General features: G+C 35.7%; 1 protein-coding gene across 1 annotated transcript; it reads right to left on the minus strand.

Moving 5' to 3' along the window:
• Positions 1-27333: 27333 nt before the first annotated feature.
• On the minus strand, positions 27334-41492 carry HMGN5 (high mobility group nucleosome binding domain 5). Its single transcript, XM_047844081.1, has 6 exons — positions 41214-41492; positions 39296-39325; positions 38722-38751; positions 38390-38443; positions 36068-36196; positions 27334-28596 (listed from the first exon to the last, which is right to left on the minus strand). Exons 1-6 carry the CDS (start codon positions 41226-41228, stop codon positions 27868-27870), a joined length of 987 nt encoding a protein of 328 aa, XP_047700037.1. The 5' UTR covers positions 41229-41492; the 3' UTR covers positions 27334-27867.
• Between the last annotated feature and the right edge of the window lie 30597 nt (positions 41493-72089).

Below are 72089 nucleotides of genomic sequence, written 5' to 3' on the forward strand. Positions count from 1 at the left end.
ACCAATGACTTCACAGTCAAATTCTACAAACCATAAAATGATTGAAATCTTGCCATTTTCAACAATGCAAGAATGTATTATGCTAAGTGAAATAAGTCAGCCAGAGTAATACAATACCACATGATTTCACTCAAATGTGGAATTTGAGAAACACAGCAGATAAACATAGGGGAAGAAAAACAAAAATAAGATAAAAACAGAGAGGGAGGCAAACCATAAGAGACTCAAATACTGAGAACAAACTGAAGGTTGCTGGAGAGGTGTTGGGTGGGGGGGTTGGTTAAATAAGTGACCTATTAAGGAGGGTCCTTGTTGTGATGAGAACTGGGTATTGTATGTAAGTGATGAATCACTAAATTATGCTCCTGTAACCAACATTACACTATATTTTAACTAACTAGATTTTAAATAAAACCTTGGAAAAAATAAAATGCTGGTTGAATTCTTAACCCTGGCTGATTTCTTATATAGAAATTATAGAGTTACTTAGAAAAGACTGGTATCCTGACAAAAATAATGACAATATTTACTTGACTTTTGAAGACTTGGAGAACTGCAAATTTCCCAAACTCTAACTTTCTCATTATAAATACCCTGTATGAGAAATTGTTACCTCATTTTAACTGGCAATGGGCAACTGAAAAGAATATCTTGTTCACCATCATCATTGTTTGTTCGTTCATTCATTCATTCATTCATTCATTTTTTTTTTTTGCTGTTGTAGTAACTTTTCAGATGTGTATGTATATGGGATTTGTTTTTTTTCCAATATATAAATTTATTTTCAAATTGGTTTCCATACAACACCCAGTGCTCATCCCAAAAGGTGCCCTCCTCAATACCCATCATACACCCTCCCCTCCTTCCCAACCCCCCCATCAACCTTCAGTTCATTCTCACTTTTTAACAGTCTCTTATGCTTTGGCTCTATCCCACTCTAACCTCTTTTTTTTCCTTCCCCTCCCCCAAGGGTTTCTGTTAAGTTTCTCAGGATCCACATAAGAGTGAAACCATATGGTATCTGTCTTTCTCTGTATGCCTTATTTCACTTAGCATCACACTCTCCAGTTCCATCCACGGTGCTACAAAGGGCCAGAATTTGTTCTTTATTATTGCCACGTAGTACTCCATTGTGTATATAAACCACAATTTCTTTATCCATTCATCAATTGATGGACATTTAGGCTCTTTCCATAATTTGGCTATTGTTGAGAGTGCTGCTATAAACATTGGGGTACAAGTGCCCCTATCCATCAGTACTCCTGTATCCCTTGGGTAAATTCCTAGCAGTGCTATTGCTGGGTCATAGGGTAGGTCTATTTTTAAATTTGGAGGAACTTCCACACTGTTTTACAGAGTGGCTGCACCAATTTGCATTCCCACCAACAGTGCAAGAGGGTTCCCGTTTCTCCACATCCTCTCAAGCATCTATAGTCTACTGATTTGTTCATTTTGGCCACTCTGACTGGCCAGAGGTGATATCTGAGTGTGGTTTTGATTTGTATTTCCCTGATGAGGAGCGATGTTGAGCATCTTTTCCTGGGCCTGTTGGCCATCTGGATGTCTTCTTTAGAGAAGTGTCTATTCATGTTTTCTGCCCATTTCTTCACTGGGTTATTTGTTTTTCATGTGTGGAGTTTGGTGAGCTCTTTATAGATTTTGGATACTAGCCCTTCATCCGATATATCATTTGCAAATATCTTTTCCCATTCCGTTGGTTGCCTTTTAGTTTTGTTGCTTGTTTCCTTTGCTGTGCAGAAGCTTTTTATCTTCATAAGGTCCCAGTAATTCACTTTTGCTTTTAATTCCCTTGCCTTTGGGGATGTGTCGAGTAAGAGATTGCTATGGCTGAGGTCAGAGAGGTGTTTTCCTGCTTTCTCCTCTAAGGTTTTGATGGTTTCCTGTCTCACATTCAGGTCCTTTATCCATTTTGAGTTTATTTTTGTGAACGGTGTGAGAAAGTGGTCTAGTTTCAACCTTCTGCATGTTGCTGTCCAGTTCTCCCAGCACCACTTGTTAAAGAGACTGTCTTTTTTCCATTGGATGTTCTTTGCTACTTTGTCAAAGATGAGTTGGCCATATGTTTGTGGGACTAGTTCTGGGGTTTCTATTCTATTCCATTGGTCTATGTGTCTGTTTTTGTGCGAATACCATGCTGTCTTGATGATGACAGCTTTGTAGTAGAGGCTAAAGTCTGGGATTGTGATGCCTCCTGCTTTTGTCTTCTTCTTCAAAATTACTTTGGCTATTTGGGGCCTTTTGTGGTTCCATACAAATTTTAGGATTGCTTGTTCTAGTTTCGAGAAGAATGCTGGTGCAATTTTGATTTGGATTGCATTGAATGTGTAGATATCTTTGGTTAGTATTGACATTTTGGCAATATTTATTCTTCCAATCCATGAGCACGGAATGTTTTTCCATTTCTTTATATCTTCTTCAATTTCCTTCATAAGCTTTCTATAGTTTTCGGCATGCAGATCTTTTACGTCTTTGGTTAGATTTATCCCTAGGTATTTTATGCTTCTTGGTGCAATTGAGAATGGGATCAGTTTCTTTATTTGTCTTTCTGTGGCTTCATTATTAGTGTATAAGCATGCAACTGATTTCTGTACATGGATTTTGTATCCTGCAACTTTGCTAAATTCATGTATCAGTTCTAGCAGACTTTTGGTGGAGTCTATCGGATTTTCCATGTATAGTATCATGTCATCTGCAAAAAGTGAAAGCTTAACATCATCTTTGCCAATTTTGATGCCTTTGATTTCCTTTTGTTGTCTGATTGCTGATTCTAGAACTTCCAACACTATGTTAAACAACAGTGGTGACAGTGGGCATCCCTGTCGTGTTCCTGATCTCAGGAAAAAAGCTCTCAGTTTTTCCCCATTGAGGATGATATTAACTGTGGGATAGTCATAAATGGCTTTTATGATGTTGAAGTATGTTCCTTCTATCCCGACTTTCTCAAGGGTGTTTATTAAGAAAGGGTGCTGAATTTTGTCAAATGCCTTTTCTGCATCGATTGACAGGATCATATCGTTCTTATCTTTTCTTTTATTAATGTGATGCCTCACGTTGATTGATTCGTGAATGTTGAACCAGCCCTGCAGCCCAGGAATGAATCCTACTTGATCATGGTCAATAATTCTTTTTATAGGCTTTTGAATTCGATTTGCTAGTATTTTAATGAGAATTTTTGCATCCATATTCATCAGGGATATTGGCCTGTAGTTCTCTTTTTTTACTGGGTCTCTGTCTGGTTTAGGAATCAAAGTAATACTGGCTTCCTAGAATGAGTCTGGAAGTTTTCCTTCCCTTTCTATTTCTTGGAATAGCTTGAGAAGGATAGGTATTATCTCTGCTTTAAACGTCTGGTAGAACTCCCCTGGGAAGCCATCTGGTCCTGGACTCTTATTTGTTGGGAGATTTTTGATAACCGATTCAATTTCTTCACTGGTTATGGGTCTGTTCAAGCTTTCTATTTCCTCCTGATTGAGTTTTGGAAGAGTGTGGGTGTTCAGGAATTTGTCCATTTCTTCCAGGTTGTCCAGTTTGTTGGCATATAATTTTTCATAGTATTCCCTGATAATTACTTGTATCTCTGAGGAATTGGTTGTAATAATTCCATTTTCATTCATGATTTTATTTATTTCGGTCATCTCCCTTTTCATTTTGAGAAGCCTGGCTAGAGGTTTATCCTTATGGTTTATTTTTTCAAAACACCAACTCTTGGTTTCGTTGATCTGCTCTACAGTTTTTTTTAGGTTCTATATTATTTATTTCTGCTCTGATATTTATTATTTCTCTTCTTCTGCTGGGTTTAGGCTGTCTTTGCTGTTCTGCTTCTATTTCCTTTCGGTGTGCTGTTAGATTTTGTATTTTGGATTTTTCCTGTTTCTTGAGATAGGCCTGGATTGCAATGTATTTTCCTCTCAGGACTGCATTCACTGCATCCCAAAGTGTTTGGATTATTGCCTTTTCATTTTCATTTGTTTCCATATATTTTTTAATTTCTTCTCTAATTGCCTGGTTAACCGATTCATTCTTTAGTAGGGTGTTCTTTAACCTCCATGCTTTTGGAGATTTTCCAGACTTTTTCCTGTGGTTGATTTCAAGCTTCATAGCATTGTGGTCTGAAAGTATGCATGGTATAATGTCAATTCTTGTATACTTATGAAGGGCTGTTTTGTGACCCAGTATGTGATCTATCTTGGAGAATGTTCCATGTGCACTCGAGAAGAAAGTATATTCTGTTGCTTTGGGATGCAGAGTTGTAAGTATATCTAAGTCTATCTGATCCAATGTATCATTCAGGGCCCTTGTGGCTTTATTGACCGTGTGTCTAGATGATCTATCCATTTCTCTAAGTGGAGTGTTAAAGTCCCCTGCAATTACCACATTCTTATCAATCAGGTTGCTTATGTTTATGAGTAATTGTTTTATATATTTGGGGGCTCCCGTATTCGGTGCATAGACATTTATAATTGTTAGCTCTTCCTGATGGATAGACCCTGTGATTATTGTATAATGCCCTTCTTCATCTCTTGTTCCAGCCTTTAATTTAAAGTGTAGTTTGTCTGATATTCCAGCTTTCTTTTGACTTCCAGTGGCATGATAGATAGTTCTCCATCCCCTCACTCTCAATCTAAAGGTGTCCTCAGGTCTAAAATGAGTCTCTTGTAGACAGCAAATAGATGGGTCTTGTTTTTTTATCCATTCTGATACCCTATGTGTTTTGGTTGGAGCATTTATTCCATTTACATTCCGTGTTATTATTGAAAGATATGGGTTTAGCGTCATTGTGATGTCTGTATGTTTTATGCTTGTAGTGATATCTCTGGTACTTTGTCTCACAGGGTCCCCCTTAGGATCTCTTGTAGGGCTGGTTTAGTGGTGACGAATTCCTTCAGTTTTTGTTTGTTTGGGAAGACCTTTATCTCTCCTTCTATTCTAAATGACAGACTTGCTCGATAAAGGATTCTCGGCTGCATATTTTTTCCATTCATCACTTTGAAGATATCCTGCCATTCCTTTCTGGCCTGCCAAGTTTCAGAAGAGAGATCAGTCATGAGTCTTATAGGTCTCCCTTTATATGTTAGGGCACGTTTATCCCTTGCTACTTTCAGAATCTTCTCTTTATCCTTGTATTTTGCTAGTTTCACTATGATATGTCATGCAGAAGATCGATTCAAGTTACGTCTGAAGGGAGTTCTCTGTGCCTCTTGGATTTCAATGCCTTTTTCCTTCCCCAGTTCAGGGAAGTTCTCAGCTATAATATCTTCAAGTACCCCTTCAGCACTTTTCCCTCTCTCTTCCTCCTCTGGAATACCAGTTATGCATATATTATTTCTCTTCAGTGCATCACTTAGTTCTCTAATTTTCTCCTCATACTCCTGGATTTTTTTATCTCTCTTTTTCTCAGCTTCTTCTTTTTCCATAATTTTATCTTCTAGTTCACCTATTCTCTTCTCTGCCTCTTCAATCCAAGCTGTGGTCGTTTCCATTTTATTTTGCAGCTCATTAATAGCATTTTTTAGCTCCTCCTGACTATTCCTCAGTCCCTTGTTTTTTGTAGCAAGAGATTCTCTGCTGTCCTGTATACTGTTTTCAAGCCCAGTGGTTAATTTTATGACAATTATTCTAAATTCACTTTCTGTTATATTGTTTAAATCCTTTTTGATCAGTTTGTTAGCTGTTGTTATTTCCTGGAGATTCTTTTGAGGGGAATTCTTCTGTTTGGTCATTTTGCATAGTCCCTGGAGTGGTGTGGACCTGCAGGGCACTTCCCCTGTGCTGTCTTGAATAATTTGCATTGGTGGGCAGAGCCACAGTCAGACCTGATATCTGCCCCCTGCCCATCGCTGGGGCCACACTCAGACTGGTGTGTACCTTCTGTTCCCCTCTCTTAGGGGCAGGAATCACTGTGGGTTGGCGTGGCCCATCTGGGCTACTTGCACACTGCTAGGGTTGTGGTGCTGGGGATTTGGTGTATTAGCTGGGGTGGATATGCAAGGTGCACAGGGGCGGGAGGGGCAGGCTTATTTCGTTTCTCCTTCAGTGATCCCCTTTGGGAGGGGCCCTGTGGCACCTGGAGGGAGTCAGACCCCCTGCGGAGGGATGGATCTGCAGAAGCACAGCATTGGGTGTTTGCGTGGTGCAAGCAAGTTCCCTGGCAGGAACTGGTTCCCTTTGGGATTTTGGCTGGGGGATGGGCAAGGGATATGGCTCTGGCGAGTGCTTTTGTTCCCCACCAAGCTGAGCTCTGTTGTCCAGGGCTCAACAGCTCTCCATTCTGTTGTCCTCCAGCCTTCCCGCTCTCAGAGCAGAGCTGTTAACTTATAACCTTCCAGATGTTTAGTCCTGCTTGCTGTCCGAACACACTCCATCTGGCCCTTCTGCCAGACTCAGGGTCTCTGCTTGGCTGGTGGGTTGCCCCTCCACCCTGTCTCCCTCCTGCCAGTCCGTGTAGTGCCCACCACCTCGTCGCCCTTCCTACCCTCTTCCGTGGGCCTCTTGTCTGCACTTGGCTCCAGAGACTCCCTTCTGCTAGTCTTCTGGCAGTTTTCTGGGTTATTTAGGCAGGTGTAGGTGGAATCTAAGTGATCAGCAGGACACGCAGTGAGCCCAGCATCCTCCTATGCCGCCATCTTCCCCTGGATCCGGGATTTGAATATACTATGGTACTGAGTCCATTTGGAAAAAATTATCTTCTCTCCCTTTAACTATTCTAATCAATTGTGATCCTTCCAAATCCCTAATTTCTGACTAGCTCATTTGTTACTGTTTATGAATCAGTGTATACTCTGACCTTAGGCTCTTCTTCCTTCTAGGCAAAGTAGACAGGAATATATCTGTTTAAAATACACCCTCCTATAAAGCTCTTCCCTTTGTGTGTCTTTTTTTCCACTTTTGGTCTTCTCATTTCTCCTGAGTGGGTCTATGATGCCAGATCTGTCCACTTTGGGCAAGCATTACTGTGAAGAGTCATATATCTGAAATCAATCTCAGCATAGGTCAACACTTCATGGGTAAATATTGCAAATCAAGAAAGTTACAATAGTGCGACAGAATAAGACACTCCACAGAGTGTAAGCAAACTGCCAATGCTCCTTATTTGGGGCTTTAGGATGGGCTTAGGATGAGTATTCTATGTAGTACCTCCACTTGATGACCGAGTACCTTATAAGTACATGAATCTGATTGCATGTAATTCACGATGGACAGGTTAGGCCATATGGTCAGTTGAAGAGCAATATTTAGCATTCAGTATTCATCAAAGTCCAATAGAAAATCAGGATGTGTTTTTTATTTGTTCATTGAACTTAAAATATATTGTACATTTGTTATATGCCAGTCAGTATTTCAGGTTCTTGGATGCAGCAGTAAATAAGACAGACAATATTCCTGCACTCGTAAAGCATACATTCTAGTGGTTGGAAACAGAAAATATACAAACAAACAAGTAAATAAAAAAAAATGTCAGATACTGAGAAGTACAATGAAGTTAAAAGAATTTAATGTAGGTCCTGCAGTTGCAAGGCTCAAACCTTTTACATCAGGTTATATCAAATAATGTAGCCATACATGCTTAAGGAATATTAAACTTCTTCACTTTATGTGATCATTGGGCACTAATATGGTCATAAGCATAAATAATAACCTGGGCACTAAAATCTCATGGCAGATATCCAAGTAATTCAGAAAATCATTAAAATATCTTTGAGATGAAAACTAAAAAATGATTAAAACAAAAAATGCTTTAAAACTTTTAGGTATTCAAAGGTAGATGGGGATAGATATATCCTGGGACACACAGAAATCTTTAGATCCCAGTTTGAGAACTCTTGATATAGTACAATTATATGTATAATTATTTTATTTATATTACATTTTATTCATTATAAAAACTTAATGTAACTGAATTAAGAAAAATACATGCATATCTATGACACTATAATGTTTAAGATTTTTCTGCCTCTTATTTCTCTCATCTGAGAAAATGGAGTCAATAGAAGTATCTATCTCATAGATTTGTTTTGAGGAATAATTAAATAATTCAGGTAAAAAATTTACTATGTTAGACATTGATATTGTTGACTTATTTTATCTATTATAAATAGCATGATGAGCATCCTTATGCAAACATATTTATTCATATCTCTATTTCTAAAGATAAAGTTCTCATAAATGGAATCACTGATTGAAGCAGTGTAAAGTTGTAAACCTTTTGATATAGATTGTTATACTGCCCTCTGTAAACTTGTACTGTTTAACCTCTTATCAGAGGTAAATAGAGATACTTGCTTCCTTATATACTCTCACTAATGAAGAATGTTATCATTGTTTCAAAATTCTACCTAATCTGATAGGTGAAAAATGAACCAGGATTTCTTACTATTTAAGGACTATTGGAATCAGAAAGAAAGGCCACTTATAATGTTAGAGTAAATACTAAATAAAAATTGTTGGATTGTGATTTTATTTTGTTATTTATTTATTTTTTTAAACGTCTATCTGTCTTGGAGAGACAGAGCATGAGTGGGGGAGGGGGAGAGAGAGAGGGAGCCACAGAATCTGAAGCAGGCTCCAGGATCTGAGCTGTCAGCACAGAGCCTGACGTGGAGTTTGAACCCACGAACGGTGAGAATATGATGTGAGCCAAAGTTGGACGCTTAACCGACTGAGCCACCCAGGTGCCCTGGGGTTTATTTTTGAAAATAAAATAATAAATTATAAAAATAAATTTATTTTATCTTATATTTAATAAAAGTAGGTAATAATTACACTTAATTAATTATTACACTTAAGCATATAGTCAAGTGTTAATATGGGGAAAAGACTGTAATTTTTCCAACAAAACAATGACATACGTGATATCATATCTACCATTTATTTGAAAAGAGTTATTTTCAAAAATTATGGGTTTCATCAAGTTTCTCAGATGGCTCTCAGTCGTTTGATATTCCAGCTTTCTATTTTGTAGCTATATTATTATGGTGGTAGATTTTATCATCTTCAATTGTGAACTGAGCTAAATCTGCAATAGCTACATTTATCAGTATCTTAGTTTGTTACTTAAGCTGTTGCCCATCATTTCTTTTATTGATTTCATAAAATCCTGCATCTTTTGAAATCTATGCAATTTTAATATGGAGTCAATTTGCATTGTATTTGCAATATGTTTTCATATGTGTGCTCATATTACATAATTAGTGACCAACTGATAAAGATGTCAAAATACTTAGGAATTAGCATTAGTGTGAAGTGGCGGAAAAAGTTTGAGTAAGGATTAATTTTATAAGCATTCTTTTGATTAAGGAATATTTTGTGTTGTGATGACCATAGGTCCCTATTGCATTCTTATAACTTCAGGGATTTAAAAAACAAATATTGGATCACAAGAGATATTTTATCTCATCGCTTAACATTTTTTCATCACTTGTAAATTAATGTCTTCTAATATTTATTGGTCATTAACTTTTTGTCATTTTTTTTATTCAGACCCTTTGACCATTTTATTGGGCTATTCCTATTTATCTTAATGATTATAAGAGCTCATTATATATTAATAATAGTAATCCTTTGGCTTCCAGATATGTGACACTGTACTTCTCATTTGCCATTTGTCATTTAAATGTGTTCATTGTCTTTATACATAATTTTCAAATTCATGTAGACATACCTGTCTTTTCATAGTTCCTATTTTTTTACAGTTAAAATTATTTCCATTATTAAAATTTAAGAATTACTCATATTTTCTCCTAATTTGACTATGATTATTTTAACTAATTCACCTAGATTTGTTTTATCTTTAGAGAATGGCATAAAGTAAGGATCTATTTCCCTACACTCTATCCCATATAATTAATCAATGATTTCAGTACCATTAACTAAACAATACATCTTTTCCCCCCTGACTTATTGAGCATTATACCTTCTAGATCCATCCATGTTGTTGCAAATGATAATGTTTCATTATTTTTATAACTGAGTAGTATTCTATTGTGTGTGTATATATATATATGTATATATATATATATATATATATATATATACATATTCCATCTGTAAATGGACACTTCAGTTGCTTCCAATCTTGGTTATTGTAAATAATGCTGCAACAAACATAGGGAAGAATATATCTTTTCTTTTTTTAATGTTTGTTTATTTATTTATTTATCTATTTATTTGAGAGAGACAGAGACGAAGTGTGAGCAGGGCGGGGGGCTCAGAGAGAAAGGGAGACAGAATCCAGAGCAACCTCCAGGCTCTGAGCAAGCTGTCACCACAGAGCCTGACACAGGGCTTAAACTCACAAACTGTGAGATCATGACTTGAGCTGAAGTCGACCACTTAACCAACTGAGCCACCCAGGATCCCCTGAATGCATCTTTTCTAATTAGAGTTTTCATTTCCTTTGGGGAAATACTCAGCAGTGTAATTATGGATCATATGGTAATTCTGTCCTTAATTTTTTGAAGAAGCTCCATACTGTTTTCCACAGTGGATGCACCAGTTTATATTCCCATTAACAGTGCACAAGAGTTTACTTTTCTCCATATCCTCATGAACACTTGTTTCTTATTGATTTTAGCCATTCAGACATTTGTGAGATGATATCTCATTGTGATTTTGAGTTGCATTACCCTGATGATGAGAGATGTTGAGCATTTTTCATGTGTTTGTTGGCCATCTGTATGTCTTTTTGGGAGAAGTGTCTATTCATGTCTTCTGCTCATGTCTTTTTTAATTGTTTTTTCTTTTTGGTGTTGAGTTGTCAGAGAAAGACAAATATCCATGATTTCACTCACCTATGGAATTTAGGAAACAAAACAAATGAATAGAGACAAAAAACCCAGACTCCTAAATATAGAAAACAAACTGGAGGTTGCCAGAGGTGAGGTGGGTGTGGTGATGGGTGAAGGAAGTTAGGAGAACATTTACTGTGTGAGCAATAAGTAATGTATAGAATTTTTGGATAAGTATATTGTACACCTGAAACTAACATAACACTTTATGCTAGGGTTTATATAGTAATTATACTAGAATTAAAAAAAATAAACAAAAATTTAAAGTAATAATAAAATGCAACACTTATTATTTATTACATTTTTGTATATTTGAGTAAGTTTTAAAGTTTTTTATTCTGTTTTAATTTCTCAGTTTATGCATCAATTCCATACTATTTAATTATTATTGTCTTATAATATGTTTTAACATGTGATAGAAAAAGTTTTCCCTTATTCTTTGTTTAAAACTTTGGACTGCTTTTCTGATTTATCCTTAGAAATACACTTTGCTCTTTCTAAGCAAGTTCTTTTGGGAATGTTTTAAAAATTGCATGAGATCAGTAGGCTATTTTGAAAAGATTTTAGAGATATACCTATAGAAATTTACCTTTTTTTGTCCTTTCAGTGAAACTTCATAGTTTAATTTTCTAGGTCCTATCTATTTATTATTTAGTTTTTTCAAAATCTTTATATTCTCTATTGCTATAGAGAAAAAACATTGTTCCTATTGTATTTTTAAGATTATTGTTTATATTATAAGGAACAGCTATTGCAATGTGTGTACTGTTTATTAACTCATTTCTCTATGGAACTCTTTCATTAGCTATAGAAGTTTTTCATTTGATTCTCTTGGATTTTTTGGGCTTAAGACATAACATCAACAAATAAAAAAGTTTTCTTTCTCTTTCAAATACTGCAATTTCTTTTTCCTCTTTAAAGTTTAACTTGCATGTGTAGAATATATGTATAACTTTAAATAATATTGTCAAAGGCAAGCACCCTCTGCTTTGTAGATTACGGTATAATACCAATAGTAGATGCTCTTTGTTTACCAATAGTAGATGCTATTTGTTACCTTAAATATGTAACCATTTATAAACATTATACAAATAACACACAAATATATTTTCATCATTAAAAAGTCAAATAATACCAAAGTGTACAGAATAAAAGGTGAAATGCCTACACTTCATATAGCCCATTCCCACTTCCAATTTTTATTTCCCCAGAGAAAGTTATTATTAATAGTTCTATGTTTTCTTTGACACTTTTTTTTAAATTTTTTTTTCAACGTTTATTTATTTTTTGGACAGAGACAGACAGAGCATGAACGGGGGAGGGGCAGAGAGAGAGGGAGACACAGAATCGGAAACAGGCTCCAGGCTCTGAGCCATCAGCCCAGAGCTCGAGGCGGGGCTCGAACTCACGGACCGCGAGATCGTGACCTGGCTGAAGTCGGACGCTTAACCAACTGCGCCACCCAGGCGCCCCTCTTTGACACTTTTTATGTGTATGTTTTTAAAACACACCTTAGATCATATTAAGCTTCTATTTTGAGTGTAGTAAAACTATAAAAAAATCTGGAATTGGTTTTAATTTTTTCAAATGCCCTTTTGGACTCTTGTTATTCAGTCTGCACAGAGTAAGCACTCATTAAATGAAAGATATTTTTATTATTTTTATTTGTGTTAATATATAATGTCATGTTTTTGCTTCAAACTGTCACTGTGTTCTAGTGATATACTCCTCAATATTACATTATTATATTACTGTAATAAACCTTGATTTGTCAATATGTATTATTTCAATGTACTCAAGTTCCATTTATAACATTTTACTTGGACTTCTTGGTCACAATTTATTAAGATAAACATATTATTTTTCTTTAGTGTGTTATTTTTCCTATGTTTTGCCTTGGATATCTTAGTCTTATAAAATGAATTATGCAACTTCTCTTCCTTTTAATGCTTTAAAATTTTTCATATTAATATAAGTATTATATTTTTCCTTTAGGAAACTTAATTGACTGTAGAGCTTTTGTTCACAGTAGTTCTTCAAGAACTATTTTGAATTTATTCAGTGTCTACTGATCTATTAAATAGGTCAAAAGAAACCAATGCATGGAACATACTTACACTAAAAAAAATTAATGTTTATTTGAAATTCAAATTGAACTGAGTTTTCTGTATTTTCTTAACTAAAGATAATTTTTAAGAGATGTTTTATATTTACAGTAAAATTGGGAGGAATGTACAGGGATTTCTCACATACCTCTTGCCCCCACACATTCATAGCCTCCCCATTATCTACATCACTCAGCACAATGGTACTATTTTACCAAGGATGAACCTACATTGACACACATCATAAAGTCCATTGTTTAATTAAGAGTTAACTTTTGCTGTTGTACATTCAATAGGTTTGGACAAAAGTATAATGACATATATCCATTATTATAATATTATAATTATAATATTATAATATATAATAATATAAATATAATATATTTAATATAATATAAAATATTATAATATTTTTACAGTTCTAAAAGTTCTCTGTGCCTACCTCTTTATCTTTACCTTTTGCAACTCTTAGAAACGACTGATCTTTTCACTATCTCCATATTTTTGCCCTTTCCAGTATGTAATATAGTTGGAATCATATAGTATGTAGCCTTGTCAGATTGGCTTTTTTCACTTAGTAATATGCATTTAAGCTTCCTCCATGTCTATTCATTGCTCCATACCTCATTGTTTTAGTGTGGGATAATATTCTATTGTTTGGATGTATTGCATTTTATTAATTCATTCACCTAATGAAATAAGGGCACCTTAATTGCTTCCAAGTTTTAGCAATTATAAATAAAACTTCTATAAACATCTGTGTGCAGGTTTTGGTGTGGATATAAGTTTTTAAATCTGTTAAGTAAATACCTTGGAATCTGTTGGCTCATATGGTAAGATTATGTTTAGTTTTGTAGGAAACTTCAAAAAAAAATCTTCCAAAATGGTTGTACCATTTTGCATTCCTACCAAAAATGTATGAGAATTTCTATTGCTCCAGGAGCTCCTCACCAGTATTTGGTGCTGTCAGTGTTGTGGACATTGGTCACTCTAATAGGTGTGTAGTAGTATCTCATTGAGATATTTAATTTACATTTACTTGAAGACATATGATGTAGAGCCTCTTTTCCTATGTATATTTGTACTCTGTATATTTTACTTCATGAGATGTCTGTTAAGCTTTGGCTCACATTTTAGTTGGGTTGTTTGTTTTCATATTGTTGAGATTTAACTGTTTTTTTTTTATAACTTGGATAATAGTCTTTTACCAGATGTATCTTTTGTAAATGCTTTCTCCACGACTGTTGCTTATATTCTAATTATCTTAATAGTGTCTTTGACAGAGCAGAAGTTTTTAATTTTAATGAATTCCAATTTATTAGTTATTAATTTCATGAATCATATCTTTAGTATTGCATCTGAAAAGACATCACCACAGCCAAAGTCATGTAGGTTTTATTCTATGTTATCTTTTATGATTTTAATATTTCTGTGTTTTACAATTAGGGCTATGAGCTACTTTGAATTAATTTTTATAATTGGTATAAGGTTTGTGTCTACGTTCACTTTTTGCATATGAATGTCTACTTCTTCGAGTGTAATTTATTGAAGAGACTATTTTTGCTCCTTGTATTGCCTTTGCTTCTTTGTCAAAGACCAGTTCACTATATACAGTTGGCACTTGAACATGGGAGTTAGAGGTGCCAACCTCCCACATAGTCAAGAATCTCTGTATAACATTTGATTCCTGCAAAACTAAAATACTAATAGCCTGTTATTGACCTTAACAATAACATAAACCGTCAAGTAACATCTATTTTTTCAAGTTTTTATTTAAATTCTAGTTAGTTAACATAGGGTGCAACACCAGTATCACATGTAGAATTTAGTGATTCATCACCCACACACTACACCCAGTGCCTCATTAATACTCATCAGTATTTAACTCATCCCCCCCGCCCACCTCCCTTCCAGTAACCATCAATTTGTTCTCTATACTTAAGAGTCTGTTTCATGATTTACCTCTCTTTTTTCCTCTATGTTTATCTATTTTGTTTCTTAAATTCTACATATACGATGTAGAATTATGCTGTATATATAAAATTATATGGTTTTTGCCTTTCTCTGACTTATTTAACTTAGCATAATACACTCTAGCTACGTCCATATTGTTACAAATGGCAAGATTTCATTTTTTTGACCACCATTTTTTTATCCATTCATCAAATGATGGATATTAGGCTTTTTTATAGTTTGGCTATTATTGATAATGCTGCTATAAACATCAGGGTGCATGTATCCCTTTGAATCAGTATTTTTGTATCCTTTAAGTAAAACGTGGAATTGATTCCTTGATTTCTTTTTGTGCTGTTTCATTGGTGTATAGAAATGCAACAGATTTTTGTATGAAGATGACACCAAGAAATGGAAAAGCATGCTACACTCATCAATTGGGAGAATAAATAATGGTAAAATGTCTGTACTACCCAAAATAACCTACACATTTAATGCAATCCCCACCAAAATGTCACATTTTTCACAGAGCTAGAAAAAATAGTCCTAAAATTTGTATGGGACCACAAAAGACCCCAAATGGCCAAAGTAACCTTGAAAAAAAGCAAAGCTAGAAGCATCACAATTCTGAACTTCAGGTTATATTACAAAGTTGCAGTCATTAAAACAGTATGGTACTGGCAGAAAAACAGACACATAGATCAATGGAACAGAATAGAAAACCCAGAAATGGACCCACAACTGCACGGTCAACTAATCTTCAACATCGTAGGAAAGAACATCCAACGGAAAAATGACAGTCTCTTCACCAAATGGTGTTGGGAAAATGGACAGCAACATGCAAAAGAATGAAACTGGACCACTTTCTTACCCCAGACACAAAAAATAAATTCAAAATGGATGAAGGACCTAAGTGTGAGACAGAAAACCATTAAAATCCTAGAGGAGAACACAGGCAGCACCTCTCTGACATTGGTTTTAGCAACTTGTTGCTAGACTCCTCTCTGGAGGTAAGGGGGAAAAAAAGCAAAAATGAACTATTGGGACTTCATCAAGATAAAATGTTTCTGTACAGTGAAAGACACAATTGATGAAGCGAAAAGGCAACTTATGGAATGGGAGAAGATATTTGCAAATGGTATATCTGATAAAGGATTAGTATCCAAAATTTCTAAATATGTTATCAAACTTTACATACAAAAAAAACAACCCAATAAAGAAATGGGCAGAAGACATGAACAGACATTTTTCCAAAGAAGACATACAGATGCATGAAAAGATGCTCAACATCACTCATCATCATGGAAATAAAAATCAAAACTCTGGTGAGATATCACCTTACACCTGTATGAATGGCTAATATTAACAACTCAGGAAAGAACAAATGTTGGAGAAGATTCAGAGAAGGGGGAACACTCTTACACTGTTAGTGGAAATGCAAACTGGTACAGCCACTCTGGAAAACAGTATGAGGGCTCCTCAAAAAATTAAAAATATAACTATCTTACCACCCTGCAATTTCACAATTAGGTATTTATCCCAAAGGACACAAAAACCCTGATTTGAAGGGGTACATACTCTCTGATGTTTATGGCTGCATTATCAGCAATAGCCAAACTATGGAAAGAGACCAAATGTCCATTGACTAATGAATGTATAAAGAAGCAAAGAAGTGGTGGCATACACACACACACACACACACACACTGGAATATTACTCATCCATAAAAAAGAATGAAATCTTTCCATTTGCAACAGCATGGATGGAGATGGAATGTATTATGTTAAGCAAAACAAGTCAAAGAAAGACAAAGGCCATTTATTTCACTCATAAATGAAGTTTAAGAAACAAAACAGCTAAAAATAGGGGAAAGAAAAAAATGAGAGAGACAAACCATAAATCAACTCTTACATATAGACAACAGATTGAGGGTAGCTGGAAGGAAGGTGGGCAGGGTGATGGACTAAATGGGTGATGGGTATTATGGGGGCACTTGTAATGAGCATTGGGTGTTATATGTAAATGATGAATCACTAAGTTCAACTCCTGAAACTAGTATTACACTATATATTAAGTAACTAGAATTTAAATAAAAACTTAAAACAAAAAAAAATGTGCTCATGAACACTCACATGCACACATTTCCCTTTGTGCACATGCACGCTCACACAATGAAGGGGGGTAAGAGAGGGAGAGAGAATAAAAATTGTAAGCTTTTAGGCTGTTCTTTTAATCCATAATGTCCCCAAACTTCCTGATGATGTCCCTTGATATCTTTCCTTTTTAATTTATTGTGCTGGGTGGGCATTTTGATAAATCTTTTTACCCAGAATTTTAAGTGATTTAATCCTAAAAAATGTTCTTGCATTACTTCCTTGATAATTTACATTCCATTTACTTATATTTTGCAACAAACTATCCCAAAACTTAATTATTATTTTATTAAAATAAAAATTTATTATTTTTCAAGATTTTGTGAACTTATAGGGATCAGCTGAGTACTCATTTAGAGTCCCTGAAATGACTACAGTTGAATGGTAGCAGAAGCTAGAGTGATCTGAAAACTTCACTGGCTATTTAAGGTGGCTTTTTCACCTATGCATCTGGCTCCTCAGCTGGAATGGCAGAAACAATTGAGGGTTAATTGGTCATTTCTCTCTGTCATAGGCCTCTTCCTAGCATGGTTATCTCAGGGTGGTCAGACATTTCACATGGAAGTTGGAGTGCTCCTGAGCACACATTCCAAAAGTGAGTGTTCCAAGAATTAGGAAACAGAACCCACTAATGGGTGGTTCTCAACTGAGGGTTATTTATTTATTTATTTATGCCTCTACTCCAGGGGATATTTAGCTATATCTGAAGACATTTTTGGCTTTCACAAGTGGAGGGAGGATGGAACTGGCACCCTGTTAGTAGAAACTGGGGATGTTGCTAAACATTTTATAATGTACAGAATAGCTTAACACAGCAAAGTATTATTTAACCTCTAATGTCAACTCAGTCCATTTCTGCCTCATTCTATTGGTCAAAGTATCCATAGGCTAGAATTTTAGTTACTAGAGACTTTGGAACAAAAAGGCACTGGACTCTGTGATACTAGGCACAACTAAGGAGAGAGGTAAGGGGCCTTTTGGAAACATCACAGTGATTAACTGAAAGTGTACGTAATAATCAATGGGACTGTAATGGTTAATTTTATGTGTCGATTTGGCGGATATTTTTGGATGAACGTAATATTTAAACTCATGAACTTTGAGTAAGCAGATTGCCTTCTATAATGTTGGTTGTCCTAATACAATTAGTTGAAGGCCTGGATATGACAAAAAGACTGATTTCCCTGAGAAAAGAAGTAATTCTCTAGCTGACTACCTACATCTGCACCATTGGCTTTACCGGTTTTCTAGGCTGCTGGCCTCAGACTGTAACTGAAATGTTGACACTCCTAGATTTTGAGCTGCTGGCCCACACTACAGATTTAGATGTGCCAGTTTCCATAATTATGTAAGTTAATTTCTTACAATAAATCTATCTAATCTATCATCTATCTATCTATGTATCAATCAATGATGTATCTAATTTATCTATCTTTTATTGGTTCTGTCTCTCTGGAGAACCCTGACTAACTCAGAGGCTCACAGATCTTCATGTATGTTGGGTTTTCAGAATATCTGTAGTCAAGCTTATATATTCATACAGGAGTTTGAATGGTTCCTCTCTAAAGAAACTCACTAACTGAAGAGAAAAGGCTCATAGAGAATGACATTGGTAGATGCTGCTCATAAAATGGTGAGATTCCTACACATCAGCTAATGATGCTGTTAGTTGTGAAGCTCCACCCAATAAGCTTTTTAGTGTCTCATTCTAAAATATAAGTGTTAAATGTCTTAAATCACCTGGAATTTGAGGGAAAACTAACATTAAAGGCAGTTACCAAAACAAATCAAAAAGGGGATAAAATGGAGACGGAGGACATTGGAGGAAGTGTAGCAATCCAGGGAATAGAAGAAAATTTAAAACAAACCAAACAAAAAGAAAAGCAGTAAATTGTTGTAATATTGATCCTGGAAGACAAAGGAGAGAAAAATGTTACATTAAGAAAAAAGCATAGCCTGATATGACAAAAAGAAAAGCATAGAACAAAAAGAGCTGATGGAAATTAAAACTAAAAAAAGAAATATAAAATTCAATAGACAGAGTCTCCTGGGGTGGCTGAGTTGGTTAACCGTCTGACTTTGACTCAGGTCATGCTCTCACAGCTCCTGGGTTTGAGCTTCGTGTCAAGCTCTATGCTGACAGCTCAGAGGCTGGGGCCTGCTTCAAATTCTGTGTTTCCGTCTCTCTTTGCCCCTCCCCAGCTTGTACGCTGTCTCTCTCTCTCAAAAATAATTAAACATTATTTTTTTAAATAAAATTAAATAGACATATTGAATATAAGAACAATCCTGGAAAGATGAAAAAAGAGAAAAAACTAAGAGAAAAGATATTTTATAGTTGGCGATTAATCTGGACAATCCAACATTGATGTAGGGATTCTGTAAACAGAGAACAAGAGAACTGAGATTCATAGTAGCTAATCTCCAAATATGGCTCTGCAATAAACTATGCCTCCCTGTATTTGTTGCCTTGTTTATTTTCTTTCTCTTGGATTTGGGCTGAACTTTGGTTTCTTTTGACTAACAAAATGCAGCAGAAGTAATGCATAGTTTTCCAGGCCCAGAAAACCTCAGGTGAGAACCTCACAGCTGAGTTCAATGAACTCATATGTCTGGGTGAATGAATTAGACACTATATTACATGAAAATTAGCACCTCTAACCTGCTACAAATGCTAGCTTCAGTATTTTAGTTACCTCACTATTCTTCTCTTTCATATTGTCTTTTAGCTACCTTACTATTCCTCTATGACATTAAAAAAGTTGTAATCACATTTAAAAAGTTGTAATCATTTAATTATTTATGTAATTAAAAATATATTGATTTCTTCTGCTGGAAAATAAGATCAATGAGAGCAAAGGAAATCTCTATTTTCTTCACAGATGTAACAGTACCTAGTTGGTACATAGTAGGTACTCAAGAAATATTTATTGATTAAATGAATTAAAGAATCTAAATTGCAACACTGGTTAGTACTTGTCATTTCTCATTTGATTTGTATTTTTACAAATCAAAACAAAAATTCTATTGGGCAAAATTGGCCTGTGGGTTACTTCTGTTTTAGAGACAGCATAACCTAGTTCAAATCCTAGAAATTATGAATTTTATACAAGTAAACTAAACTATTGAACTTTGTGCTTTTGTTTCCTTATCTATAAAGTGAAAATAATAACAATAATACCTGTCTCATAGGTTTATTATATGTAAATGTGTTTTTTACATGTATGTGTAATATATAAAAAATGCTTAAGAAAGTGCTTGGCACATAGTAAACACTTATATGTGCTAAATATTTGAAGATTTATTTAACCCTTGGTCAGAGTGCCTAATCTGTATGAAAAAAATAGCCTTTTAAACCACTAATACTAAGATATTTCAAAATCATCCATCTCACTTTTTAATTACTCCTTTCTCTCTCCTCTGGAAACACACACACTCATAGACACACGCACACACACACATCCTTTCCCTTATATGATCTGTAATATTCAATTTCTATAAACATTGGGGTTCATTTATATTATTTAGTAAATTTCACAAAGCCTGGACTGCATAATATAGTTGCTAAAAGATTAAATGCATGTGTTATCAGATAACATATACTAAATCATTGTTTTGTTTCTTAAAGGATATTTAATTTTTCTAGATTTAATGTTTGACTCTTTGAAACACAGGAAAACCATCTTGATCTACACTTTTATGTGATACTTGATACAAATATGTAAGAAAATGTTCATGAGAAAAACAAATTTTGGGGCGCCTGGGTGGCTCAGTCGGTTAAGTGTCTGACTTCGGCTCAGGTCATGACCTCATGGTTTGTGAGTTCGAGCCCCACATTAGGCTCTGTGCTGACAGCTCAGAGCCTGGAGCCTGCTTTGGATTCTGTGTCTCCCTCTCTCTCTGCCCTTCGCCCACTCGAACTCTGTCTCTGTCAAAAATAAGTATACATTTTTTGAAAAATTAAAATAAAAGAATATGAGAAAAACAAATTTCAAAAAAAAGATTTTCAAAGTCTGTAATAAACAATAAGAATGAACAGCTCTAAGTTAGACAGATAATATGTTAGAGAAAATGGTTATTACTCCATACAAAATCAGACTTTTGTTTACTTACCATTTTCCAATTTAAGGACGTCAATATAATCTGAAAGACCATTGCCTTGGGATTAATCATGGGAGGCAAGTGTATCATTATTAAAAGTATGTAATTGTCTTGAATTCATGTATTTTAAGATAAAAATCATATCTATCGAGTAGTTATTACATTAAAAATCCTTTTCTGTATTATGAAAAATCACCTTTACATAAGTCATTTACCTTCTATCATGGTTTAGATTTAACTTAATTTCATTTCAGCACAGGAGGTTCTAAACTGAAGCTGATTTTGGACTTTTTCTCTGTTCCTTATATGTTAACCAACTTGTTTCAACAATTCTGTTTTTTAATTTTGGAAAATTTTTGCAATAGTACCTTGAATAAAAATATTTATTTTAGGACCAAAACATTACTATTTGAGGATTTTCAAAACCTAACCTTTAAAATGAACTACTAGGACCTCATCAAAATAAATATCTTATGAACAGTGAAGGAAACAATCAGCAAAACTAAAAGGCAACCGACAGAATGGGAGAAGATATTTGCAAATGACATATCAGATAAAGGGTTACTATACAAAAACTATAAAGAACTTATCAAACTCAACACCCAAAAAACAATTAATCCAGTGAAGAAATGGGCAAAAGACATGAATAGACACTTCCCCAAAGAAGACATCCAGATGGCCAACCAATACATGAAAAAATACTCCACATCACTCATTATCAGGGAAATACAAATCAAAACTACAATGAGATACAACTTTACACCTGTCAGAATGGCTAACATTAACAACTCAGGTAACAACGGATGGTGGCGAGGATGCGGAGAAAGAGGATCTCTTTTGCATTGTTGGTGGGAATGTAAGTTTCCGCAGCCACTCTGGAAAACAGTATGGAGGTTCCTCAAAAAACTAAAAACAGAACTACCCTATGACCCAGCAATTGAACTACTAGGCATTTATCCACGGGATACAAGTGTGCTGTTTTGAAGGGACACATGCACCCCCATGTTTATAGCAGCACTATCAACAATAGCCAAAGTATGGAAAAAGCCCAAATGTCCATTGATGGATGAATGGATAAAGAAGATGTTGTATATCTATACAATGGAGTATTACTCGGCAGTCAAAAAGAATGAAATATTGCCATTTGCAACTACGTGGATGGAACTAGAGGGTATTATGCTAAGTGAAATTAGTCAATCAGAGAAAGACAAATATCATATGACTTCACTCATATGAGGACTTTAAGATACAAAACAGATGAACATAAGGGAAAGAAAAATAATATAAAAACAGGGAGGGGGACAAAACAGAAGAGACTCATAAATATGGAGAACAAATGGAGGGTTACTGGAGGGGTTGTGGGAAGGGAGATGGGCTAAATGGGTAAGGGGCATTAAGGAGTCTACTCCTGAAATCATTGTTTCACTATATGCTAATTTGGATGTAAATTTTAAAAAATAAAAAATAAAATTAAAAAAACCCTTAACCTTTAAAATGGTGTCAATATTTATCTGTGTGATCTTAGTAGGTCATCAATAATACTTACCATATTATGGTTTATTATGTGATTGGACTCCAACTCTGACATGCCCTAGCTCTATGTCTCCTTTTGCTGACACCATCTTAAACATGGGACTTTTATAAGGATTAATAATGTTCAGCTTGAAACATTTTAGGTGTTATTAGAGAGAAACACTGAGGGCAGGCTTTGTTTTATGTAGTAGATATACCCTGAAGTATTATGTATAGTTATTCTTTTTATCAAGGTACAGCAATAAACTGAATTATACCTTACCATCTAGTTAGAAAATGATTTCAAAGGTTATTCACATTAAAAATTTTTATCCTGAGACATGCTATAACTAGCCAAAAACATGCTTATTAATAGGGCAAACACTTCAAAGTCATGACAGAATTTTTATTAAAACTTCAACACTATATACTCAGAAAATCAATTATTGTGATGAATCAGTATATTACCAAAAACTAGCATTGCCAATGAGATAGTTAATAAAGGATACTTCATATTACTAAGGAAACTCCAAGTAAATTTCTTAAACAACTTTTCTCTGTGGTATTCCCTAAAGATTTTTGTATACCTTTGTCCATTTCTCCATAATTTTACTAAGTATTGTTCTGGTATGGATTTATAATTTATATCCACTTTCACTTATAGTGATGGTATACTGTTTCTTTAAATTAACACTCCTCTAGTCCACTCTCCCCTTCACAACTTACTATTTTTGAAATGTTTAGAAGAGAAATTGTGTGTATCAAAGTTTTTATGGTAAAGGAATGTAGGATCCAATGAAAATATCAAAAAATAATACAAGTCCTGGAGAAGTGTTTAGTTTCATAGTGTGAAAGAATGGTCCTCTGTAGTATACTATGACATTCTTGTAATATGAATGCTATATATATGTATATATATATATATATATATATATACATATATATATCAATAGATATATAGTTAAAAAATAATGTTGTAAGGTGAAGATGGCTAACTGCTTTATGTAGAGGGTAGAATTTCACATGAAAAGTTAAGATTACTCATTACCATATTTCTACCCATCACTTGGAATGTGTTTTTTAAGAGAAAACAAGAATTGTTACTTTTATTTTAACCTTGGAAATGAAAGGGACTAAGGTGTTTAAAAAACCAGTTGTTATATTGGAAGTTATGACAGTACATTTTCTGTGGCTGAAGAATTTGGCTAGGAAGTGGGAGGTTATAGACAATGTGCTTAGAAATTTAACCAGCCCTTTTAGGTCAGTTTTGATTACTGTAGCATTTTAGTAAATTTTGAGACATGGTATGAAATGGTATGAAAAGGTTTCCCAGCTCTGGGAAAGAGTCAGAATTGTATGCTTTGGAAGCTGGACTTCTGGATTTACTTACTTCCTTTTTTTATTCTTAATATTCATGGAGTCTTTTTAAAACCAAGGAAATCAAGCAAGAGAAAAAAGGGAAAAAGACATCCACATTGGAAAGAAGTAAAATGATCTTTATTTACAAATGACATGATCTTATGAATAGAAAACTCTGGGGGCACCTGGGTGGCTCAGTTGATTAAGAATCTGACTCTTGGGGGCGCCTGGGTGGCTCAGTCCATTGAGCGTCTGACTTTGGCTCAGGTCATGATCTCACAGCTCGTGAGTTCGAGCCCTGCATCCGGCCCTGTGCTGACAGCTTGGAGCCTGGAGCCTGCTTCAGATTCTGTGTCTCCCTCTCTCTCTCTGCCCCTAACCCACTCGCATTCTGTCTCTGTTGCTCTCAAAAATAAACATTAAAAAAATTAAAAAAAGAAATAAAAAGAATCTGACTCTTGGTTTCACCTCAGGTCACAATCTCATGGTTTATGAGTTCGAGCCCTGTGTCAGGCTCTGTGCTGACAGCGCAGAGTCTGCTTGGGATTCTCTCTCTCTCTCTGCCGCTCCCCCGCTCGCTCTCTCTTCTCTAAAAATAAATATATAAACTTAATTTTTTTTAAAAATAGAGATAGTACCTGTCCTTCTCAAACTGTTCCAAAAAATAGAAAGGGAAGGAACACTTCTGGACTCATTCTATGAAGCCAGCATTCCTTTGATTCCCAAACCAGACAGAGACCCAACAAAAAAAGAGAACTACAGGCCAATATCCCTGATGAATGTGGATGCAAAAATTCTCAATAAGATACTAGCAAATCGAATTCAACAGCATATAAAAAGAATTATTCACCATGATCAAGTGGGATTCATTCCTGGGATGCAGAGCTGGTTCAATATTCACAAATCAATGATACATCACATTAATAAAAGAAAAGATAAGAAACATGATCCTGTCAATAGATGCAGAAAAAGCATTTAACAAAATTCAGCATCCTTTCTTAATAAAAACCCTCAAGAAAGTTGGGATAGAAGGAACATACTTAAACATCATCAAAGCCATTTATGAAAAGACCACAGCTAATAACACCCTCAGTGGGGAAAAACTGAGAGCTTTCCCCCTGAGATCAGGAACACGACAGGGATGTCCACTCTCATCGCTGTTGTGTAACATAGTGTTGGAAGTCCTAGTATCAGCAATCAGAGAACAAAATGAAATCAAAGTCATCAAAATTGGCAAAGATAAAGTCAAACTTTCACTTTTCACAGATGACATGATACTCTATATGGAAAACCCGACAGACTCCACCAAAAGTCTGCTAGAACTGATACATGAATTCAGCAAAGTTGCAGGATACAAATTAAAAAAAAAATAGAAAAAAAACTCTGAAGAATCCACAAAATACCTACCAAATCTAATAAACTAGTTCAGCAAAATTGGATACAAGATTAATATTCAAAACTCAGTTGTGTCTAGGCAGTAGCAATGAACAATCCAAAATGGAAATAAGAAATCCATTTACAGCATCAAAAATAATAAAACACTTAGGAATACATTTAATAAAGGAGTTATAAGACTGGTACACAAAGCACTGCAAAATATTGCTGAAAGAAATGAAAGCTACCCTAAATAAATGAGAAGACATCCTGTGTTAATGTACTGAAAGAAAATTTTCTTGGTATGGCAATATTCTCAAAACTTACATGTGTATTTATTGTGAACCCTTAGCAAAATTTCAACTGCTTTTTCTTTGGCTAAATGGACTAACTGATCCTAAAACTTATATGGAATTATAAAGGTCCCTGAACAACCAAGAACAAAATTGGAAGACACATACTCTCTGATGTCAAAAATTACTACAATGCTACAGTAATCAAAGGTATGGTACTGACATACAGACATATACATTAATGGTATAGACTTGAGGGTGCAGAAATAAATCCATACATCTATGTCCATTCATTTTTGAAGAGTGCTAAGACCATTCAATAGGGAAATAGTGTTTCAAGAAATGGTGCTTGAACAAATGGATGACCACATGTAAATTAATAAAGTTGGACCCCTACGTCACACCATGTAGAAAATTTAACACAAAATATATCAGAGACTTAAATGTAAGAGTTAAACTATAAAACTCTTAAGATATATGGATGTATGTCTTTGTGACCAGGGTTTGGCTCCAGATTCTTAGATATGCCACACAAAACACAAGCAATGAAAGAAAAGGTAAATTACATTTAAATCAAAATTAAAAACTTTTGTGCATCAAAGGACACTATCAAGAAAATGAAAAGACAACCCATAGAATGGGAGAAAATTTTTGCAAATATTATAACTGATAAGGCACTTGTATATAAAATATGTACACATCTTACAACACAATACTAAAAAGACAACCCAAGTGAAAATGAGCAAAGGATTTGTTAGACATTTCTCCAAAGATACACAAATGGCTGATAAGCACATGGGAAGATGCTCAACATCATTATGGAAATGCATATCAAAATCACCATGATTTTAATCACCTCCAAATCACCCCACTAGGATGGTTACATAATGAAATATAGATTATAAGAAGTATTGACAAGAAAGTGGAGAAATTAGAACCCTCCTATATTGCTGGTGAGAATATATAATGCTGAAGCCACTTTGGAAAACAGTCTGGAAGACCTTCAAAAAGTTATAGCATGACTATTTGGTCCAGTGACTCTACTTCTAGAATGTATACCTAGGAGAATATATATATACACAAAAACATATACATGGATATTCATAACGGCATTATACATAATTGACAAAACATAGAAACAACTCAAATGTTCATCAAGAAATAATGTAGTTTATCAATGTAATATATTATTCAGCCATAAAAAGAAATGAAATAATGATACATGCTACAACATCAATGAACCTGAAAACATTATCCTAAGTTAAAGAAGCCAGACACAAAGGCCACACGTTGCATGATTCTATTTTTATGAAATATCTAGAATAGGCAAATCTATAGAGAAAGAAACTAAATTAGTGGCTACCAGGGACAGATGAGGAGGGAGTTGAGAATATAAAGATTACTAATTGGCACTTTGGTTTTTATTTGGGTGAAAATGTTCTGGAATTAGATAGTGGTGGTAATCACACAACATTGTGAATGTACTAAAAACCACTGAATTGGAAATGGTTAAAATGGTAAATTTTATGTTAATTTTATCTCAGTGCAAAAAAACTTTTAAATTCTTTTATGAATATCACAATATAAAAAATTAAATGCTATAATATTTCACTAACTACATTTTTAGAGATAAAAAACTACAATTATTTTTGAAGAGAATTTTTATTAAGATCAACCCAGTAAAATTTTGTGGATACACGTATAATCAGAACTGCCCTTTTGAAAAAAAATGTGTAAATCTTTTTAAAATGGAATTACAATTTTATTTGTTCACAAGCTGATAATAAAATTATATTTGGGAAAGAATTCTAACTCTTTGCATTACAGAAAATAGTTCACTTTTTTTTTTATAAAAACAACCTAGAGAACCATAAGAATGTTGTAACAATCTTTCATGATATCCCCACATTGTGACTTGATCACATATAAGTAAAATTAAAATTCACAGATTTAATACATAACTTACACAAAAGGAAAGTCACTCAAAAAGTTGAAAGAATATTTTTATATATTCCACTATTATAATCACAAAATGTAAAAAGGTTTCATGTTAGCTACTTTGTGATGAATAATCAGCATGAAGATGTTCTGAAATTACATTGATGCTAAAGAAAAGTTGTGTTTATAAAATATTTGATAAAAATATTCATATCTATTAACATTACAACATGGAGGCACATATTACCAAATTATGAAACTATATAGGGAAGCTTTAAACAATATTCTGAGATTCTCCTTTTTTTTCATCTTTTTTGGCCTCTTCTTTATCAGCTACTTCCTTTCCCAATTTAGCCTTCTTATTTTCCTTTCCATCTATTCCATCTTTCCCATCTCCCTTTCCATTTTCTTCTGTTTCATCTTCCTCTTTTCCATCTTTGCCCTCTTTTCCATCTTCTCCTTTCTCTTTTCTACCTTCTTGTTTATTTCCATCTTCCTCTTCATTTCCAATTTCATCCTCTTTTCCACCTTTATTCTCCTTTTCATCTTCATTCTTTTTTCTTTCTTCTCTCAGTTTTTCTTCTCCTTTGTCTTTTTCACATTCCAATTCTTTGCTATCTTCTCCTTTCCCCTTTCCATCTTCATCCACTTTTTCATGTCCTTTCTCTCTTTCTTCTTCTTTCTCTTTGCTATCTTCTTTCCCTTTTCCATCTTCACCTCTTTTTTCATATCCTTTCTCTTTTTTGTCTTCCTCCTTTCCCTCTTCTTTTTCTTTCTTATCTTCATCCTCTTTTCTATCTTCTTTTCCTTTTCCATCTTTGTTCTCTTGCCCATCTTCTCCTTTCTCTTCTTTTTTGTATTGATCTTCTCCATCTCCTTTCTGATATCTCTCATCTTCTTTTCTTGCTGGTGACACTGCTTCATTCTTTTCTACTCCCTCTTCTTCAACATCTTCATTTTTTTCTTCGTTCATTTCCTCAAGTTCTTTTTCAGGAGCTGGTGCCTATATATAGACAAGAAATAAACAAGATTATATTTATAAATTTGGAATTGTTCTCCTTAAGTATTTAGACAGAGTTATAGCTGTTTTATAATTATTCTTTTATAAAAAGAATGATCTCCATTTATAAGAAAGTAATTTTACTGTGAAAAACACCTCCCAAATATCAAAATATAAGGAAAAAATCCTAAGAGATAATTAACTAAAATAATTCCACACACATATGTAGAAATGGATATTTGGAACAATAAATTCAGGAAAATATATTCATATAAATAATTTTCATTACAAATATGGGAAACAGTAAATATGGAAAAATGACATATATTCTATATCAGCAATTCTCAGTGAGTAAATAAAATGCATTCTTTTGAGGAAATAATATTTTGTTTCTATAATGGTGAGATTTAGGTTTTCTTTGTAAAAGTTACTTGAAAACTCTTTGGGTAGGCTGTGGGGAAGAGCTAAGATGTAGCATAGTAGGCAGATAATAGGTTTGCCTCATCCCTCAAATACAGCTAGATAAGTATCAAATGATTCTGAATACCCAAGAAATTGACCTGAGGGTTGATAAAACAAACTACACAACTAGAGGGAGAGAAGAGGCCACATCAAGGAAGGCAGAAAGTATGGAGATGTGGTTTGGGGGTGAAATGGATCACAGGTGCTGTGGAAGGGAGAGATCTGTGGTTGCACAGAAAGTTGAGAGAGAGTGGAACACACAGGAAAATGCACAAGGAGAATGCTTACTCAAAGCCATTGGCTTGGAAAATGAAAGAGGCTGATTTTTGTGTTTTGGCCACCAGTGGGGCTCAAAGAGTAGAGATTTAGAGGTCCTAGGTACAGAGGAATGGGCTGGCGCCATTTCCCTCCCCTGCCCCTCAGCATAAACCTACCTCAGTAGACAGCACAGGAACAACACTGGCTGCCTTACCTATTTACACCAAGTCCTAACACCCTGCACTCTGCTGGTACTGCATTTCTCAGGCAAGTGTGCCTAAGGACCAGTGCAGTGGGCCCCTTCCTCATAAGACTAGCACAACCTCCCACACACACCACTTCTATTGACCATAGATTTCTGCAAAGCTTCAGTTCTAGTGGAAATATCATCAGGTCTCTTAATAAGCAGACCAGAGCACACCTAGTTAAAATTTGCAACCCTCTGGCCAAGGTCCAAACACTTCCCACTGCAGGCAAGAACAACCATTATAAATGACTGACCTGAAGGATAGAGCAGCCAAATACAGCAGCAGAGCGCATGCAGCACACAACAGAGACACTTCCTGAAGAGCCAGGCCCTGAACATTATATGGCCTCTTCTTCATAAAGCCATTACTCTCAGGAGCAGGAAACATAACTGGCTTTTCTAACACAGAGAAGAAGATAGAGACCTAGAAAAATTCCAAGATGGAGGAATTCATCCCTAAAGAAATAACAAGAATAGGTCATGGCCAGGGATCTAATTGAAACAAACATAAGTAATATGCTTGATCCAGAATTTAAAGCAACAATCGTAAGGATACTAGCTGGTCTTGAAAAAGGCATGGAAGATATTAGGGAGGCACTTGTCACAGAGATAAAAGAGCTAAAAAACAATCCAGCCAAAATGAAAATTGCAATAACTGAGATTCAAAACAGACTGGATTGTAATGACCACAAGATGGAAGAGGCAGAGGAACAAATAAGTGATATAGAAGATGGAAATATGGAAAATAATGAAGCTGAAAAAAACAGAGAAGAAAAATTTTGGATCATGAGAGTAGGCTTAGAGAACTCAGTGACCCCATCAAACATAATAGCATTCCTATCATACGCATCCCACAGGAACAAGAGAGAAAAGGGGTAGGAAGTTTACTTGAGGAAATACAGCTGAAAACTTCCCTAATCTTGGGAAGGGAATATTCATCCAAATACAAGAGGCAAAGAGAACTCCCATCAAAATTGACAAAAGCAGGCCAACACAAAGACATATGGTAGTTACATATACAAAATATGGTGATAAACAACAACAACAAAAATTCTAAAAGCAGCAAGACAAAAGAAGTCCATAAAGTACAAGGTAAGACCAATAAGGTTCCACAGAAACTTGGCAAGCCAGAAAGGAGTGGCATGATAGATTCAATGTACTGAATGGTAAAAATCTATAGCCAAGCATATTCTATCCAGCATGTCTATCATTCAGGATAGGAGAGATAAAGAGGTTCCCAGACAAAAACAAACAAACAAACAAACAAAAACAACAACAACAACAAAACAAAACACAACAAAAACCTAAAGGAGTTGGTGACCACTAAAAAAGTTTTACAAGAAATATTACAGGGGACTCTGAGTGGGAAGGAAAGACTGAAAGCAACAAAGACTAGAAATGAACAGAGAGAATCTCCAGAAACAATGACAAAACAAGTAATAAAATTGCACTAAATACATACCTATCAATAATTAATTTGGATGGAAATGGACTAAATGCTCCAATCAAAAGGCACAGGGTGTCAGAATGGATAAAAATACAAGCCCAAACTAGATGCTGCCTACAAGAAACTCATTTTAGACCTAAAGACACATGCAGACTAAAAGTGAGGGGATGGAGAAACATTTGTCTTTCAAATGGACATCAAAACAAAGCTGGAGTGGCAATACTTATATCAGAACGACTAGATTTTAAACCAATGACTGTAACAAGAGATAAAGAAGGGCACTATATCATAATAAAGGGGACTATCCAGAAAGAAGATCTAACAATTATAAATATTTATGCACCCAACATAGAGGCACCCAAATATATAAAACAATAACAAACATAAATGAATTTACTGACAATAATACAATAATAATAGGGTACTTAAAAAACCCCAAGTACATCAATGGACAGATCATCTAAACAGAAAATAAACATGGAAACAATGGTTTTGAAAGACATACTGGACCAGATAGACTTAACAGATACATTCAGAATATTTCATCCTAAAGCAGCAGAATACACATTCTTTTCGAGTGAACATGGGACATTCTCCAGAAGAGATCTCATACTAGGTCAAAACTCAGACCTCAGCAAGTACAAAAAGACTGAGATCATACCATGCATATTTCCTGACCACAGTACTATGAAACTTGAAGTCAATCACAAGAAAAAATTCAGAAAGTCCACAAATACATGGAGGTTAAAGACCATCCTACTAAAGAATGATGGGTTAACCAGGAAATCAAAGAGGAATTTAAAAATACATGGAAACAAATGAAAATGAAAACACAATGGTCCAAACTTTTGGGATGCAGCAAAAGCAATCATAAGAGGGAAGTATATATAACAATATAGGCTTACCTCAAGAAGCAAGAAAAATCTAAAATAAACAACCTAACCTTATACCTAAAGAAGCTAGAAAAAGAACAACAAACAAACCCTAAAAGCAGCAAAAGAAGGGAAATAATAAAGATTAGAGAAGAAATAAATGATATAGAAAAAACAAACAAAAATCAGGAGCTGATTTCTTTGGAAAAATTAATAAAATTGATAAACCCCTAGCAGGATTTATCAAAAAGAAAAGAGAAAAGGCACAAATAAATAAAATCACAAATGAGAGAGGAGAAATAACAGTCAGCACCACAGAAATAGAATTATAGGAGAATATTATAAAAAAAATCTATATGTTACCAAATCAGAGAGTCTGGAAGAAATGGATACATTCCTAGAACCATAAACTACCAAAACTGAACAGAAAGAAATAGAAAATTTGAAGAGACTTATAACCACCAAAGAAATCGAATCAGTAATCAAAAATCTCCCAACAAACAAAAGTCTAGAGCCAGATGGCTTCACAGGGGAATTCTAACAAACATTTAAGGAAAAGTTAATATATATTCTTCTTAAAAAATTCCAAAAAAATAGAAATGGAAAGTAAACTTCTAAATTAATTCTATGAAACCAGCATTACCCTGATACCAAAACCAGGTAAGAATTCCGTAAACATATACACACAACAACAACAACAACAACAACAACTACAGGGCAATAGCTGAACATGGATGCAAAAATTCTCAATAAAATACTAGCAAACCAAATCCAACAATACATTGACAAAATCATTCTCCACAATCAAATGGGATTTATTCCTGGGTTGCAAGGGTAGTTCAATATTTGCAAATGAATCAATGTGATACAACACATTAATAAAAGAAAAGAATCTTATGATCCTCTCAATAGATGAAGAAAAAGCATTTGAAAAAGTACAAAATCCATTCATGATAAAAACCCACATCAAAGTAGGGATAGAGGGAGCACACCTCAACATCATAAGGGCCATATACAAAACTCAGCTAACATTACCCTTAATGGGGAAAAACAGAGCTTTTCCTCTATAGTCAGGAAGAAGACATGGATATCCATTCTCACCACTATTATTTAACATAGTACTGGAAGTCCTAGCCTCAGCAATCAGAAAACACAAAGAAATAAATGCATCCAAATCATCAAGGAAGAAGGCCAACTTTCAATTTTTTCAGTTGACATAATACTGTACACAGTGAAAACCCAAAGGCTCCACCAAAAATTGATAGAATGGATACATGAATCCATAAAGTTACTGGATACAAAATTGTGTAGAGAAATAGGTTGCATTTCTATACACCAATAATGAAGCAGCAGAAAGAGAAATCTAGGAATCAATCCCATTTACAATTACACTGAATACAATAAGATACCTAGGAATAAACCTAACCAAAGAGGTAAAAGATCTCTATTCTGAAAACTATAAAAAATTTATGAAAGATATTGAAGATGACACAAAGAAATGGAAAAATATTCCATGCTCATGGATTATAAGAACAAATATTGCTAAAATGTCTATACTACCCAAAGAAATCTACACATTGAATGCAATTCCTACCAAAATACCACCAGCATTTTCACAGAGCTAAACCATTCTAAAATTTGTATAGAACCACAAAAGTTCCCAAATATCCAAGGCAACCTTAGAAAAGTAAATCTGGAAACATCACAATTCCAGACTTCAAGTTACATTACAAAGCTGTAGTGATCAAAACAGTATGGTACTGGCACAAAAATGGACACATAGATCAATTGAACAGAATAGAAAACCTAGAAATGAACCAAAAACTGTATGGTCAATTAATCATTGACAAAGCAGGAAAGAATATGCAATGGGAAAAAGACAGTCTCTTCAACAAATGGTGTTGGGAAAAAATGGACAGCAACACGCAAAAGAATGGAACTGGACCACTTGCTTACACCATATGGAAAAATAAATTCAAAATGGATAAAAGACCTAAATTTGAAAAAGGAAACTATCAAAATCCTAGAGGATAACACATATAGCAACCTCTTTGACATTTCCCATAGCACCTTCTTATTAGATATATCTCCTGAGGCAAGGGAAACAATAGCAAAAATAAACTATCAGGACTTCATCAAGATAAAAAGCCTCTGCACAGGAAAGGAAACAAACAACAAAACTAAAAGGCCACCAATGAAATGGGAGAAGATATTTGCAAATGACATATCTGATAAAGTGTTAGTATCCAAAATCTACAAAGAACTTATCAAACTCAACACTCAAATAATCCAGTTAAAAAGTGGGCAGAAGATATGAATAGACATTTTCCCAAAGAAGACATCCAGATGGCTAATAGACACATGAAAAGATGCTCAATATCACTCATCATGAGAAAAATACAAATCAGAACTACAATAAGATATCACCTCACACCAGTCTCAACAGCTAAAATTAACAATATAGGAAATGACAGGTGTTGGCAAGGATGTGGAGAAAGGGGAACCCTCTTGCACTGTTGGTTGGAATGCAAAGTGGAGGAGTCACTCTGGAAAATAGTATGTAGCTTCCTGAAAAAGTTAAAAATTGAACTACCCTATGTTCCACCAATAGTATTACTAGGCATTTACTCAAAGGATACAAAAATAGTCATTTGAAGGGATACATGCACCCCAATATTTATAGCATTATCAACAATAGCCAAATTATGGGAAGAGTCCAAATGTCCACCATCTGATAAATGGATATATAAGATGTGGTGTATATATATGTGTGTGGGTGTGTATATATATATATATATATATATATATATATATATATACACACCCACACACATACATATATACATATATATATACATCCATACAATGGAATACCATTCAGCCATAAAAAGGATTGAAATCTTGTCATTTGTGAAGACATGGATGGAGCTAGAGAGAGCTAAAAAGCCTTATGCTAAGTGAAATAAGTCAGTCAGAAAAAGATAAATACCACATGATTTCACTCATGTGTGTAATTTAAGAAACAAAACAGATGAACATAGGGGAACAAAAGAAAAGAGAGCCAAATCAGAAAACAGACTTTTAACTACAGAGAACAAACTGATGTTTGCTGGAGGGAAGGTTGGTGTAGGGATGGGTTAAATGGGTGACAGGTATTAAGGAGGGCACTTGTGATGAGCATTGGGTGTTGTATGTAAGTGATGATTCACTAAATTCTATACCTGAAACTAGTATTATACTGTATGTTAACTAACTAAATTTAAACAAAAAATAATGTAAATAAGAAATAAAAGTCTTTCACCATATAGCATAGGATCACTTACAAAAATTTTTTCCCTATTTGCACAGCTTTGGTTTGTATATTTGGCACTATATCCCATTTTCAGTGTTTTACTGCAATATCAAAAACTATGGTATGCATTAAATATGCAAATAAATACCTGTAAGAAACATTTACATAATAATTTGTTTTGCAATCTGCAAGGGGAAAAGAATCATATGATCTTGCAAAGGGATTTATAAATAGACCATTTGCCAACAAAATGAATAAAGGATTGCTCGCTATTTAATAATAGTCATTTTATTATTACTAAGTCATGATCACTGTCATTATTCTACCAATAGCAATGCAAACCCAATATTCTCACTACTTATACCTGTAAACTCTCGTATTTTAAATTCATTTTCTTATTTTCCCCTTCAATACTATTATATGTCATAAACTGAATATTTGTGTTCTCCATAATTTATATGATGAAACCTAATCCCCTACCTGAAGGTAGGGCCTATGAGAAGTGATTAGGTCATGAGGGAAGAACCCTTATGGATGAGATTAGTGTCCTTACAAAACAGACCACAGAGATGTCTCTCACCCTTTCTGTCATGTCAGGACACAGCAAGGAGACTGCTGTGTATAAAACAGAAAGCAGGTCCTCACCAGACACCAAAAATGCTGGTGCCTTGATCTTGGACTTCTCAGCCTCCAGAACTATAAGAAATAAATTTATGTTATTTATAAGCTACCTAGTCTGTGGTATTTGTTATGGCAGCTGGAATGGACTAACACAGTATAGAACCACTACTCATTTAATGTTTCTCAACTTTTAAACTACAAGTCAAACAAGATTTCCTTCAGTTGTACCCATTGTTGATCTTTCAAATGGATAAATCTGTTAATATTTAAAATACCTCCATAATTTTGGCTTCTCCATTTTTATCACTATATTCTTCTTTAATGACTTCTTTCTTGTTTTCAGCTATTGCTTTGGAACTTGTATCTGTGTTTTTTTCCATCGTATCATGTTCTGTCTTCATTTTCTGTCCAGCAACACAGAATAATAAAAACAAATATACAACTTCAGTGGTGTGTTAATTAAATGGCCCAGGTTATTTTATCAGCTGCTGTATGATTTATAAAAAGATTACAATATCCATATAAACTTAATATCAATAAAATCATCACTCGACACTTTTACCTCCATTGTAAACCCAAAGCAGCATTAAAAATGAATAATATTCTTCTGATATAAATCAAATACATTTTCTTTTAGATGAGAAGCAACAAGTTATAATACTGACCATTGGCCACTCAAAGCTAATTGCCTGCATCAGATTAGATTTTTATAAATTAACTCTTTTTGACTAGAGGGGGCCAGTTTATCTGTCATGTAATAATTAGCAACAGGGTTTTGTTTATTGCAAAGCCTCCAGTGGCTAATAATTAAGAGAAACACTAGCAAGGGCATCACTTTAGATATATTTTAAAGAGATTTCCTGGGGACATAGGTGATTCAATATACGTTCTACAAGTTTTGAAATGACTTGAATCATGATTGCTTTACCAAGAAAGCTCTTTGCCTATGTGAGTAAAGAGCACTGGGTGAAGAGGCCAGAAAACCTGTGTTTGAATTTTGGATCTGATACTTACTTGATGTCATCTTGAGCAAAAGTATAAATCTTTTTGTGCATGTTTTTTATATGTAAAAAAGAGTAATTCCACCTACCTCATAGGGGTGTTATTAGGAACAAATGGTAAAATATATGTGAAATTGCTTTAGAAACTATAAAATATAATACAGATATATTATTACTATTTTAACACATGAAAAACAGAGAGTCAAGTATAATAATACATTTTAAAGTCCAGGATTATATAGTATTTGTTTTATTATAGCATTATCTTCTAATTTTAATGGAAATAAAGTGTTTACTATCTTAATAGCCTATAAATTGAGTACCCAATTTTATAGAATAGTGACCTTGAAATGTTAAATAGAAAAAAAAATTTTTTTTAACTTTTCTCTCCTGTTGTTACTTGTTACTAAAACTTCACTTGCCCTAGTTTTAACAGTATCTTTCTTTTTATTTTTGAGAAAGAAAGTATACGAGCAGGGAGAGGGGCAGAGGGAGAGAGAGAGAATCCCAAGCAGCCTCCACATTTAGCGTGGAGCTGATGCAGGGCTCAAACCCATGGCTCATAACGCCAGCCAAAATCAAGAGTTGAATGCTCAACCAACTGAACAGCCCAGGCGGCCCCAACAGTATCTTTTAATCAAATAATTCAAAGCGATTTATAAATATGCCTGTAATTTACAGTTTCTCCAATCACAAAATGATGGGATTCGAGGATTTTAATGTTCCTCCTAGCTTTAACCATTTATGATTTTAGGAAGTTAACCAATCTCTAAAATATCAGTCATACCTCAATAAAGCAGTTTAAAAAATTACTAGTATTATATTTGCACACATTTATAAATAAATAAATAAATAAATAACATGGAGAAACAAACTTAATATTGAGGCTATTTCTATTTCTAATGTCATTAGCCATAACATTAGAGTATAGAATATCAATTGTGTTCATTTAAAAATAATTTATGTGAAAACACTTTGCAAACTGTAAAGTATTATCAAATGTTAGTTACTACTATTATTACAAAGCATTATTTTGGTTACTACAGTTTACACCTTTTGTTTTTCCAGCAATATTGGTGTTGTGACTATATGATGTCAAAGGCATATATATTTTACAAGTCTACCCAACTAAAATTTTATTTTGTTTCTTCCTAATAAAAATGTCAAAATATGGTAGACAATCACAGAACGTGAACAAATATTCCTTACTCAAAAAGTTTACATGCACCATATGGTATAATATATTACTAGCTAAACAGAAAATAAAGAAAGCAAAATGATCAGCTGTATGCCTTTCCAAAAACATTATTTTTAAATGTTTTTTAATGTTTAGTTTTGAGAGAGAGTGAGAGAGAGCATGTGCGAGTGAGTGGGGGAGGGGCAGAGAGAGAGGGAGACACAGAATTCAAAGCAGGCTCCAGGGTCTGAGCTATCAGCATACAGCCTGATGCAGGGCTCAAACTCATGAACCCTGAGATCATGACCTGAGCCGAAGTCAGATTCTTCACCGACAGCCACCTCACCTAGGCGCCCCTCCAAAAAAATTATTTCTAAAGAAGAGTAATCTTCTGTCAACATTGCCTGTTGAATATTTACCTTTGTAATAGATGTTCTTTTGGGCTTCAACTCTGGTGTCATGGGCACGGGCATCTGCATCAAAAAACACAAGTCATGGTTGGGGGGAGGAAAAAATCATAATTGAAGACACATTACTAATAATGAAATCCAACCTCTTAATTTAAATAAATGGGTATAGTTCGGACCAAGCACTAGGAAAAACAAACAAACAAACATGTCCTTAGTGTGAAATTTTTTACGACAACATCCAAAATAAATCTTGTATTAAATAGGTAGTATTGTGTAGGATTCCCTGAATTTTAAAAGTACATTTTACAATACATGAGAAGCGTTTTAAAAAGACCACTTACAGCAGACAGTCTGGCTGATCTTCTTTTTGGCTATAAGTAAAAAAAAAAATAGTTAATAGAATTATAGACACACAAAACTAGAATTATTTGTATTGTGAAAATATTTAGTGCAACACTACATGAGCATTGTTTTTAAAGAGGCAGTTGTAAACCTGAGTAGAATATATAGTAGAAATATAAATTTTTATTTTCCCTTCCCTGGACCCTTTATACAGCTAAAGAAAAATATCTCAAATTAAACTTCAAATGCTAAGCTAAATGAACACAATGGCTAATAACAAGGAGCATATTTAGAAATAAGAATATAGCCCCTTCTTGCAAACTGACAAAGATTTTTTTTTTGCTTAAAAGGAAGAAACTCTCTCCAGATCTTAACAAGCATAAGGTCCTAAATTCCAAGAAGTTTGTAATTTTCAATACCTGCTATATTTCTGAAAGAGCTCACTAGCATACCATATTCATACTCATATGGTACAAATATACAAATCAGCATCTATTTTTAGCTGCTTGTGTGTCTCAAATTCATAAAACAAGTGGATTTTTTCAGTCATATTCTAAAACTAAAAAAACTCACCTCCTGCCTGGTACCATCTTGACTGGCAGCCTATACAGAGGAGAAAACCACACAGGAATAAGGTCATCGATATAAACACATAGATTAGAAAATATTGCATATGGATTACAGTTGTAACATAACCACTTATGACTTTTTTCCTGGATTCCAGCTCAAGTAGCCACGTGTTATTTCCTAGTAGCATGCTACATACTGCTGTCCGCTAATGTGCAAATGTGCACCAAGATGCAAATGCATTCTCAAGACATAAATTCACACAACTAATAATCAATTCCATCCTTTTGTGTAAATTGCATCTCCTACAAACAAACCTTTTAAATTTTAAAATCCACCTGCTGTAGCCAGTGTTAAAGCCAAAAAAAAGTGTGGGGGTGGGCAGAATGAAGGAGGAACTTCCTGCAATTTCCCTGTGTTTTGCCTTATGTTTTATATGCAATTGTACTTATCTGATCCTCTCTACTGGCTGGATTAATCTTTCCAAGTCCTTCATACAAAAACTACAACCCCCACAATGTTTCGATGCTTGCTTGCTTTCTCTTTTTCTTTCTTTTCTTTCTTTCTTTCTTTCTTTCTTTCTTTCTTTCTTTCTTTCTTTCTTTCTCTTCCTTCTTTCCCTTTCTTTCTTTCCTTCCTTTTGGTCCTTCCTTCCTTCCTTCTCTCTTTTTCTTTTATGGAGGGAACCCCTGCAACGTCAATGCGTTATTCCGAGGAGCTGGCCATGGACTTTAAAACTTCCCGCCACTACCTGCTACAAGGTTGCTGTCAGATCTGTAAAATAGCACGACCCATTGCACAAGCCTAGAAAAGCTCAGCGGAGGGAATCTCAGGAAATGGGATGGTTACTAAAAACCACTGCTTTTTGTATTTGAGCAGCCCTTTAGTCTGGGAATTATCAAGCTATTACATGATTCATACAGCCCCAGAGCACAGGGGAATTTCGGTCTTATTCCTATGTTTTAGAAATAGGGAAGGTGGCCGGATAAATAGGAATAATATCAAAACAATCACACTGCTTTACATCAGCACAGTGTTTTCCAATTTTATGAAGCAACGAAACAGCGTTCAATTTCACTACTAAGGGACACCCCCCTTCCCAAAACAACAAACAAACATTCAAACAAACACTGGTAGTAAATTTATCTCTTGTCCAAGAGACGAGTCACAATTTTTGAAATGAGGGTTTGCAGAATACCTGTAGCCCTTGAATATCTCAAATCAATTCTGCATGTCTAAAAGTGAATAAATCCACGCTACCGCAACATCAGCAGTAGTTTTTATCTTACGCAGTTCTCTTGCCATCTCTCCACCTTTACACAAAGAGTTTGGAGAACCCCAGATCTCATAGCCCTAAAGTTGCTAATTGCAGAGGTGGTTCTCTCCTTCTTTAAGACAGTTTGAAGTCTGCGCCGCCTAATGGCACAGGATTACCATTGCAAAGCCATCTGGCATGACAAGAAGTGGAGGAGGGAAGAGGAAAAAGAAAACGGGAAGAACAAAGGCAAATACGGGAGAAAGCCGTGGCTTTCGTTACCCCAAACGCGAAGGTTCCCGGAGAAAAGCCGGAGGCTGAGGAGGAAACTGGTGCCTGGAAGTGTGGTTAAGAGAAGTGTTCTCCAATAGGGTAAGCGGAGAAAGGGAGGTGGGGTAGGAAGCGACAGCACAACGCTATGGCTGTTTCAGCATGGAGACACCTCTTAAACGATTATTTCCCTTAAACAAAACAAGCCGAAAGTGAACTACTAGTTGCATTCAAGACCATCCTTAATCTTACACTGATCATTCTTTGCCTTTCTTTCCCCTTACCATTCAGTACATCACAAAATCGAACTAGAAGCCAAAATGCTTTCTAAAACCTCTACGGATTAGGAAATATGTATTTCAGTCTCTAATCCTCCTTCTATCTTCCTATTTCACTTACCTTTCTTTTGGGCATTGTTGCAGCTCTCTACAGGAGATCTTAACAATTAGCAGAAAAAAAGCCGAAAGCAGCCTCTGCCCAAGCGCTCAGAGAGCAACTGAGTTTTCAATGAACTAATTGCAGCACAACCTGTACTCGGCAAAAACAAAAACAAAAACAAAAACAAAAACAAAAACAAAACACAAAAAAACAAACGAAAAACAAAAACAAAAACAACAACAACAACAACAACAAAAAACACACCTCGTTATTGGCAACATTAAACGCACCAAGACGCAACCAAACTACGTAAATGGTTAGCTGGAGTGGGAGCCAGATTTGAATGACAGGCAGTGAGACCAATAAAGAAAGCTGATCTGCCCAGGGGCGTGGTCCACAGACTTGCCAGACGCCCTGTTAAGGCTGCCTTTTCAGACCGGTGTGTGGTGGAGGAGCACATGGACTTGATAAATGCAAAATGCTCAAGCTTAAGACTGGCGGGAAAGCCAGAGTTGTCTTCATTTTGTTTTTCTTTTATGTTGTAATAACAGGCGAAAGTCACAGCAGTTGCTTTCTCCACAGTCTCCAAAACCACCACTTTTACTTATTTCCAGGGATAAAGGGTTTTTGAGACCGGGTTTAGTATAGGCTCCAGTCTTCACATTCTACCTCTGGCAGGAGGATGGAGATGAACTGCGGGGGGGCGGGGGGGGGGAGTATTGATTCAGAAAGTAGAGAAGACTGAAGCTGTTTCTCTGGTTGTGGGAACTTTCCACCAAAGCAGTATTGTGGTCCTGGCACGAGGAGGGTGCTAAAATGTGTGGAGGGTGCCAAAATGTTGCCTCTCCTGCAGGTGAAGAGTTGAAAGAAAACTGAGAGCTGGAAGAGCAGAAGAGCCTGAGGGCACAGACACCTGATATCCCACTTGGTAAGCATACACCAAGAATAGGACTTCAAGTTAAGTTTGTAGTCACAAAGGTCTATCCAGGGTTAAAGTGCTGATACAAGGGATTTTGAATCCAAAGGTAGCATTTAGTGAAGGGACTCAGGAAGGTGCCATGCAAAAATGTGTTTAGGACTCAGAGCCTGGACTAGGATCAGGTGATTAAAAGGCACTCATCAGTGCCACAAAATTTAAGGATGGGCCCAAAACTCAGATTAGGGTGAGGCGATTGAGGTGAGTCATGCAAGCACAGGGTAGGATCCTTTTTGAAAAATTTTGATATTTTGTTCATCATGGACTTTGGTACATTAATTTAGATATTTAAAATAGTACATTAAGTATTTATCTTCATTGTTGAGTTTTGGAGTTCTTACATTTTATGCCGAAGGATAGTGTCTCCTTAGCCTCACCATAGTTTAACCCATCCTTAGGTGGATTTCTCGTCTAAAAGAGACTTCTATCTGCCTTCCAAAGTTAGTTCCTGAGACCTAAAGGTTGTGGGAGTGGGGATGGGAATTGGCAAATACTGTACTTGAGGATAATTGTGGGTAGAAATGGAGATTCCAGGTCCTGAAGCCCTTTCTCAGAGTACCTTACTTTGGTTGTTGTAACATGTAATTGGGTTTAAAAGTGCTCCAACGACAGCCCAAATCCGTATTCTGGAAGGTTAATTTAAAAAGGAAATTAATATTTTGCACAGCTACCTAAAGGGGGAGTTTCATTTGTGTTCATGTGTACTAAAAAATTGGAATTACCAGTTTAAAAATTTAATATTCATAGCTGTTACATAATACATAAGCATCCCCTCAAACTAAAATATGGCCTAACAGAAGAACCCATCATTTAAATTTTTGCCCATTCTTCCCCAGCCATCTATACTGTGGAATTAAACAGATCCAGTAGTATAAGACTGTTTGATTACAAGTCAACTTCCCTTCTCCAATCTCATTGTATTCTGATTCAAGTAAGTAAATTAAGAAGACATTTATATTGCTTCCTTTGCCCACAGTTATTGGAATCATCCTTAGATCCTCTAGAGGCCTCTTTTTGCCCTTATGGTGAAAACATTACTGAGCGAGCCTAGATATTTTTCAATCATTTTATGTTCCAAGAGTTAGAATGTAAGTATAAAAATTGGGTACAAAATGAGGATTGCCTCAAAAGGATAAGAAAAAAAAACATGAAGGGAATGAAAAATGTGGCAACACTGGAACACATTTACTCAACAAATTCGTATTTAGCATTATTTTGTGAATTGGATTTTGGTTTTGTAGACTAACCTGTAAAAAGACAAAACTCTCTGGCATGCAAAGTTAAATTACATAGTTTCTACCCTTAGGATTTTTATAATTTTTAAAATAGAGCAAGCAGTTGCATGCATATTTATAAATCAAGGTTGCTTTATCATATGAGTGGTACAATCTAAGTTTGATATTATAACAGAGGGGAACTATCATTTAGGGCAGATCATTGGAGAAAATTTTTGTTGAGAAGGTGGTATTTGACTTGGCCCTGAACTGTTGAATAGACTGTTAACAGCAAATGCAGATACAGGAAATATTTGTACTTGTTAGGGAAAAGAATGCCTAGTCCAAGTGGACTGAAACAAATGATCATGTGAAGACTTGGGAAGTCAGGCTTAGTTTTGAGGCAAAGCACAAATGTGTAGTCAGTGAGATCTAAGATACCTCTTAAGTTTGTCAGCATTTTTGTTTTTTGGTCAGTTTTTCTTCCTTGCTGTCTGACTTGTTGCAACTGTGATTTATGTCTTATCAGATTGAAAAAATAGTCATGCATGCATAAAAAATATTCTAATTGTGACATAGTTCTCTAATTCTTGACCTACCACATACCATGTCTTTCTAATCATTAATCAGGTGGCCTTTTATACAAACCAACCTGCCCTAGACTCTTCATTTGCTGTATTATTATCTCATACTACAGACCCATTCTGTTATATCTTTGCCTATCAAATGTCTACCAAAACTGCTCAGATTCAAATCTAATATTACCCCTTTGACAAAAGCCTTCTCCAATCATTTCTGCCCTAAAAGATCCTGCTTTCTTATTATGTTATAGAATTTAAATTGTACCACTCATATGACACAAGCAAACCTGATTTTCCCCAACCATTCAGTCCTAAAATTTCACATTGATTTAAAATTTTATATACTTATTTCTCCTTGCCTGAATATTTTCTCAGCACATCATATTCTACATAGTTTCTATGAATTTACTAACTTTAAAAACTATTTTTCTAAAATTGATAAATTATTTTTAAGTAAGGCTTTAATCTTTGTATAATTGTCAAATTAAGACTTTTTTGGCTCAGTTTTTCTAAAATTAAATTGGCTTATTTCTCTTTTACAATTGTTTATTGACTATAAAGGTTGATTGTTAGACAGCTCTCCACTGGACTCTCTAATTTCCCCTGAGTATTAAGTATACCTACAAGCACTCTAAAAACCTACAGAAACTTTAGCATGTCCACTGGGTAACCATTGGGAAAAGACACAGAAAGATATGAAAAATTATAGATGAAAGAAACCAACATTAAACAGAGAAAGATAATCCAAAAGAGAATATTAAGATTATGTATTTATGAGAAAAGGGGTGCTAGGCAGTTAAGATAAAAGAGGTCTTCAAATGTCCTGTTTATAGTTTAGAATGATATATATGTTACATAATTAGAAGTATTTCTGTATGCACTGCTTTATGTGCAATGGGATCTCAAAAATACTGATTGATTAGTAAAAAGATACTTGCTTTTATCTATTAAATTATCTTTGATTTTGGCATCATCCATTACCATTATTGTTTCCATTATATTTACAAAAAATGAAAAAATCAGAAAACTACCTACTATTGCTAACAAATAATGATGTAAGACTTTTAGTATGTAATTAAAATTCTGTGTTTTATTATTTATTAATTTTTGTAAATGTTTATTTTTGAGAGAGACAGAGCATGAGCAGGGGAGGGGCAGAGAGAGAGGGAGACACAGAATCCTTAGCAGGCTCCAGGCTCTGAGCTGTCAGCACAGAGCCCGACATGGGGCTCAAACCCAGGAACAGTGAGATCATGACCTGAGCCAAAGTCGGACGCTTACCCGACTGAGCCACCCAGACGCCCCAAAATTCTGTTTTAAATATATTGTTGGTTGGTATTTTCAAAGAGCAAAATAAATGGTAAGTCTACAGTGAGCCAAATGCATCAATGCACTTATTTTTGAGTCATGTTGAAGATTGATCTGAGGAATTGCCTGGATTGATTACAGCACTTAGCTGAAACTCTGGAATAACTTTTAGCTCATCTGTAATTTTACTTGAAAGTATTTCTGTTGGCTAAAAGTTATTTGAAAATTTTCCATTTCTCATAGGTGTCCTCATTTACTTGAAAAGAGTTCCAAAGTTTTTTACTTTAGCTATAAGGACTTATGTTTCCTTTAAATTTACTAAATTCTATTAAACTTAATTTGTATTTTTGCATGAAATATAAGAGTTTTAAAATCTTATTTTTTCTAATATTATACCATCAGCCTGATCTTTTGTTAAAGTTTTTATTTATTTTGAGAGAGAAAGTGCGACAGAGTGGGAGCAGGGGAGGAACAGAGGAAGAGGGAGAGAGAGAGAATCCTAACCAGACATGGGACTCCATTCCACTGACCGTGAGATCATGACCTGAGTGGAAACCAGGAGTCAGAGGCTTAACCAATTGAATCACCCAGGTGCTCCTACCATCAGCCTTATCTTATAGAAGCATAAATATTAGTCCATGGCTAATAAACTACTAAGATGTAGTTTGGGAGACTTCTACAACTTGTGTGAATATTATGGTACACTAAGACAATGGCATCTTTAAAACAATTATATTTTGGCTTTTTATATTTTAATTTGCTTTAATGCTTCAGGCTTTTTCTATCTCCTTAGAAAGCTCACTAATGCTGGTTACATTTATAGCAAGAATTTATTAGAAAATAATAAAAAAAATTTGATAAATGCCACATATTGCCCACATGAGACTACAGCCTATTTTCAAGAAAAGATAAATCAGTTTTCTGGTACAGTTCAGCTGTCCCATCAATGAGCGTTGATTACAAACAATCACCCTTCACTGAGAAAATAGTGGCAACCTATCAAATATGTTGTGTGTAAGAAACCAACTTCTTCACTAATAAAAATATTTGATATAGTAAACTGATACCATTTTAATAAGAGGCTAAAGTTAAATGCTGGATTCTCTTAACTTTGCATCATACTAGAGATTTTTCCCCTACTCTCTGTTTTAGGCTTTCATCCACTCACTTAGAGCCTTACACATCAGCTTATTTTATAATAAGCACCATATAACCTCCAAATTTTTTAATTTATTGTAAATTGCTTGAAATAAATATCTACACATATTTAAACATAGCTAAAGTGTGATAAAAAAAGTTAAAACTAGTTTGCTTCAATCTTCAAACTGTACATACAAATATTCTGATGAAGTAGTAGAACTCAAGTAGATTTTGTTTTGGGAAATTGTCAATGTATGCTGTTGTTCTCACTAACTGCATATTCCATTAAGAGGATAAATGAACAAACAGCTGTACAATAATGGTATTAAGTCTGAAAATACCTTCGAGTACACAGCAAAGCAAGAGTGCAGGGAGGAAGAGAGAAAAGAAGTTCCCCTGGAGGAGATCCATTAAGAAATATCTCTTAAGAGTCATTTTTTGGGAGATCATTCATACACATCTCTTGTGTTCTTAAATTCTAAGGACATGGTGGAAAACATTTACTTATCTTACTTACCTTACTTCATTTTGAAAGAATCATTCTTTTTGTTTGTTTTTTTTCTATTCTCTTTATTCTTATAAATTCAAGATAGTTAACATAGAATGTAGTATTGGCTTCAGAAGTAGAATTTAGTGACTCGTTACTTACATACAACACCCACTGCTCATCCCAACAAGTGCCCTAATGTCCATCACCCATTTAGCCCATACCCCAACCCTCTTCCCCTCCAGCAACCCTCACTTTGTTTTCTGTTTTTAAGACTCTCTTATGGTTTGTCTCCCTCTGTGTTTTTATCTTATTTTTCCTTCCCTTCCCCTATGTTCCTCTGTTTTGTTTCTTAAATTCCACACATGAGTGAAATCATATGATATTTGTCTTTCTCTGACTGACTTATTTCACTTAGAATAACACTCTCTACCTCCATTCATATCATTGAAAAGGGCAAGATTTCATTCTTTTGAATTGGTGAGTAATATTCCACTGTATGTATGTGTGTGTGTGTGTGTGTGTGTGTGTACACACACCAAATTTTCTTTATTCATTCATCAGTTGATGGACGTTTGGCCTCTTTCTATAATTCGGCTATTGTTGCTAACACTGCTGTAAACATTGGGGTGCATATGCCTATCCTCTTTTTATTAAGTCAATCTATGATCAATTTGTTAAATAGCTGACATACTTCATTCATTTCCCACACATTTAAAACTGGAAAATTATATTTTCTATTCAAGTGAGTAACCATTCAAGCAAATGGGCATGTTCAGTTCTTATACATTTTAATGATAATAGTATAAATCTACATTTACATATTTTCATTATTTCCTATAAACTAAATATATTTTTGGAACATTTTCCCTTGCTTTCAGAGTTGTGTTGTCCAAATACAAACTAGAAAATATTTTTAAATATGTTCATTAAATAGTTTATATTGTTTAGACTATTTCATATATGAATTCATTGCTGATTCAAACTGAAGGGAAAATAGAATTATTCCTTCTGTCTCCTTTTGTTTTCATATTCTAATTCACTTCTAAATTTATTATGAGATTAATTGCCATTCATCACTTAATTTCTCCTGGATAAAGTCCACATTGAAGATTTTTTAAAAATGTAATGTTTATTTATCTTTGAGAGACAGAGACAGAGCATGAGCGGGGGAGGGGTAGAGAGAGAGAGGGAGTCACAGAATCTGAAGCAGGCTCTGGGCTCTGAGCTGTCAGCACAGGGCCCGATGCAGGGCTTGAACTATGAACTGTGAGATCGTGACTTGAGCCCAAGTCTGATGCTTAACTGACTGAGCCTCCCAGGTGCCCCAACATTGAAGATTTTTAAAAAGTAATAAAATACATGCTATTTTAGTTCATGAGGTATGACTTGTTCTGTGAAAAATATTATTTTTGTAGCTCTTGAAAATAGAAATATTATTTTGTAAGTTTATGATAACTTTTGCCCATAGAAAGTAGTATCCTATTACATTTTAGCCATTTTAATTTTATCTTTAAAATAACTGTGGCAAGGGGCACCTGGCTAGCTCAGTCAGAAGAGCATATAACTCTTGATCTTGAGGTTATGAGTTTGAGCCCCACATTGGGTGTGGAAATTACTTAAATAAATGACTAAATAACTGTGGCAGGATAATTCCTTTATATATTAATTTGTATTCTGTTTCCATTTCAAGAATTATCCAAATCTTTGTGTTTCTTCTTCTCAGTTGCTAATGGTTATGCTTTGAGAATTTTACTGGCTACGTTCTTAAAATTTTTGGAACTTGCTTATCAGAAAGGAAGAGATCCCAAAGAGTAGAAGAGAGGAAAGGAGGCACACTGAAGGAGACTTTGAACTTTCCTCAAGGCAGAGGAGGTGATAGGGGATGGGTTAGCAAGACCAATGTACCTATTTGCACACAGTGTTCCAGATTAAAATGTGTCTGTAGGATGCCAAATCAGATACTAGGAATACTGGAAGAGGGGTATCTCTGAGAAGGATTGAAAAAAAGTGCTTCGGAGACTTGTAGCAAGAATTAGCACTGGAGAGCAGCACCACTTTACACTCTCACCAACACAGAAGAATGTTCACTTCCCTTGCCTTGACCAGCATTTAGTATTTTAAAATATATTATTTTTTACCAGTTGGATAGACTAAAATATCTCCTTTTGATGTATATGTCTTTAATTGTGAGGAAGTTGAACAACTTTTTTATATGTTTGATGGCCATTTGTATTCTTTTTCTGTGAATTATTTGAACATAACCTTTAGTTTTCTTTTTTTTTTAAAGCCTTTTTTTAAAGTTTATTTATTTATTTCAAGAGAGAGAGAGAATCAAAGCAGGCTCTGTGCTAATAGCATGGAGCCTGATGCAGGGCTTAAACCCAGAAACTGTGAGATCATGACCCGAGCAGAAATCAAGGTCACTTGCCCCAAGATATCGCCCAACCAATTTAGCCATGTAGGTGCCCCATGAGCGTTATTTTTCTATGTGATTTTTCTCTTTCATCTTTTGAAATGTTTATAGAAGTATATTTTTCCAAAAGAGGATTTAAGTTTTTATGTAGCTGTATCACTTTTTATTTATGACTTCTTGTTTGTGTTTTCTTTTAGAAGAACTTCCTCCCCCCAAAATTATAAACATATGTTTTAACACTTCTCTCTGGAAATTATGTAGTTTCACTTTTTATAGTAAAATATTTGTGCAGTTGTCTGGACTTTATACATTTAAGAAGTGAGTTGGGATACAGCTTTTTTATTTTTTTCCCAAAATTTGGGCCAGTTGTTTCAGGATAGAATTTATCATCTACAAGTGAGGAAGTTGAGACCTAGAGTAATAAAACAACTCACCTAAGATTTCTAAGTTATTAGCAAAGTTAAGAACAGAAATCAAGTTTCCTATTTCAACTTTTGGCCTGTAATTTTTCCAATAAAGTATACTGACTCAGTGTACCTTCTCTGCTTAATTACTTTCCTGGCTTGACAGTATTGTGATTTAGTCTAACCCAGTAGAAATTTGATAAAAAAGCTTTTTAATTCTAAACAATTATATGCTTGCCATCAGAAAAGTGTGAATTACAAAATGATTTATTTTCTTCTGTAGGGAAGATCTTTACCAGGAACTTCAGGAAGAGAGAACAGCTATGTTTTAGATTGGTTCTTGGCATAAGGAAGGTAATGATCATAATGCTTTCATGGGAGAGTTTGGGGTGAGAATGGGAGTGAGAAAAGAGGAGGAAATGGACTTTTTATATTTTTCTCTTGGGTCAGACCTTCACAGAGCCACTATTTGGTGATTATTAGTAAAATATTCCCTGTTTTCTCCAGATTAAATTAGTAAGAACAGCTACCATTTATTGGAAGCTTACTATGTATTAGGAACTATTTACGTGTTATATGAATTACTTCTGGTGATTATTTTACAAATGATATAGCTAATAATTGTTTTTTCAGTCATAATTTGTTTCTTTGTTTTTGTTGCAAATTTTTATTTAAATTCTAGCTAGTTAACAAAAAGTGTAATATTGGTTTTAGGAGTAGAATTTAGTGATTCATCACTTACATACAATGGGAGGTGTTCATTACAAGTACTTTAATACCCATCACGCATTTAGCCCACTCCCCACCTACCTCCCCTCCAGCAAACCTGTTTTTCTCTATAGTTGGTAATTTCTTGTGGTTTGCCTCCCTCTCATTTTTTAATTCTTTCCCCTATGTTCATCGGTTCTGTCTCTTAAGTTCCACATTTGAGTGAAATCATATGGTATTTGCCTTTCTTTCACTGACTTATTTCGCTTAGCATAATATAATCTAGCTCCATCCACATCATTACAAATGGCAAGATATCATTCTTTTTTTTAAGTTTACTTACTTTTAGAGAGAGAGAGCCAGCAGGGGAGGGACAGAGAGAGAGAGAGAGAGAGAGAAAGAGAGAATCCCAAGCAGGCTCTGCTCTGCCAGTTCAGAGCCCGACATGGGGCTCGATTGCACAAACCATGAGATCATGACCAGAGCCGAGATCAAGAGTCAGATGCTTAAACAACAGAACCACCCAGATGCCCCAAGATATCATTCTTTTTCATGGCAAAGTAATATTCCATCATATATACATAGCACTGCTTCATTATCCGTTCATCAGTAGATGGATATTTGGGCTCTTTCCATTTTGGCTATTGTTGATAATGCGGCTATAAACACGAGGGTGCATGTGCCCCTTCCAATTAATACTTTTGTGTTCTTTTAGTAAATACCTACTGGTGCAAATGCTGGGTTTTAGGGAGTTTCTATGATTAACTTTTTGAGGAAACTCCATACTGTTTTCCAGAGTGGCTGCACCAGTTTGCATTCCGAAAAACAGTGTAAGTGGGTTCCCCTTTATCCTTATACTCTCTAACATCTATTGCTTCCTGCGTTGTTAATTTTGTCCATGCTGACAAGTGTTAGGTGGTATCTCATTGTGGTTTTGATTTGTATTTCCCTGATAAAAAGTGATGTTGAGTATCTTTTCCCGTGTCTCTTAACCACCTATATGTCTTCTTTGGGAAAATGTCTATTCATGTCTTCTGCTAATTTCTTCACTGGGTTATTTGTTTTTGGGGTGTTAAGTTTGATAAGTTCTTTATAGTTTTTGGATAGTAACCCTTTATCTGATATGTCATTTGCAAATATCTTCTCCCATTACATTGGTTTCCTTTTAGTTTTGTTGATTGTTTTCCTTGCTGTGCAGAATCTTTTTATCTTCATGAAGTCCTAGTAGTTCATGTTTGCTTTTGTTTCCCTTACCTCCAGCGATGTGTCTAGTAAGAAGTTACTATGGCCACGGTCAAAGAGGTTGCTGCCTGTATTTTATTCTAGGATTTTGATAGTGTGCTGTCTCACATTTAGGTCTTTAATCAATTATGAATTTATTTTTGAGTATGGTATAAGAAAGTGGTATAGTTTCATTCTGCTACATGTTGCTGCCCAGTTTCCCCAACACCATTTGTTGAAGAGACTGTCTTTTTTCCATTGAATATTCTTTCCTGCTCTGTCAAAGATTAGTTGACCCTATAGTTGTGGGTCCATTTCTGGGTTTTCTATTCTTTTCCATTGATTTGTGTTTCTGTTTTTGTGCAAGTACCATACTATCTTGATGAATACAGTTTTGTAGTATAGCTTGAGGTCCAGAATTGTGATGCCTTCAGTTTTGCTTTTCTTTTTCAAGATTGCTTTGGCTATTTGGGGTCCTTTGGGATTCCATACAGATTTTAGGATTGCTTATTCTGGCTCTGTGAAAAATTCTGGTGGTAACTTTTTTAATTGTAGTGTCTCTCAATAGCTTTTTAAAAATATTTTAACTTTATTAAAATTTTATTTTAATATTTTATTTATTTTGAGAGAGACAGAGAGACAGAGTGTGAGCAGGGGAGGAACAGAGAGAGAGGGAGACACAGAATCCAAAGCAGGCTCCAGGCTCTGAGCTGTCAGCACAGAGCCCGATGTGGGGCTTGAACCCACAAACTGCAAGATCATAAACTGAGCTGAAGTTGGATGCTTAACTGACTGAGCCACCCAGGCACCCCAAAAAGATTTTTATTTTTAAGTAAACTCTACATCCAATGTGGGGGTGAAACTCACAGCCCTAAGATGAAGAGTCATTTGCTCCATTGTTGGAGCTAGCCAGGTCTCTCAATGCTAGTGGTATATTGATGGGGATTGCATTAAATGTGTAGATTGCTTTGGGTAGTAGAGACATTTTAACGATTTATTCATCCAGTCCATGAGCATGGAATGTATGTCCATTTCATTGTGTCATCTTGAAATTTTTTAAAATGTTTATATTGAGAGAGAGAGAGAGAGAGAGAGAGAGAGATACAGAGTGTGAGCAGGGAAGGGGCAGAGACAGAGATGCAGAATCTGAAGCAGGTTCCAGGCTCTGAGTTGTCAGCACAGAGCCTGATGTGAAGCTCAAATTCATAAGCCATGAGATGATGACTGGAGCCAAAGTCAGATACTTAACTGACCGAGCCACCCAGGCTACCCTCTTTTTGTCAATATAAATTTCTTTCATAAGTCTTTTATAGTTTTCAGAATATAGATCTTTTACCTCTTTGGTTAGGTTTATTCCTATACTTCTTATGGTTTTTTGGTACAATTGAAAATGGGATTGATTCCTGAAATTTCTGTGTCTTCATTATTGGTGTATAGAGATGCAACAGATTTCTGTATGTTGATTTTGTATCCTGCGATTTTACTGAATTCATCAGTTCTAGCAATTTTTGGTGGAGTCTTTCTACATGGAGTATCAACGCATCTGAGAGTAGTGAAAGTTTGACTTATTCCTTGCCAATTTGGATGACTTTTATTTTCTTTTGTTTTCTGATTACTTAGGCTCAGTCTTTCAGTACTATACTAAATAACAATTTTGAGAGTCGACATCCCAGTCTTGTTCTGACCATAGAGGAAAACCTCTTACTTTTTCCTCATTGAGGTTGATATTAGCACTGGGTCTTTCATAGATTGCCTTTATGATGTTGAGGTATGTTCCCTCTACCCCTACTTTATTGAGGGTATTTTTCAAGAATAAATGCTGTATTGTGTCAAATGATTTTTTTTCTGCATCTATTAAAAAAGCATCTGCTGAGTAGAGGGGGATGGGTCATGGTGTAAGATTCTGAAGCCTTCACTGTGGGTGCTGTGCTGCTCACTGAAATATGTCCATGCTGTTGGTCAGGGTATAAAAATGGTGTCAGCCCCCTCTCTCATACCCAGAGAGGAGCATTTCTACCCACCACTGTTCAGGAAGCCCTCACCGAAGAGTGAATAATCTCCCTTCATGTGTCCCAGAGATCCCAAGATCCTTGCCTTCACCCTGTCTGTGTCTGAGCCATCTGCCCACTCGGCAGCACAGGGCTCCTGTGTTTTATCGCAGACACACTGGGTGGGTTACAAAACTCCAAATTTGAGGGACTTGGTGTGGTGTGGACCTGTGCTGATCCTCTGGAGGAAGATCTCACCATGCTGTGGCTGGTGCTGTTTTGTGCTGGAAGGGCAATCACACAAACATGCAGGGACTTGGAATTTGTGGTGAAGCACAACAGAAAGCTGGCATCTAAGCTACCTGCCCTCAGCAGGTACCTCTGTGTCTATGCTAATGAATGGGGCAGCTCAATGGCACCCGCCAGCAATTTTGTCCCCTGAGAGGCAGTGCCATCTCTCCAAAATGCACTCCAAGAAGGGTAACTGTCTCTCCCAGTGTGACTCTAGGGATCCTCGGACCACACTCTGCTCCCGGGTTTCTTCCTTCCTTCTCCACCAGAATACCACTATGCCCACAAGCTCCACACCAGCATACTTCTAAGAACATCAGACTTTGAGCTCCACTGCTTATAAAAACTTGCAATAATCAGCCCTTCTCATTTTCCCAGTCAATGGTTTTGGGAAAGTGTTTTTCTTGTGCAATCACCTGCACACTGATCTCTCTCTCTCTCTCTCTCTCTCTCTCTCTCTCTGATCAGAGCATCCTCACCTCTGTAGCATTCATAATTCTTTTCTCCCCCAAATCACATCTCTACACCTCCTACCTTCCTCAATGTGGCCTCTATTCTCCCCCTAGTTTTGTAGTTTGTTCTCTGTCCTCAGATTGGTTTCCTGGGTATTCAGAATTATTTGATATTTATCTAGCTGTGTTTGAGAAACAAGATAAGCATAGGGTCCCCTACTACTATGCCACCTTGACCCAAACTTCTAGCTAGTAATTGTGAAGTCAGAATTCAAATTCAGGTGAATTTGATTCCAGAGCCTATGCTCTTTTAATTACATTTCAGTTCTTTTAATTTTTATTTTATCAAGTATTTATGTTTTTAAATCTTAGTTCAGAAATTCATTACCAAAATCTCAGCATAATTTTTTTGCTAATATAATTAGTTACATAGAAAATTAATTATGTTTTATTTCCTGTTTTACAGTTTTAAATTTTCAGTTCTTCCTGGGACATAGTGCCATTTTGACTCCAACTGTGAAATAGCTACAAAATCAATGCTAGTGGAATATAATTATTATTAGCCCAACTATAATTCACAGTAATTTGTTCCACAAATATTCATAGAGCACTTCTCAGAGCCTAGCCACTGCATTAGTCACTGAGGATACAAATATTTGATTCTGGTTTTTGAGGAACTCACAATGTAGTACAGACATAGGTGTACCTATGTAGTCTGAAATGGGATATAATTGATATATGTTCAAAATAGTATGGAAATCAGGATAAGAAGCAACCAACACTTTATAAAAGTGGGGAGATCATAAAAGGCTTTACTAAGGAGGTAAAGATAGTATAGGAGAGATGGGCATCCCAAGTAAAGAATTATTAATAATTCTATATTTGTTACTTATCTTAAAGAAGTATTTGTTCAGGGAGGAGTTAAGATGGCAGAGAAGTAGTAGGAACTTGAGCTTTCCTCAGCCCTCAAACACAGCTGTATTGAGGTCAGATCACTTGAAACACCCAGGAAATCGATCTGAGGACTGGCAGAAGGAGTTGGGTTGGAAGGAGACAGCATGGCAGGTGCAAGGTGCATGGAAGTGAATTGGGTCAGAGAACACCTGTGGTGCCATCAAGAGGAGGCAACCCTTTCCAAGAGAGACAAAAGGAAGAGAAAGATAGAGGAGTTGAGTGAGTGTGGCATCACTTTTCACAAGAGGAAAACCTCTCTAGACTACAGACTAGAGAGAGAAGTACTGAATGTCACATGCTTTTTGCACACAGTGGGGATTTTGAAAGTGCATGACTTTCTCTGGAGCAGAGCTGTGGTATGCACTCTGGGGAGAAGTAGGGAGCTGGCCTAGGAGTGCATAGCACATTGTAGGGATCTCCAGGGTACACAGGGGAGAATATTCTCCTTGGAGTACTTTTGGAAGAGGGTATATTGCCTCTCCAAGGACACAAGACCGTGTAGGTTCCAACAAGAGGCTTTTTATCAGCAGGCACAGAGGCATACCTAGAGGGAATATAACCTTGTTGCTGCTTTTAGTGGTGCTACACCATTGATACCATGCACTGTGTAGGCGTGGGACTGTTTTTCTGGGACAAAGGACTTCAGACACAGCATGAAGAGGCTCTAATCTTGAGTAGAGGTGGGTAGGGTCCGCATTGTGCTGGGTCCTTTAAGACTTCAAGTTTTGAATCCCAGCTGAGTGCCAAAGAAAAAATGCAGGAGAGCAGTGGCACAGGGTGAGCTGACTATCCATGCTTTTCTGTGAGAGCTGACTAAACAGCAGGGGTATGAGATCCCCTGTCCGGGGATGGGAGATTGGAGTGCCACCATTTTCTCCCCAACACCAACATGGTGGGACTTCAGAGAGCAGCACAGCAACCCCAAGTGGAGGCGGGACCCACTTAAACCAAACCCCCTGAGCATGGCAACTGCTTATTTACTGGAGCAAGACTGACTCTGAGCCAACACAGCAGACCTCTCTTCCAGAAGACTAGCGTAAGCAGCACCTTACATGCACCAAGTATACTGAAAACCAGGTGCTTCAAAATGACACCTGCAGTACTGGTGGGAATAGGACGAGGCTTACTTTTTTTCTCCTTTCTTCTTTTTTTCTTTTAGAATCAGGCGTATAATTTCTTATTTGTTTCATTTCATTTTCTCTTTTTCTTTTTGGATCAGACTTCAATTTTTTTTCTTTCTTTTTAATTAGAATCAGTCTTATAGTTTTTTGACTCTCTGTTTTTTTAATTCCCTTTATTTTTACCTTTTTTTGGGATTAGGCTTCCCCCCCTTTTTCCAGGCTTATTCTAACCAACAAACCAAAGCGCACCTAGATAAAGCTCCATACCTTCCACACTGCAATCAAGGAGGGGCTCTGCAGAGGAGTGACAGTAGAAACGAGTAGCCAAAACAAAACAGAGTTCATACAGCATACACAAGAAACACTTACTGAAATTCTAGGCCCTGGACAGTGTATAACCCCTTTTTAATAGAGCATTACTCTCAGGTGCAAGAAGCATAACAAGCTTTTAAAACACAAAAAAGACAGAAACTTAACCAAAATGAGAAGTTGGAGGCATTCTCCATAAAAAAAAAAATGTCAAGAAGAAATCACAGCCAGGGACTTGCTCAAAAAAGATATAAGCAATATATCTTACAAGAATTTAAAACAACAGTCATAAGACTACTAGCTAGGCTTGAGGAAAGCATAGAAGACACCAGAGAAACCCTTGCTCCAGAGATCAAAGACCTAAAAGCTAGTCAGGCATAAATTAAAAAAATGTTGTAACAGACGCAAACCTGACTGTATATAGTAAAAGTGAGGATTGAAGAAGCATAGGAAAGGGTGGTTAATATAGAAGATAAAATTATGGAAAATAATTAAGCCGAAAAGAGGGGAAGAGAAGTATTAGATCATGAGGGGAGACTTAGGGAACTTAGTGATTCCATTAAATGAAACAATATCTGTATTATAGGAGTCCCAATAGAAGAATAGTGGGAAAATGGGGAAGAAGGTTTATTTGAACAAATTATAGCTGAAAGCTTCCCTAATCTGGGGAAGGAAACAGACATTCAAATCAAGAGGCACAGAGAACTCCTCTCAAAATCAACAAAAACAGACCAACACCATGACATATCATAGTGAAACTTGCAAAATACAAGATGAAGAGAGGGTTCTGAAAGCAGTTAGGAACAAAAAGTTCTAAAGCTACAAGGGTAGACATATAAGGTTAGCAGCAGACCTGTTCACTGAAATCTGGCAGGCAAGGAAGGAGTGGTAGAATATATTCAATGTGCTGAATCAGATAAAGATGCAGCCATGCATCCTTTATCCAGCAAGGCTGTTATTCAGAATAGGGGAAGAGATAAAAAGTTTCCAAGACAAAAAACTAACTAAAGGGGTTCATGATCACTAAATCAGCCCTATAAGAAATTTTTAGGGGGACTCTCTGGAGGAAAAAAAATAAAGATCAAAGCAACAAAGACTACAAAGGACCAGATAACATCACCAGAAACACCAACTCTACAGGTGACAGAATGGCACTAAATTCATATCTTTCAATAATCACTCAGAATGTAAATGGACTAAATGCTCCAAACAAAAGACATAAGGTAGCATAATGGATTAAAAAAAAACACCCAAGATCCATTTATATGCTGCCTACAAAAGACTTATTATAGACCTAAGGACACATGCAGATTGAAAGTGAGGGGATGGAGAAACTTCTATCATGCTAATGGATGTCAAAAGAAAGCTGGAGTAGCCATACTTATATGAGATAAACTAGATTTTTAAAAAATATTTATTTATTTTGAAAGAGAGTGAGAGTGAGTGCATAAACAGGCAAGGAGCAGAGAGAGAGAGGGAGTGAGAGAATACCAAGCAAGCTCTGCACTGTCAGCACAGAGTCCAATGCTGACACCAACTCAAACTCACCAACCGTGAGATCATGATCTGAGCCAAAGTCATACACTTAATTGGCTGAGTCACCCAGGCACCCCTTCTTTTCTGAAATCAAGAGTCGAAGGCTTAACCAACTGATCTACCCATGTGCCCTGATATAAACTAGATTTGCAAACAAAGACTGTAGCAAGAGGTGAAGAAGGGCATTATATCATAATTAAGGGGTCTATCCATCAAGAAGATCTAACAACTGTAAATATTTATGTGCCCAAATTGGAGCACACAAATATATGTTTATTAATAACAAACATGAAGAAGCTCATTGATAATAATACAATAATACTAGGGGATTTTAATACCCCTCCTTTACAACAATGGCCAGATCATCTAAGAAAATCAACAAGGAAACAGTGGCTTTGAGACACACATTGGACCAGATGAACTTAACATATATTCAGATTTCACCCTAAAACACCTGAATGCACATTTTTCTCAAGTGCACATGGAACATTCTCCAGAATAGATCACATAATTGGTCACAAATCAGCCCTCAATAGGTACAAAAAATCAAGATCATACCATGCATGTTTTCAGAAAACAATGCTATGAAACTTGAAGTCAAACACAAGGAAAAATGTGGAAGGCCCTCAAATACATGGAGGTTAAAGAGCATCCTACTAAAGAATGAATGGGTTAACCAGGAAATTGAAGAAGAGATAAAAAAAAAAGTACATGGAAGCAACTGAAAATTAAAACATGACAATTCAAACCCTTTGGGATGCCACAAAGGCAGTCTTTGGAAGTATATTGCAATCCAGGCCCATTTCAAGAAACATGAAAGGCCCTGAATACACAATATAACCTTATGCCTAAAGGAGCTATAAAAGGCACAGCAAATAAAGCCTAAAGACAGAAGAAGGGAAATAATAAAGATTAGAGCAGAAATAAATTATATAGAAAAAACAAAAAAGCAGAACAAAAAAATGAAATTAAGGTCTGGTTCTTTGAAAGAATTAACAAAATTGATAAACCCCTATCCAGACTTACCAAAAAGAAAAGAGAAAGAACCCAAATAGATAAAATCCTGAATGAATGTGATCACAACCAAAAACACAGAAATACAAACACTGATAAGAGAATACAGTGAAAAATTATATGCCAACGAACTGGGAAATCTGGAAGAAATGGTCAAATTTTTAGAAATACACAAACTGCCAAAATTGAAATAGGAAAAAATAGATAATTTGAGCAGACCCATAACCAGCAAAGATATTGAATCAGTAATCAAATATCTCCCAATAAACAAGATTCCTGGGCCAGATGGCTTCCCAGGGGAATTCTATCAGCTATTTAAAGAAAAGTTAATATCTATCTTTGAAAATTGTTTCAAAAACTATAAATGGAAAGAAATCTTCCAAACTCATTTGATGAGTCACCTTGATTCCAAAACCGAAGACCCCACCAAAAAGGAGAATTACGGGCCAATATCCCTGATAAATTTGTATGCAAATATTCCCAACAAAATACTAACAAATCAAATCTAATAGTACATTAAAACATCACCATGATCACGTGGGATTCATTCCTGTGCTGAAGGGCTAGTTTGGTATTCACTAATCAATCAATGTGATACACCACATTAATAGAATAAAGGATAAGAAATATATGATCTTCTCAATAGACACCAGGAAAGCATTTGACAAAATAAAGTATCCTTTATTGGTAAAAACCCCCATGAAAGTAGGGATAGAAGGACTATACCTCAACATCATAAAGGCCATATGCCAAATCCCCACAATTAATATCATCCTCAATGGGGAAAACCTGAGAGCTTACCCCCTAAGTTCAGGAACATGACAGGGTTGTCCATACTCACAACAGTTGTTCCACATCATACTTGAACTCCTAGCCTCAGCAGACAACATAAAGAAATAAAAATTGAAAAGGAAGGAGTCAAACATTTACACTTTGCAGAGGACATGATACTCTACATGGAAAACCAGAAATATTTCACCAAAAACTTCTAGAACTGATACATGAATTTAGCAGTCTTAGATATGAAATCAGTGTACAGAAATCAGTTGCATTTCTATACACGAATAATGAAGCAGCAGAAAAAGAAATCACAGAATTGATCCCATATACAATTGCACCAAAAACCATAAGATACCTAGGAATAAACCCAACCAAAGGGGTAAAATATATATATATTGAAAACTATAGAAAGCTTATAAAAGAAATTGAAGAACACACTAAGAAATGGAAAACCATTCCATGCTCATGGATTGGAAGAACAAATATTGTTAAAATGTCTATACTATCCAAAGCAATCTACAAATTCAGTGCAATAATTATCAAAATATCACCAGCTAGAACATACAATTCTAAGAATTGTATGAAACCACCAAAGACCCCAAATAGCCAAAGTAATGTTGAAAAAGAAAACCAAAGTTGAAGGCATCACAATTCCAGACTTTAACCTTTATTACAAAGCTGTAATTCTCAAGACAGTATGGTATTAGCACAAAAACAGACACATAGATCAATGGAATAGATAGAGAACCCAGAAATGGACCCACAAGTATATGGCCAACTAATCATCAAGAAAGCAGGAAGGAGTATCCAATGGAAAAAAGACAGTCTCTTCAGCAAATGGTGCTGGGAGAACAGGACAGCAACATGCAGAAGAATGAACCTGGACCATTTTATTACACCATACACAAATATAAATTCAAAATGGATGAAAGACCTAAGTGTGAGACAGGAGACCATCAAAATCCTAGAGGAGAAAACAGGCAGCAACCTCTATGACCTTCTGCAACAACTTCTTACTTGACATGTCTCCAGAGGCAAGGGAAATAAAAGAAAAAAATGAACTATTGTGACCTCATCAAGATAAAAAGCTTCTGCACAGAGAAGGAAGTAATGAACAAAAAAGTAAGAGACAACTTACAGAATGGAAGAAATTATTTTCAAATTACATATAGAATAGATTGGTATCAAAAATCTATAAAGAACTTAGCAAACTCAACACCAAAAATACAAATAATCCAGTGAATAAATGGGTAGAAGACATGAATAGATATTTTTCCCAAAAAGACTTACAGATGGCCAACAGACACATGAAAAGATGCTCAACATCACTGATCATCAGGGAAATGAATATCCAAACTACAATGAGATACCACCTCACTCCTGTCAGAATGGGTAAAATCAATAACACAAGAAACCACAAGTATTGGTGTGAATTGGGAAAGGGGAACCCTCTTTCAGTGCTGGTAGGGTGCAAACTGGTGTAGCCACTCTGGAAAACAGAATAGGGGTTCCTGGAAAAGTTAAAAGTAGAACTACACTACAATCCAGCAATTGTACTACTAGATATTTACCCCCCCAACTCTTAGACATTTTAAAAAATTATGTTAAATCTACTCTCCTTGTGCTCTATAAATGGAACAGCAAAGCCTGAATGACAGCACATTTGTTGACAACATAGTTTACTGAATGTTGAAGCCCACTATTGACACCTACTTCTGAGAAAAAGATACCTTTCAAAATATGACTGCCCATTGACAATGCACCTGGTCATCCAAGAGCTCTGATGGAGATGTACAATGATATTAAAATTGTTTTTCATATCTACTGTCACAGCATCCATTCTGCAGTTCATGGATGAAGGAGTAAGTTCAACTTTTAAGTTTTATTATTTAAGGAATACATTTTGTAAAGCTATAGCTTCCCTAGATAGTAATTTCTTTGATGGATCTGTGCAAAGTTAATTGATAACCTTCTGGAAAATATTTACCATTCTAGATATTATTAAGAATACTTGTGATTCATAGGAAGAGATCAAAATACCAACATTAACAGGAGATTGGAAGAAGTTGATTCCAACCATTATGGATGATTTTGAGGGGTTCAAAACCTCAGTGGAGGAAGTAACTGCAGAAATGGTGGAAATAGCAAATGAACTAAAATTAGAAGTGAGGCATGAATACATGACTGAGTGGCTGCAATTTCTTAACAAAACTTTAATGGATAAGTAATTACTTCTTATGGATGGGAAAATAAAGTAGTTTCTTGACATAGAATCTACTCCTGGTGAAGATGTTGTAAATATTGTTTAAATGACAACAAAGGATTTAACATATTATCTCAACTTAATTGATAAAACAGGGACAGGGTTTGATAGGATTGACTCCAAATTTGAAGGAAGTTCTATAGTGGGTAAAATGCTATCAAACAGGATCACATTCTATAGAGAAATAGTTCTTGGAAGGAAGAGTCAGTCAATGGAGCAAACTTGTTTTCTTATTTTAAGAAATTGCCACAGCCATGTCCTCAGCCTTCAGCAACCACCATTCTGATCAGTCAACAGCCATCAACTTTGAGTCAAGACCCTCCACTGGCAAAAAGATTATGACTGAAAGCTCAGATTATGGTTAGCATATTTTAGCAGTAAAGTATTTTTAAATTAAGACATATATTTTTTAGACATAATACTATTGCATACTTAATAGGTTGCAGCATAGTGTAAAAATAAGTTTTATATGCACTTGGAAGCCAAAGAGTTCAGTTGACTTGCTTTATTGCAATATTTATTTTATCGCAGTGGTCTGGAACCATACCTGCAGCGTGTCTATTGTATGTCTGTACATGGTTTGCTTCTTTAGGTTCTTCCCAAAGAAGATATATTTATCTATATTATATTTATCTATATTTAGTTAAATATAACTTTCCCAAGGAGACCTTCTCTGATGACCACATTTAAAGCTAATCTCCATATCCCTTCTTCTTTCTTTATTTATCTCCATAGCACTTATTAGTTTCTAATATGCTATTTAATTTACTTATTTCTTTTCTTATTTTCTGTCCTCCAAGCTATTATGTAAGCCTCATAGGGAAAATATTTTTGTCTGTTTTGATCACCACTGCACCCCCAAGTGCAGTGCACCACTGCACCCCTATTCAACAAGTAAATTAACAGGTATCTCCCTTGCACTTTCTTCTGAGAAGACTTCTCTGTAGATTGACTTTTTCTTGGGCACTCTGGCTGTCCATGTGATTGATAAAGCAGACACACCTGGAAAGTTTATGATTATTGACATTTTCAGGAGGCACACATGCTAATAGTAGCTCAGCAGTAGTTCAGGATGCTCCAGATGATAGTTTAGTTATGGGCCTAGACCATTTGAGCTTAAGTGCCAACATTGGTATGATTAGCCCTATATAAATTTTTACCCTAACAAGTTCCAATGGATGATAGGTCTCAGTAGCAGATGTCCATTACATGTGCTAAGTCTTGCTGAAGCTTGGAGCGAATCTGGGCCTACTGGACCATGAATGATTTCCCCATTACCCTGAAATCTGTCATTATGTGGGTCTATAGGTAGGTTATATTGGCAGCCAAGATTTCCCTGACATAAGACACAGCTAGAGGAAGAGAACCTGGCTGATTTTTATCATTATTAGATAGCTGCAGAATTTCTTGCTGGTGGGCCTGGCACACATAAAATGGCTGACTTTTCATGCAGGTCCATTTACTCAGTTACTTCTGGTGATAGATTGAACCAGGATGGCTAGGAGATGGGTCTAAGTGTCCAGGTAGCCTTTCAGTTATACACACAGGTCCAAACTTCCAGCCTTAGCTATCTAAATCAGTTTTCCACATGAAAGAGTGGAAAACCTTTTTTGAAATATTATGTTCAGGGCAGCATTATTCCATAGTGTATCCTTTCCAGCAACTGGAACTCTTCCACAGTGTCTGCTTCCTTCTCTGGAAGTATTGGCATCTCCTCATAAGCAAGAAGTCACATACCATCCAGGGTGCTAATCTAACATAGGTTTGGCATAAGACATGACTTTTTTTGAGTGTACAGAATGATATATTTTTATATTCTTCTTTCAGTAGGATATCTAAAATGTTCTGTCTTGATAAGAAGTGTGAGGCCTGAGTTTTCATGGAGTTATATAGGGGACTTCATCAACTGACCCAGATAACAGAAACTGTTTTTAAAAGGTTCTAGATACTCAAACAATTATGTAGATATGGAGCCTTGATGTATAAGAGTAAGACCTTTGATTACAGAGCCAATAGTTCTGTAACTGTTTTCCTCCAAAAAATTAATGGAAGAACTTCAGGATTACTGCCAGATCATCTATGTCCATATGTGTAGTGCTTCTGGAGCTATGGGTTTCATATAATTATCGTCATGTCTTATACTTCAGGTTGTGGAGATTCCAGCGAGAGTGCCAACTGGAAGGTCTTGCGTTTAGGATGAATCAAGGGTGACCTGAGGTAGAGGGAGAATTCGAATAGTGTTCAAGGTGGTAAGCAAAGATTCTAGGATAATTTTGCTTTCATGGTTATTATCTAACTCACTTTTGAAATGCTATCAGTTTTAAGAGTTTAAAAAGTGTATTTATGATAAAAGCACAACTTTTAGTATATGAATTAAAAAGTGGCACTTTTCCTTTGTTATAAAATATATCCTACAGAATATTCATTTTTGAAATGTATACAGTGTATACAAATGTTGAATCATTATGTTGCACACATGATCAATAGACTATTGTATGTATTATTTTAACAATATTAAAAATCACTGAGAAAGTCTAAAGTTTTATCATCAAATTTTAATTCAATGCATTTTTATGTTGTCTGACTGACATCAATTTGTTGCCTGATGGAAGTAAAGCTCAGTCCAAGATAATAAGAGCAAAGATACAATCAGAAAGATGATTGTTTGAGTTTACTTCTCTTCCCTCTAATTTTGCCTTTGAAAATGGCATTTTCAAATCAGACCCATCCCTTTACTCTTACTACCTCCAATACTGTGTAACTATGTTATCCTATCTTTGTTATATTTTGTCAACCTAAGAACTGAGAATTCTTTGTCCACTTATCTTAACTTGGGTCTATAATGTTCGCTATTTCATTATGAATGCCTATCATTCTTTTTTATGTGATATTCTTTCTCTTTCCTTTTGCTCAAGGTCAATGCCTAATTTCTGGATTGCCCCATTATCTATTTCACTTCCTCAAAACAACCAGCAATTTTGTAGGAAAGCTAAAGTCATGTGCAATATTGAACAAAGGTGGATTAGGGGAAATGGGAGAGTAGGGTGGCATCTGTTTTTTCTTTCTAATATTGAAGATGGGGGATTGAGGTTTTCAGAGAACCACTGGCTTTATAATACAGAACACCTCTGGAACCCCTGTTTATTTATAAAGAAACTATAAGATAAGCTCCCCTAAGGTTTGAGATTTTTTTCAGTTTTATTTACTGATGTATCCAAGAGCCTACAATAGTTCCTCCATATAATAGGTACTTAATATAAAATTTTATCAAATGATTAAATCAATTCCTCTTTTTTCTGGGAGAGCTTTATATAGTGGAAAGATCATTGGCTCTGAATTTTTCCTTTATATGACATTAAACATTGGAATTGCGTAAGAATATAGTTATGGACTACTTCCTCTTCTAAGTCTATATTATGTCCTTAGCTGTTACATTACACTCCTAAGGCTTCAGTTACCATCTATGAAATGATAACATCTACATGTCTAGTTTTACTTCCAATTCCATATATTTAATGACCTACTTGACACATCTGCTTGAGTGACCCATGGACACCTTAAAATATCATATTTAAAATTGAGGTCATTATATTTCCTCCATATTAGCCATTGAGATGAGTTGAATTAACACTGTTGTTGTGTACATGGCATTCATTGAGCCTAACTTTAGTCTTTTTAAATCCTAGTATATTATTTCCAACAGCAGACTGATGATATATCAGTTTTCAGTTTTAATAAACAAAACTCTATTTATCTTATGCACACTAGTTCACCAGAATTAAAGATAAACAGAAACAAAGAAACTCTGTGAAATCTAAAAAAAAAAGATTAAATAAGCAAAAAGCAGAATCAGACCTATAAATACAAAAACAAACTGATGGGTATGTGGGGGGGGTGGGAGGATGGACAAAATGTGCAAAGGTGAGTAGAAGATACAGTATTGAAATTATGGAATTAATAAGTCACAGGAATAAAGGGCAAAATTTAAGGAATATAGTCAATGATATTGTAATAGTATTGTATGGTGACAGATGGTAGCTACACTTGTGGTGAGCATAACATAACATATAAACTTGTCAAATCACTATGCTGTACCCCTAAAATAATGTAATATTGTGTGTGTCAACCATACTTAATTTTAAAAAAAAGTATGACAAGTGAAAAAAAGAAAAAAAACAACAACCACAAACCTCTCAATCTCTATTCTTCCTATCATCTTAGAAAATTCCAAGTTTAAGGTCTGAGTTAACTTAATTTTGAGTTTGATAGCTATTCAATTTCTAAGATGTATAAGAAGAATGTTGGGAAGGAAGATAGAAATTTAAGCTATGATACAGTATCTATGTAAATGAAGGGGTATATAAAGGAAATATCTCACTATAACTTTGAATGACTCAAGGAAACGTTAGGGTCAAACATCAGGGTCAGGAGTTTTCAACATCAACATTGGCACTACTGAAATTTTGAACAAATAATTCTGTGTTTTGGGTGGGGAAGGACTTCCATGGACATTGTATAATGTTTAGTAGCACCCTTGCCCTCTACCCAAAAGACATACCTACCATTTTTACGAAAAAAAAATGTCTTCAGACATTTCTAATTGTCCCCTGAGTGACAAAGTTTTCCTCCATTGATAGCTATTGATCTAGGAGGTTTGGTTTATCAGAGATTAATTATCTCAGAAATCATATTGAAGAACTATCAACTAATGGAATCATGAAATCCTTCTGTCCATATACCTTACCAATTATGATAATGAGAAAATGTCTGAAAATTATGAATGGACATGTGTTAAAATAGTCACAGTTATTATGACCAAATACAAGTCAGTATCGCTTATTAGGAAACCAGTAAATTACTTAGTAATATTTGTAGAACATGAATTATAAAACCCCAATAATTGGTGAAGGTTAAGTTTTAAGAGGGTACTTTAGAGAAAAAGAGAAGACTCTGCCACCTCATAACATCTAATAGGAAGGTGATGGATTATATGAACTACCTAGAAATATTGGTGGTTCTAAGTGACAGCATTGCCTTTTTCAAAACACTGGAAGAACATGGATGCTAGCTATTTAATGTCTCAAGCAACCTGAGAATAGTGTATCTGAAAAGATATCTACAAAAGCCCTAGTTCTGTGATGATGCTATTAAAGAGGGAATCATGAAAAGAAGAATCTCAAAGAAGTCCAGCCAACAGTTTACACATTTTTGGCCTCAGCCAACCCAACTGCATGAGCAACAAAATCCCAAATAGTCATTTCTGTATTATTGCTGGCACTGATACCTAGGATACCATACCTTGCTCTGGGTTTTACTGTCTCCAACCTTTTGCTTATCTCAGATAAGATACTGAATAATACTTTCACATTAGATGTTACTAGAAATAAGTGGGTGGTAGATTTTTTAGATTATAATTTAAAGGTTTCAGTCTATGCTACAGGGACATGATTAGCAACAAAAATATGCCATCTCAGGTATTCAACCTATAAGAAAAGGAAACTATCCCTATGGAGGAATATAGGTCTATTTGGAATTACCAGAGTACCTGATACCCTCTTTTAGCAAACGTGTCTGAAAACTTGTGCATGCCTCCAGGAAATATCTGTAGTAGCTATGTTAGGCTACATAAATCCATGTTGCTTCAATTTACAGGGTAAAGGAAAGATATAGACCATGATCACTGAGAGAAAATTTCCATCCAGATGACAGGATTGGTGACTTCTATGACAAATATTTTTGTGTCTAGTATCCACAGTCTGAAATAGATTTTATGGCTCTATCCATAAGCATGTATACACACACACACACACACACACACACACACACAAACACATACACACACACACATAAATATGTAATTGAAACAAAAGTTTTGTAAAATAATTATTTTTTTCTAAATGACTTATGTTCTTATATGCCTTTCTCCACCCTATTCTACATAATTTTACAAAAATGCTATTTGTGACACAATGATTTGATCTCACTACTTAATAGGCTATGATCTGCTGTTTCAAAAATATCCTAAGGGAGGGGCTAAGATGATGAAGTAGTAGGAGGACCCTAGACTTGCCTCCTCCCTCAAACACAGCTAGATATATATTAAATCATTCTTAATACCCAAGAAATTGATCTGAGGACTGACAGAAAAAACTGCACTAGAGGGAAAGAAGAGGGTACTTCAAGGAAGGTAGGAAGTACAGAGATGTGGTTTGGAGGATAAACGGATCACAGGTACTGTGGAGGGAAGGGAGTGCTGGTCATGGACAAGAGACAAGAAAGAAAGGAACACACAGGGGATAGCACAAGGAAAACACTTCCCCAAGGCCATTGACTGGGAAAATGAGACAGGCAGATTTTCATGAGGTTTTACAACCAGTGGTGCTCAACTACTGGTTTTAGAGGTCCATAGCATGGCTGGTATGGAGCCCTCCGGGCACTATAGTGCTCCCGTGGAGAAGGAGGACAGATATCCTAGGGACAGACAGCATGATCTGAGGATCCTCTGGGATTCACTGGGAGAGATGGTACCCCCTGTTTGGAGCGTATCTGAGAGAGGTGGCATTGCCTCTCCAGGGACAAAAGAGCCAGCTGCTGCCATTTCCCTCCAATACTCCTTAACATAGATGCAGAGACACCTGCTGAGAGTGGCTAAACTAGACACTGGCTCTTTGCTGTACTTTACTCTAAACTCAATGCCCTGCGCTTGTGTGACTGCCATTCTTGGAAAAAGCTGAATCATTCACAGAGTGGCGAGACCCTTGTCCAGAGGACCAGCACAGGTTGGTGCCATGCCAGATCCCTAAAGTTTGGAGTTTTAAAACTCAGCTGACCTGCCTGCAATAGAGCCCAATGTGTATTGTGCTGCCCAGTGGATAGGTGACTTCATATGGGGTGAAGGCAATGATCTGAGGGACACCTGGGATACATAAGGGGTGATTGTTGGCGCATCTGGTGGGGCTTTCCAGACAGTGGTGGGCAGAAGCTCCCCTCTCTAGGGACAAGGGAGTTGGCTTATGCCATTTCTTTCCCGTGCCACCATTCCTGAGCATAAACTAACTTCAGTAAGCAGCACAGTGCCACACTGGTTGCCTGAACCACTTAAACCAAGTCATGCCCCACTGTGCTCTGCTGGTGCTATTTTTTCTTACAAAAGTGAGCCTGAGAACCATCAGAGTGGCCCTCTCCTCCAGAAGACCAGCACAAACCCTCTGAATGCACCACATCTACTGACAAGAGTTCTACAAAGCTTCAGCTCTAGTGGAAATAGCATCAGGCCTTCTTTTAACAAGCAGACCAGAGCACACCTACTTAAAACTTGCCAAATTCTGCCAAGGTCCAAACATTCTGCCCTGTAGGGAAGGAGGAACTCTGCAGAAGACTGACCTAAGAGAAAGAGCAGCCAAAACACAGCAGCAGAGTGCACATATGATACACTAGAGACACTTCCTGAAGTTCCAGGCCCTGGACAGTATATGACCTCTTTTTCCTAAAGCAATTACTCTCAGGATCAGGAAACATAACAGGTGTGTTTAACACAGAGAAAAAGATAGAGATCTAGACAAAATGCCAGGACTGTGGATTTCATCCCAAAGAAAGAATAAGAAAAGGTCACAGCTAGGGATCTAATTGAAATACATATAATATGCCTGAACCTGAATTTAAAACACCAATCAAAAGGATACTAGCTGGGCTGAATAAAAGCATAGAAAACATGAGGCAGTCCCTAAGCACACAGATAAAAGAGTTGAAAACTAGACATGCCAAAATGAAAAATTCAATAACTGAGATGGGAAGCCAACTGGATATAATAACCACAAGGATTGAAGAAGCAGAGGAATGAATAAGTGATATAGAAGATAAAAATTATGTAAAGTAATGAAGTTGAAAAGAAGAGGGAAAGATCAATATTGGATCAGAAATACAGATGTAGGTAACTTAGCGACTCTATAGTGCATAATAGCATTCATATAATGAATGCCAGAAGAAAAACAGTAGGAAAAAGAGGTAAGTTTATTTGAGGAAATTATAGCTGAAACATCCCTAATCTGGGCAAGGAAACATATATTCAGTGAGCAACACAGCACGCACAGTGGAAGCCAGAGTCACTTACACCAAGCCCTGCCCAACAGCACCCTGCAGGGGCATCTTTACAAGGGCAAGTCAGCCTGTGAAATGGTGTAGCAGGTCCATCTCCCAGAAGACCAGCACAAACCCCTCGCACACATAAGTCTCCTGATTATAGAGTGCTGCAAAGCTTCAGCTCTAGGGGATGCAGGATCTAGCCTTTTCTAACAAACAGACCAAAACACACCTTGTTAAAACCCACCACACACTGGACCAGGTCCAAATACTCCCCACTGCAGGCAAGAAGAAACTTTGTAGAGGACTGATTGGAAGGAAAGAACAACCAAAACACAGTAGCAGAGTGCACACAGCATACACAAAAAGAACTTCCTGAAGTGCCAGGCTCTGGAGAGTATATGACCACTTCTTAATATAACCATCAGACTCAGGAGCAGAAAATGTAACAGGTTTTCCTAACACACAGAAGAAAGAGGTGTAGGCAAAATAACAAGGCATAGGAATTCATCCCAAAAGAAAGAACAAGAAGAGGTCATGACCAGGGACCTAATCAAAACAGATATAAGTAATATGCCTGAACCAGAATTTAAAAGAATAAACATATGGATACTAACTAGGCTTGAGAAAAGCATACAGACACTAGGAAGATATAAACAAACTAAAAGCTAGTACAAAATATAAAATGCTACAATCAAGATTCAAAGCCAATTGGGTGTATTGACAACAGGGATGGAAAAAGCAGAGGAACAAATCAGTGATATAGAAGATAAAATTATGGACAATAATGAAGCAAACAAGAAGAGGGAAAGAAAAAATATTGGATCATGAATGTAGACTTAGAGAACTCTTAACCCATAAATCATAACATTCCTTCCACAGGAATTCCAGAAGAGACAGGAAAAAGGGCAGACATTTTATTTGAGCAAATTATAGATGAAAACTTTCCTAACCTGAGGAAGGAAATAGACAAGATGCAAGAAGTACAGAAAGCTACTATCAAAATCAACACAAACTGGCTAACACCAAGATGTGTCATAGTAAATTTACATAATGCACAGACAAGGAAAGAATCCTGAGAGCAGTAAGGGGAAAAAGTCTTTAACCTACAAGGGATGACAAAGTTTGCAGCAGATATCCCCACAGAAACCTGGTAGGCCAGAAGGGAGTGGCATGATATATTCAATGTGCTGAAAAGGAAAATATGCAGCCAAGAATACTTTATCCACCAAGACAGTCATTCAGAGTAGGAGAGCTAAAGAGTTTCCCAGATGAAAACTGAAGGAGTAGGTGACCAGTAAACCAGCCCTGGAAGAAATATTAAAGGGGCCTCTTAGAATGGGAAAGAAGAACCAAAAGAAAAAAAGACTAGAAAGGAACATAAAATATCTCCAGAAACACCAACTTTATAAGTAATATAATAGCACTAAATTCATATCTATTAATAATCACTCTAAATATAAATGGGCTAAGTGTTCCAATGAAAAGACATAGTACATCCAAATATATAAAAAAGACCCAAAATATATGCTGCTTACAAAAGACTCCTTTTAGACTAAAGGACACCTGCAAATTGAAAGTGAGGAAATTGAGAATAATTTATTATGCTAAGGGACATCAAAAGAAAGCTGAAGTAGCCATATTTATATTAGACA

This window comes from Prionailurus viverrinus, chromosome X (assembly GCF_022837055.1).
Source record: "Prionailurus viverrinus isolate Anna chromosome X, UM_Priviv_1.0, whole genome shotgun sequence".
Classification (NCBI taxonomy): Eukaryota; Metazoa; Chordata; class Mammalia; order Carnivora; family Felidae; genus Prionailurus; species Prionailurus viverrinus.

Excerpts from the sequence above, each read along its gene's own strand:
- HMGN5 (XM_047844081.1), bottom strand. Across the intron at positions 38,752-39,295 it reads AAGATGGTACCAGGCAGGAG|CCAAAAAGAAGATCAGCCAG; the intron begins GTGAGTTTTTTT and ends TTTTACTTATAG. Across the intron at positions 28,597-36,067 it reads GAGAAGCCAAAATTATGGAG|GCACCAGCTCCTGAAAAAGA; the intron begins GTATTTTAAATA and ends GTCTATATATAG.